This window comes from Apium graveolens, chromosome 1 (genome assembly GCF_009905375.1).
Source record: "Apium graveolens cultivar Ventura chromosome 1, ASM990537v1, whole genome shotgun sequence".
Classification (NCBI taxonomy): domain Eukaryota; kingdom Viridiplantae; phylum Streptophyta; class Magnoliopsida; order Apiales; family Apiaceae; genus Apium; species Apium graveolens.
The window spans coordinates 158,601,400-158,673,488 of NC_133647.1; the positions used below are offsets into that span (position 1 = coordinate 158,601,400).

The 72,089-nt window shown below is 34.9% G+C and overlaps 1 protein-coding gene across 1 annotated transcript; it reads left to right on the forward strand.

Moving 5' to 3' along the window:
• The first annotated feature begins 3,538 nt into the window (after positions 1–3,538).
• Positions 3,539–34,310, forward strand: LOC141668782 (protein ILITYHIA). The gene is made up of 60 exons (XM_074475800.1): positions 3,539–3,832; positions 5,114–5,493; positions 5,584–5,715; positions 6,124–6,505; positions 6,657–6,803; positions 6,947–7,131; positions 7,228–7,354; positions 7,486–7,559; positions 10,310–10,386; positions 10,518–10,554; positions 10,634–10,800; positions 11,064–11,247; positions 11,866–11,943; positions 13,160–13,279; positions 13,370–13,429; positions 14,393–14,524; positions 14,606–14,687; positions 14,797–14,966; positions 15,824–16,126; positions 16,219–16,335; positions 16,423–16,524; positions 16,609–16,758; positions 17,667–17,831; positions 17,916–18,092; positions 18,743–18,865; positions 18,955–19,035; positions 19,117–19,233; positions 21,646–21,818; positions 22,873–22,950; positions 23,038–23,185; positions 24,183–24,305; positions 24,416–24,472; positions 24,549–24,659; positions 24,750–24,941; positions 25,038–25,211; positions 25,604–25,714; positions 25,839–25,908; positions 26,132–26,210; positions 26,544–26,646; positions 27,593–27,763; positions 27,866–27,988; positions 28,075–28,188; positions 28,754–28,860; positions 28,956–29,007; positions 29,123–29,229; positions 29,313–29,372; positions 29,469–29,583; positions 29,691–29,801; positions 29,879–30,016; positions 30,084–30,206; positions 30,328–30,399; positions 30,729–30,841; positions 31,775–31,933; positions 32,042–32,138; positions 32,214–32,396; positions 32,591–32,785; positions 32,871–33,050; positions 33,183–33,315; positions 33,663–33,741; positions 33,999–34,310. The coding sequence occupies exons 1-60, from the start codon at positions 3,697–3,699 to the stop codon at positions 34,039–34,041; spliced, it is 7,899 nt and encodes a 2,632-aa protein (XP_074331901.1). The 5' UTR covers positions 3,539–3,696; the 3' UTR covers positions 34,042–34,310.
• The last annotated feature ends 37,779 nt before the right edge of the window (positions 34,311–72,089 follow it).

The following is a 72,089-nucleotide window of genomic DNA, read 5'->3' on the forward strand; positions in this document are numbered from 1 at the left end:
ATTATCATTGCTTTTATTCACACCTTCCTTTCCATTCCTATTTTTCCTAGGTGATTTTACCTTGTTTGCGTTTTTAACATCTTCCAGCTTAAGCTTAAGCTGCTTCTTAGTCATTAAACCTATGTTTACTTCAGCTGTCTTTTCCTGTTTAAGTTTGTCAGAAGTTAATCCCTCTTTAACTTCTGATTTCTCATTATCAGACTTTACAGTTACAAACTTAACAGGTTTTAGCTTTGGCTTTTGCTTAACAACATGCTTAATTTCTACAGTTTCTTTATCATTCTTATCATCTCCATAACCTAAGCCCTCTTTCCAATTTTCACTACTTAGCAAATTCTGAGTTATTCTGCCGGAGTTAGTCCAAGTCCTGATAATCTCTCTTTCCTTTTCTAACTCAGCTTTTAGAGATTCATTCATTTTAAGTACTTCATCCCTAACATAAAAAGCATCATCTCTATCCTTCTGAGTTTGATGGAACATAACTAACTCTTTTTCTAAATAATCATTCCTCTTTTTACAAGCAAGATTTTCAGAAGTTAATCTTTCACATGTTAAAGTTTGATCTCTATAGCTAATGAACATGGTTTTAAGATATCTTCTCAACTCATTAATATCATCAGTATAAAATGCATAAGTAGTTTGAGGTACCTTTAACTCAGCAACTTCAGGACTGCTATCAGCATTTGCCATATCAGCATTTGCCATCAAGGCATAGTTCTCCTCACTTTCAGAATCTGAAGTGTCCGTCCAACTTTTCTTCTTTGTGACAAGAACCTTGCCTTTATCACTCTTCACTTTCTTGTAATCAGGAGATATGTGGCCTTTCTCACCACAGTTGTAGCATTTGATATTTGTGTAATCTCCTCTGTCAAACTTCCCTCCTTTGCCTTCAGAATTTCTGAAATTCTTCTTATCAGAACTTGCACATTTCCTGGAAAACTTCTTTCCCTTCCTGAACTTCCTGTATGCAATCCTTGTGATTCCTTTTACCATAAGAGCACACAACTTCATCATCTCTTCATCAGCATCCATCTCAGGTGAGCTTTCAGTTTCTGAGTCACCATCACTATCAGAACTTGATGACTCAGTATCAGACTTTGTGAAGAGCACTTTACCCTTGCCTTTCCTTGAGGTAGCTGCCTTGGGAGATTCTTCTTCAGCCTTAAGAGCAACTGTCCTTGACTTTCCTCCTTTCCTCTTGCTTTTTTGTTCCATCTCAAGTTCATGAGTCTTGAGCATCCCATAGATTTCATCAAGAGTTGTTTCTTCAAGACTATATTTGTCTCTTATGATTGTGGCCTTCAAATTCCAGTTTTCAGGAAGAGCTAACAAGAATTTAAGGTTTGAATCTTCAAGATCATACTCCTTATCAACCAGTGACAAATCATTCAAGAGTTTGAAGAATCTATCATATAAATCAGTCAATGACTCATTAGCCTTTGAGTCAAAGTGTTCATACTCTTGAGTGAGTATTGTCTTCCTGTTCTTCTTAATCGAATCAGTTACCTGACATCTTATTTTCAAGGTATCCCATATCTCCTTTACAGTTTTGCAGTTTATTACCCTGTTTGACATTACATTATCAATGGCACTATGCAGCAAGTGTCGTACCTTAGCATCCTTAGCAATTAATGCGATATCTTCAGCAGTGTAATCACTCTTCTCTTTTGGTACAAACTTTGCTGCTTCACCTGCAACTGCAACAACGAGTTTTGTTTGATTGTGAGGTTCTTCCTTGATTCTATCAAGATATTCTGGATCTGTAGCTTCTAGAAATATAGTCATCCTCACCTTCCATATGGGATATTCAGATGGTTTTAATATGGGAACTCTAATAGCCTCATATCGACTATGGATTTGTGTCTTTGGAGGTTCTTAGTTTTGGTGAGCTTAGTTGGAGTTTCTACTTCAGACATGATTGTTTTTGGATCTTAAACTGTTTGTGTGTTAACAGATAGACACTAATACCACTTGTTAGGTCACACACACTGTAGAAGGGGGTTGAATACAGTGTATAGCACAATCAAATCGAATTCTAATAACACAAGTAACATAAAACAGACTTTATTCAAAGCAATAAACTCTGTTACAATATGGAACTGTACTCTCTTAGTGATGAACAAATATCACGAGAGCTGCTAGGGTTATAATGGATAATATTCTCGATAATGATAACACTTATAGTGTAAACCCTATGTCTGTGTTTTTATACTACACAGTTACAAGATAATCGCTAATTGATATGGAATATAATTCTGCTTCCTAAAATATATCAATCAGATATCTTTTCTTCCAAGTATTCCATTCTTCATAGAATTCCTTCTTCATGCATATCTCTTCTTACGTTTGTCTTGATCTTCTTTCCTTTCAATCAGCCGCCTTCCTTATCTGAACGTTTCCTTTAAGTCCTGATATTATCTCCTGATAAATATCTCCTGAACCTTAAGTACTGATTACTTAAGTTTTGACTTCAGTATAAGTGCTGATTTCAGTTAAGTACTGATTTGTCCTGTTTTAGTAAGATCTGAAAACTAAACATAAATCATATTGGTCATGACGTTATCAAATATATCTAACAAGCCCTAAATCAATAACAATCGATAAAAAATCATTTGCGTATAACTCATTATCGACATAGTTCATCAAATGAAAAGCATAAACGAAATTAAACAAGACAATACATAAAACTGAATTATAACTAAAGTTCCATGATTTTTTAGAATAAACCCTAATTTGTCTCATCAATTTGCAATAACTAGCAATACAATGTAGTAATCAACCAAATAGCTCAAATATAAACCGGATAAACCTAATTGATGTGTGATTTCGATACACTCTCGTTACATTCTCATTACATGGGGGTATGTGGAGTGAGTTTGTTCTCGTGATGGTTATTTGTGCGGACATCTCTATAACTATAATTGAAAAATGACATAAAATAGAACTTCGTAATTCATTTTGTTTTTAAAATAAAACGCTAGACTATCTAAGGAGGTGAAATGACAATTTGGGTCTTTTCTCCCAAAAATGATATTTTAGGCATTTTTAATTCAAATAATGACATTTCCGTCCATTATTACAAATCTAACCAACAATATGAATCAATCAATTATATTAATGTTTTGTTTTTAAATTTATTATTCATATTTAAAATGAATTAAAATTATGGTTAAGATATATTAAAATAAATTATTAACACTGAGAATAAAATAATAATTAGTTTAATGCAGTTGTTTTTGTTATTCCTTTTAAACAAAATCTTTAAATATTTTAAATCAAATAAATGAGAAACATTAGATATACTATACAATCTTATTTTATTTAGAGATGCAAATTTGGAATCATATTAATAAGTTGACATTATTATATTAATTTATAAATACGAATGATATACAATTTTATCGAACTCATTTTTTTTTTAATTTATTGTATCTAAGATGGTTTAATATTTACTAAGAAATTTAATCCCAATTTAAATTAAAAAGAAAAGCAATAACAAGAGAAAAGGAAAGATCAGAGAGGTGTATGTAAAATGAAGTATATAAAGATTGCATAAGCGCAGCAGCAGCAGGTTTACAAGTAAACCGAATCAGACTCGGAGGCGACTCCATTAGGTCATCTTAAACCCCCCTCTTATCTCTCTTCGTCACTCATATACTTACACATCTCGTATCTATCGATTGATAATCCATAGAAATGGGAGGTTTAGAGTTAGTTACAGTAGCTGATGATTTCTCAATTGAGTTCATGGAGAAGCGTGAACGAGAATTGGGAATCGATATCGGTCGACGCAGGTTCTGGACTGATGTTGCGTATCGAATTGATAAGCTAGGTGCGTGTTTTGTCTCTACATTACTCTTGTTTTTTTTTATTTGTATTTGGAAATTGTGTGTACATGTGTGTTTTTGTTAAGGTTTATGGTTTAGTATGTTTGAGTGTGTGTGAATTCGTGTTTGGAGGAGGTTCGCGCGGCGAAGAGGATAATAGCTGTAGTGTCTGTGTATGTTGAAATGATCGGATTAGTGGTACGAGGGAGATGTTTTGTGGTAATTTGAAGAATCCAGTTGATTAGAACTTTCATTGTGATGTTTAGGGTGCATTTTCGAGATTTCAGTTTGCGCTTGTGTTTTTTTTTCTTCTGTTTTTGTTAGATTGTGGTTTACGGAGGAGGTTCTTTAAGGTTAGGAGTGAAATTGGCGAGGGAGACAGTTGTACAGCGGCTGTAGGAACTAGTTAGTTGATTTTGTAGTTTTTGAATTTGTTGTTAGAATGTTTATTTGATGAGTGCAAGTTGATTTGCCAAGGACTTAATGTTAATGTACATGTTTTATATGTCATTTGGTTTATTGAGTTAGACTAAGCCAGGTTGTGAGTAAGATAGAGAGGGAGAAGATTATACTATTCGACAAATCTAGTTAATTGCCAACTTTTGTAAATTTTAATGTTACTTAACGGCGCTTAGTTAACGGCATTTGACTGGCGCTGCTGTTTTAAAAGGCGGAGGTTAAGTTTGGCCATCAATCTGTTATTTTTAAATACGGGCCAACATTTTACTAAAATTGGCAAACTTTAGCCACCACTATGAATTTTTACTCTTTTCTTCTTTGGAAAACATAGAGGGTTGACTGTAGCTAGTTTAGTTTTAATGGTTTATGTGTATATTGTATTACTTGTAAGGGCATAAATGTTAAGCCACTTATTATCTATGCGATAATGGGTGTCTATATTCCTTTTTTGTGGTTTAGAACATGCTGATGTACCAAATATTACTTAATTCACATACCTGACCACACACGAAAGTGTTCTACGTACAAGTTTCTCTTTTATGGCAGTTGAATTTATGCTATATGTTGAATTTTGATCTATTATTTAAATATCAAATCAGGCTTTAAATGAGTAAGAGATGAAATTATAAGTAAATTTGTAATCTTAGTAGAGTTCAGAACTCAAGAAACAAATTAGATTACAATCTGAATCCACAATGACTGTTAGTGCAAAGCTTCCACTTTTTTATGTATAAATTTGTAAATAGAATCCTGGAAATTGGGCTTATTACTCAAAGAGTTGCTTTTGTCCGATACTTATAAACTTTAACTGCGTCTGAACTCTGCAGAAATGACTACCGACGTTGTATCACTGTTAATAGATTTAATTTTCAAAACATTGTATACATATGATGAAAGAAGATCAAAAAATGCTGTGGACAATGTGATAGTAAAAGCGTTAAGGGTGGACAGTTTTATGAAAAGTTTTGCAGCAACTGTTGTGCAAGGGATGGAAAAACAGATTAAGTTTCAAAGTCATGTTGGATGTTACAGACTTGTCAAGTGGTCGTCTCTTCTTTTAAGTAAGAGCCAGTTTCCTTCCATATCCAAAAATGCATTGTGCAGAGTAGCTTCAGCTCAGGCATCAGTCATTCATATTGTTAAGATGCAAGGATCTTTGCGTGAGCTAAGGGATTGCAAGAAAACAATTTACAGTTTGTTCTCTGAGGTACTTCATCTATAAATCCTTGTTATGCTATTGTTATTTCCAATCATCCCTGTTGTACTTACCTTCCTTTTTGCCATTTGCATCATTCAGTCACCACAGATCTACAAGACTTACATCGAGGAACTCAAAGAATTTAGGATCCCTTACAAAGACTCTCCTGAATTATTGTCATTTGTACTGGAATATTCACGCTCAAATTCCTCATTTTTTGACGAATGGAAGGTACTAAGTAGTTAAGTTTTAAGGCTACACATATTATCCATATATATTTATATATAGGGTGTACTCCTTAGTGGGGTAAATGGGATATTTACAGATATTCTTACAAAGCATTTGGGATATTCAAAATGGTCCTTGGCATTAACATGTACAGTCCTAGATGTACTACAGGGTTGGTTCATTATTTGTAACTATTAGAATATCATGAGCATGCTTTTAATATATATATATATATATATATATAGACACACACACACATATTTAAAGTGAAACTACTCTTTTTAACAACCTACATTAATATGACACAGATGTCAGCAGTGTGTAGTGTGTAAGAGTTCAGGGTTAAAAGTTCCTAATATGAACAACTCGTTTTAATGCTGCTTATTCGATTTGTTACTTTGCAATCCACAGGCTGTATTTCTCGACATGTATGTAAGAGTAATTCTGAATGTGAAGGAGAAACCATCAGATGGCCTTAGTGAAGCATTTGGATCACTGTTTTCGTATTTATCACATGAAGAATTTAAGAGTGTTGTGGTCCCATCTTCTGTTAAAATGTTAAAAAGGAGTCCTGAGCTTGTGCTGGGGTCAATCAATGTTCTCTTAAAATCTGTGAACCTTGATTTGAGCAAGTATGCACTTGAAATTCTTTCTGTAGTGCTACCACAGGCTAGGCATGCAGATGAAGCAAGAAGACTTGTGGCTTTATCTATAATTAAGTGTTTAAGTGAAAAATCAAGTAATCCGGATGCAATTGAAGGAATGTTCAATGCCATCAAATCTGTGATTGGAGGTTTGTATTTTGCTTCTGCATAACAAATTTGAACTAGTTCTTAGCGAATTCTCCTCTGTCTTTGTATGATAAATGATGGCTATGTTTTGAAATACAATTGTGCGAATCTTCTGTTAAAGATAGTTGCTTACAGTTTTTATGGGATCAATAGGTTCTGAAGGACGACTTGCATTTCCATACCAGAGAGTTGGTATGGTCGCTGCGTTGCAAGAATTATCTAGTGCTCTTGAAGGGAAATATCTCAATAAAATCTCCCCAAATATATGCAATTTTCTTTTATCCTGTTACAAGGATGATGGTGAGTCTCTAAATAGTTATCTTTAAAGTTTATGAAGTTACAAAATCTGTTTCTGGCTTAATCTATGTATTCGTGAAACCTTCCTTGTCTCCGTCTAAATCAAATAGTGGTATTTTAAGTTCTGTCGATTGTCTGATTTTCAGGAAATGAAGAGGTAAAGCTTGCAAGTTTGTCTACGTTGGCTTCTTGGGCAGCAAGGTCTGCAGCTGTTGTGCAACCAGATCTACTTTCGTTCATGGCTTCTGGATTGAAAGAGAAGGAAGCCTTAAGAAGGGGTCATCTCCGTTGCATACTGGGTGTGACTAAGAACGTTGATGCCATTTTGACGGTTTGAAAAATTTACATCATTGTATCTTGTATAATATTGTTAAAGAATCGTATAAACAGTTTTCTGATTCTTGAACTGTATTGTAAATGTCTTCAGTTAACCTCCTTAGTGGGACCTCTCCTCCTGCTTGTTAAGACTGGTTTTGCTAAAGCAGTTCAGAGGTTGGATGGTATATATGCTTTGCTTATCATTTCGAAAATTGCTGCCCTTGATATTAAAACAGGTAGATTTTATGGGTGTTCCTATCTTGCATATAAGCTTTCTTTTTATCATTATTTCCACAGCTATCTTTCTGTATCTATGTTAATATATCTGTGTGGTTCATGACATGCCTCCCTCGTATTTTATTTGTAGAGGATACCATAGCTCAAGAAAGAGTTTGGTCGCTAGTATCTCAAAATGAACCTTCCGTTGTACCAATTTCTATGGTAAGTTTTACCTGGTTAGCCCCTTCATGTTCAGTCAATTTAACACCAGACTATTACTGAAGTTTGTTGTAAGTTGTCTTTAAGTAAATTTTTTAGCGCTTCAAGCACACAAGCCCATTGATTGTGTCATTTTCCAGTTCAATCATCTTATAAATTACAAAATAATTATTAATCAGTGAACTTGAAAGAATACACAAGTTATATTAGTTTTAATAATAAACATGTACATTCTATTTAAAATGTATAATAATTTATTTTTCAAAAAAAAAGACCCATCGTTTGCATGCTTTCCATTGTGCCCATACGTTTCTTCCATATGGTTTCAGTAGAAGTGATGTTCCGCTTATCTGTTTGCATGCCCCGTTTCGAGTCAAACTCTTTCCTTTGTAACACTGGTTTGACACTATGCTTTAATTTGTACATATGTTATTAAAGTCCAAAGGCTGCCTATCCAAATCCCAAAGCGGATGGGACTTCCGTGGTATTTAGGGTAGCTTTAAGCAACCCCATATTGACTTTCAATCAAAAAATGTGTGCTTGTGTTGTAGGTAAAGAAGTTTTAAAGTTAAAAATGGCATGTAGTCAGAAGCTTAGTTACCCAGACTCTTCATTTTGCTTCGAGTACCCGAGTCGGACACTCGACACTCGGACATGGGTATGGACACTTGGACACTTATTTTAGGCCAAAAACATGTAAATTTTTCAAAATATTTCCGAGTCCGACACTTGGATACGAACCCGTGTCTGACACCCATACCCGAGTCCGGGTAAAATAGGTCAGAAGTTCATAAGAGGTGTTCTTTTGAAAAACTTATATTATATAATTTCGTAATCATATTAGAAAAATCTTATATAATGCACATACAACTTGCAAGCTTTATTTTTTTAAATATTTTTTTATAACTAGTAAGTTACACATTAACATAAAAATTATCCAAAGATATAATAACTTAAAGTTTAAATCTGAACTTCTTCTTTTAGACAACTAAAGGTCATAACACTTGAAGACTATTATGATTATGGAGACATCCAAAAGAAAATCATGAAAGATTTTGCAAGATGAATTCTTCTAATATTTTCATGTTTTAAACCATCTAAAAAAATAAAGGCTGTTCAGAACTTTGGCCCGGTCCTTCAAAGCCAAGTTCCATGGCCGTATTATGGGAAATCTTTTAGGTATTTCAAATATATTCTGAATTACACTATTCTAACACGCCCTTGAACTAATGATGTTGCTCTATTATTATCCTACTAAAAAGCTATTTTTATCGAACAGGTAACTGCCTTAAGGCCAGTCATGCTTAACTTGCAACTGGAAAGACTTTTTAACTCTAGAAATTAGGACTTCCTCTATAATCTATAACCCTAAATGAGTCTTAAGAGGTCAGAAGAGTAATGTCTAGTTACCTAATAACCAGCTGTAAGTGAACAAATGAAGACTCCGCACCAAAAACAAAAAATATTTTGTCATCGTTAAATTTGTAATAAATGACATGGAGTTTTCTTGTGTTTTTCTTGCTATTTTGATATGTTCACTTTCTTTCTTGGGATGTGGAGAGAAGATGCAGAGTCTAAAGGTTTAGCTACCCTTAGATGTGTTAGTGGGGTCACCTAGTGTAATTAAACGCGATATGCGCACAACGCATAGGCCTCCCGGAGCATAATTGCTTGTCCAGATTCATCGAAGACAAATAAATCTATATATATATATTTACATGGTATAAAATTAGATCTGGCAATACTGGTATATGGCATGTGAACACGGTACGAAATGACACGAATAATTAGTGTTTGGGTTCGAAAATTTGGTACACGAACACGAAAGTACACAGATATAATTAGTGATATAATTAGTGTCGGGTTTAAGTTTCCGATATAGGTACACGACACGAAACGAAAGTACATGGAATAAATAGTTTAATTTTTAAAAATACATAATATACATATATGTAGTAAATACCACCCCTCCTGTTATATGTTGATTTCTTTTCAAGACATTTTAACGGGAAATTAATTTATTTTTAGATTCGTCATCGTGGATGCAAAAAGAAACAAGCAAGATCAAGTCATTTACTTCATGTTTTTATTTTCATTTTAATGTTAAACAATTTGTAGTTTGTTGTACGCTAGAACATTTTCACTTGTTTCATGCATTTGTATTCAGAACTTTGTTGTATACTGTCCAAGATTATTTAATTACTTAATGTATTTTTTAACAATTAATTTTTTTCGTATATAATTAGTGTACTAAAACGGGTAAATACGAATATATTAGTTCCGGGTTAGTGTCATCAAATTGGTACACAAATGCAAATCTGGGCCGGGTTTGAGTTTAAGGTTTGGTACACGAAAACACAAAAGTACACGGAACGTTTGTACACGAAACGGAACGTTGCCAGGTCTATATATAATGCAAGATATTATAACTTTTTAGCCTATAGGTAAGACATTTTTAAGCAAAACTAACTTGTCATAAATGATAAAGTAACCAAATTCATCATATAGATTCAAGGTCTAGAATAAGTTTAGTCAAAGTAATGAAGAAATGCAAAGTTAGTATACTATTCTTCTTCTTCATCATTCATCAAGATTCACATAATCATCTTCTAATTATCCCATATTGAACATCTTGCATTTCCTTTTAGAAGTTTACATTATTTATGTTGCTAGAATAATATGTATGTTTCAGACTTCTTCCTGAAAGTAAAGTAATTTTTTTCTATTTTGACTTCTCCTTTCTTGTTCTGCAGGCTTTAAAGCTATCAGTTGAAGACTGTTTGGCATGCCTTGAACTTGTTGAGGTTTTGCTAGTGGACCATTCTCAGAGGTCTTTATTTTTTAGTGGTGTTTCATAGTCTTGCTCTTTTGGATAATGTTGACGTGCCTCGTCTATTTTTAGTCAAAATTTTTGTGAAAATTGCTTTGCTAACCTTTAATATTGTGTAAAATATTTTGCAGAGTGTTAGAGACATTTTCTGATAAATCCCTTTCTCAGGTGGAGCACATTGAAACCCTATTCTCTTTTTTTTTTCTGTTAATACCATGGCTGTATCACTGACTCTCAACTGTTGCAGCTTTTAATATTTTTCCTATGTCATCCATGTTGGGACATCCGTAAAGTAGCTCAAAATTCTATGAAGAAGATTCTTGCTGCTTCTCCACAGTTAGGTGAAGCTCTTGTAGTTGAGTTTTCTAGTTACCTGTCTTTTGTTGAAGAAAAAGTTGTTCTGATGAAGAGAAGGTACATATTCTAGCTGGACATTTTTTTTTTTTTGAAATTTGCATTTTACTGATTTGGTGGTTTGGGCTTTTTAATCTGTCTCTAAGGGTATGTATATTGGTGCAAAGTATATATATAAATTGTTGTGGAGCCTGTTTCCCTGATTTTCAATAATGTTTGAAAAAGCCCGTGTACATATATAGTGTGCTGATTTCATCATCGTCCAAAAATGCTTCTTAAGTCCTTTTTAGTCCTATTAATTGAATAAATTACATGATCCACAGTGAGACAGAAACTTCATTGGATGCTCAAGTCCCTTTCGTTCCATCTGTAGAAGTTTTGGATAAAGCTTTGCTGGTGATGGCACCTGAAGTTCTGGCTGCTAATCCTAGTACTTTTTTACGGATTATACTCTGCTCACATCATCCATGTTTAGTTGGTACAGCCAAAGGAAATGCGGTGTGGAAGGTAAATCTTCTATGCATAACCAAAATATTCGTCTTTTTCTTTTGGTGCAAGGAGATATTGAAGTAATTTGTCATCCAGTTTCACTCATCAAATTCTAGTTGCACCTAATAACTGCTGTCATGTATAATGATTTATCTACTAGACTGTGGAATTGCTTTTCAGTCATGATACGAGGTTCTATTGTTCTTTTTTTTCTCTATTTTCCTTTTGTACTTTGCCTGAAACTGCCCCTAATTATTTTCATATGTTCAAACGCCCTTGCTTTTTCTGAAATTAAAGGATAAATGGTATCATCTCTTATGCACACTGGTATATATATGAAGTTATTGCTCTCTTGATTGGGAATCTGGGAAATTAAAATTTAAACGGAGAGAACAAGATCCCTTATAACAAGACTACCAAATAGTCACCTTTATACAATGCGTACAAGTACTATGCTTATTGTGGAATGGTAATTCATAATTCTGACCCATGTCAACCTTTAGTTTTGCCGAAATTTGTAATCTCTCTATCTTTCAAAGAAGTTGGTATTTTATTTTATTGTAGTTAGCTATGAATCAAGCTTCTCATCTTCTATTATTTGCAATATACTGATGTGCTCATTAAATTGATGTGCAGAGGCTGCAGAAGTGTCTGCAAACACTTAGTTTTGATGTTATTGATCTGATCATGGCTGACTTGGGCAACATATGCAAGGTAAATTAAAATAATTGAAAGAGATCTAACTTCTCAAGCCTGTTAAATTTATAGGTTACCACTGTAGGGGTGCAAATTAAATGAATATCAAATGCTTCTCTTTAACATCACTCAAACAGTGAATTACATTACCTCCAACCTATAGATATACCAGTGTTATTAAGAGCGAGAGGCATACTGAGATACAAGAACGAGGAGCCTAGGTGCGAGGCTCTGAGGCGAGGTGCATGCCACATTGAACCGAGGAGCAGGATGTGTAATAAATTATACAGATATTTAAATCCATTAGACATATATAAATGAGAAATTTAACTCCAAATACGGGAAAGAAGTAACTATAACACTAAGTCACTAACATACAAAGTGTAGTGAATAATTACAGTTAATTGTTGATTGCAGAAGATTTAAGTACAGCATTGTCAAAGTATTTGATCGATGGAGTCTAAACTAAACTATGATTTGAGGAAAATGTATGTATCAAACTTATTTTATATGTCATTTAAACTGGGAGTTTATGCAACCAATCTTCTTTTATGAATATTGTAGATTTTAGTAATCCGTCCTCGATAACAAAAACTGCTTTGCTTTTAGTTGAATGAAAAGTTAGTTTGAAGGTGGGTCCTTTCTCTTAGAGGCGTTAGAGCATCTCCAATAGAGGCACCCTTTGAGGGTGCCAAACATGTCCAACTTATCATAAACAATAATTTTTATTTTTTTTTCTTCATTTATATCACATTTAGCACCCTTCAAGTCCAATAGTTGGCACCCCATGTGAGGTGCCAAGATGGTCCGCAAACAAATAATATAAAAGGCTATATGTAATATAATGGGTTTGGATAATTTACACTTTAATGCAAGTATTGGGATTTTTCCATTTAGAGAAGGTGCGAAGAGGGTGCCAGAAGTTGGCAACTTCTCTTGGAGTTGCCACATAGGATTTGGCACCCTTCTTGGCACCCCTATTGGAGTCACTCTTATTGGCCTTACGGAAGTAAAACAGTTTCGACTCTGTTTGGAAATGACGAACATATAGATTGAAGTTTTTGATATAAATTTTCAAATTTCCTTGTTTGTTAGTACATGTGTTATCATCCTAGGCAGAAGGTTTTATTATGCTAGTTGCATTCCATCAGAAAATATCCCTATAGCATCCCCTACAGCATACTCAGTTGGATGATCATTAAAAATTATATGCTTTTCTTTTTTGACTCTATAGGGTTTGTTAGGACCTTTTGGATTAATGAGTTCTAATCATCTTGAACAAGAAGCCGCAATACACTCTCTCTCAACTTTGATGTCTATAACACCCAGTGACACCTACACAAAGTTTGAAAAGGTTCGTTTCATGTTATATTTAATAACGTTTCAGTTAACTTGTGCAAGCATTTTAGCAGGCCTGCTGAAACAATTATTTTTCTATTCTCAGCATTTGAATAATCTTCCAGATCGTGTTGAGCATGATAAACTTTCAGAAAATGATATTCAGGTATGCGTTAGTTTAGCTATTTTTCTTGTTTGTTAAAAATGTTGTGCAAGAGAAGAAGGCATTTCCTGGGTGTGTTTGACTTATCTTATAAATTCGTCAAGCCTGCTTATTAATCTTTTTGAAAATTAAATCTGGTTAAGTTTCTAATTTTTAATTTGCAAGGCGAAAAAAGAAAAGCTACTTCCATTTTCTTTTTTGGCCACCTGTATTATTATTAAGTCATAAATGTGCCAGTAGTAGAGAGGCCTGCGAGATCTGTTCATAATCCAAGGTAAACATGCTCTTTTTGTGGTTTCTTTAGTTGCAAGTCTTGCAACTACATTCTTTCAATGCTGCTCTCTTGTAGATACGATATATATATATATATATTTATATATATATACATGGTTAAATGCCTATAATTCTATATTGCAATAGCCAACTACTTTCCCAAGTAGATTAGCTGATAAATAATACAAGGGGTGAGACTTGAAATGTTTGCAGCCATTTTTACTTGGTGTTTTTCGGAAATGAGTTTTATTGGCTGCCGTATTAGCTAGGTAGAAAGCTAAAAGAGAGGACGAGAGGGTTTACATGTTCTGGTTTATGGATGCTTATTTACTTTTATTAGTATTATCTCAAAGGTGTATGCAAGCCTTTAATTTTAAAAGTTAATAACTTCAACACTTATAATGTTTGTTGATTTGTAACTGTTTATGAAGTTGATTTTTTTTCCTTATCATACTGCATGTATTCCTTTGTATTTGCAGTGCATACTACCAAATTATTGTGGCTCCGTTCCATTATTGTTTTTATAAATATATTATTTTCCTCTTGCCTTGTTATGTTACTGGTAGAGAACATTGTTGCTGTGAAGTCAGGTGTGTTGATTATGTTATCTTCCCTATTTTGTGGGGGAGGGGGAGATTTTGTCGCATGTGAATTAACTAATTGTATTTAGTTCTAATATTCCTTGATTTACAGATTTATCTTACGCCAGAGGGGATGCTGTCTACTGAGCAAGGTGTCTATATTGCAGAGTTTGTTACTGTTAACAACCAAAAGCAAGCCAAAGGCCGTTTTCGGGTCTATGATAATGATAACGGCTCGGTAAATGTTAGTATATTTATTCATGTTGTCTATCTTCTTCCCTTGTCCACTGTAGTATTTACGGAGCATTGTCTACTATGCGTTCAGGACAAGTCCACCAGCCATTCAGTCAAGCGAGAGTCTTCAACTGCAGGGAAGAAAGATGGGACTAAATCAACAAAAAAGGCTGGCAAGTCATTGTTTAAGTCTGTTAAGTTATTAGGATATGGTGGTCAGTGGTCACTATATGTACTACTTACATCCTTTTTGATCTTTTACTTCTAATATGATCCTTGTAGAGAAGGGAAAGACGGCGAAGGAAGAGGCACGTGAACTGCAGCTCAGAGAGGAAGCATGTGTTCGTAACAGGGTCATGTCTATACAAAATACTTTATCTTTAATGCTAAAGGCTCTCGGGGAGATGGCAATATCGAATCCTATCTTTGCTCACAGTCAGTTACCCACCCTGGTTAGTCCTCGGCCATTTATTTAGTAATCCCAGTGAATTAGTGTAGGATCCTTCTAGCAGTTGGTCCTCACTTACAACTGTCCACTCCCATTTTCTTTTACATGATTGTGTTATAGATTAGTAACTTTTTCAGTCAAATAACTGTCATGTAATTATGGGCTGTGGGTCAACTGAGCATTATTTTATTTGTCTTCTATGATGGATGTGCCACTACACTAGAATCCCTTTAAAGTGATAACCTCTTTTAATTGATAGAAAGTCCCGGTCCCAAGGCTCAAGTCGGGACCCGTATTGATATTTATTCACCCCTATTGTAATGAATAATATTTTTAAGAAAATCATAGTTTTAAGATCAAGATTAAAGTCCTGCATCACATTCACATTACTTTTTTTTTAAAATTTTAATACATATTTTAAATGCTCTACGACCTTAAAAATCGTTTATGATACTAATTCACTTGTTTAATAACTTTTACGCCATCCATTTTCTTCTGAAATTCTTAATTGTCTTCAATTCGTCATTGTGATATCTGTCACATAATTATAAGCTTGAAGATTGTTATTGAGTTTTTAATGTATTAGGGTTGAAGTGTTAACATACATTAGAGTTAGTATATCTCTTAGAAATCCAAGAAACTACATATGTTGTATGTATTAGCGGCTAAAAACACAAAATAATTTTGAAATAAATAAATGTAATCCTACCCTTCTGTGATAACCTCGCTAAATTGATAAGTTTTTGCAGAAAGGATATCACTTTAGAGGGGTTCTACTGCAGAATCTTTTTCTGTTTCCTTCCCGTTAGTAATATCCGGCCCTTTTTCTGTTTTGTGTTAATCGAATTTCCCCACTTTCAGGTTAAGTTTGTTAACCCTTTGCTCCGGTCACCAATAGTTGGTGATGCGGCCTATAAGACCATGATTATGCTTGCAAAATGTAGTGTTGCTCCTCTCAACAACTGGGCGCTTGACCTTGCTACTGCATTACGACTTATTGCGACTGATGAATCTCATCGTTTGTGCGATATAATTCCTTCTGATGGTGACCGAGTGCCCAAAGGAGGACTGTTTTTGGGTCTTTTCGAGCGCATAATAACTGGTTTATCAGTTTCTTGTAAAACAGGACCTCTTCCAGTGGATTCATTTACTTTTGTCTTCCCGGTAACTTTCCATTAAGTATACGGATTTTTAGATTGATCTTCTATGTATTTTAACTAATGTGCCAATTCTTTACGTGTTTTTTCTTGAAATAGATAATGGAGAGGATACTCCTTTCTTCCAAGAAGACTGCACTTCATGATGATGTTTTAAAAATACTTTTCCTACATATGGATCCGATCTTACCCTTACCAAGGCTTCGTATGATAACAGTTAGGTCAATTTAAATATATTCCTTAATGTTCTAGTGCATATTGAGTGATACTTTTAACGTTTATGTTTGTTTTATGTTTCTACAGGTTCTTTATCATGTACTTGGTGTTATCCCTGCTTATCAAACATCTGTTGGTCCAGCACTGAATGAATTGTGTCTGGGTTTACAACCAGATGAAGTTGCACTTGTATGTGTTAGTTTAAGAACCAGCTTCTTGATGCTTTTGAATTGAAAATGTTGCTAATTACGTTATCATTTACTTCTCATACAGGCTCTGGATGGGATTTATGCGAAGGACATTCATGTTAGATTATCCTGCCTTAATGCTGTGAAGTGCATTCCAGCTGTTGCCAGCCGTTCTCTACCCAGAAGTGTCGAAGTTGCAACTAGCATTTGGATTGCCTTGCATGATGTTGAGAAGGTAATACGACTTATACATGAATTTATCGTACGAGAATAGAACTGATTCTTGCGTTCACCTCTTATAAAGGAGCTCTCGCAGGCCGCAACTGTAGTTGTTAGTCAAGGGGGATCACAATAATTTTTTGTAGGATGGTTTGTGTAATGCTAGCCATAGACTATATGAAATTACTCAAGTCTATTACAATACTTGAACCCAGAATACTACTAATTGAAGAAGAACACAACGGTTCGTGAACGTAAATTACAGTGGCGGACTACATTGTCATTTTTGTCCCTTACTTCTTCTGTGAACTTCCTTCTTTACCCTTATGTTCTGAAATGAAGTACTTGCCTGCTCTTTCCTTTCCTGGTGTAGTCTTCATTACATTACCATGGTGTAGTATTCATTACAGTTTGGTGCAGAAACCAACATTTATGGTTTATTAGTAACCTAAAACCTAAAAAATCTTAGTATTGGGTTATTTTCTACATTCGATGATTGTCCCTTTTTTTATATTCATATCACCTTGTAACATCATATGTTATATATCAAATTGTGAGGGAATTTTTTTGTACAAATTTCAACAAATTTCTTTGTCATCGTTGAAGATGGAAAGCCAAACAATAGTTGAAAATGATATACTATTAAAAATTGGATTGCGTTCCACATTTCTAAATTATAACGGATGCTTTTGTATACACCCTATAAACAAAGGATGCCTAATCTAAATTTTAAACCATCTAGATAATGAAGCCCCTAATCTCTCTGACAAGCACTGCGTAATAGACAGTTTTTGCAAAAAGCTCGGAACAGAGTATATGTGTAGCATAATTGTTTTTTGCGTAATTAATCAAAAAATAATCGTCTGATATTCAGTTGCTCCCAAAAGTCAATAATTCGTTAACCTGATCTCTTGTTTGGTTCAGTCAGTTGCAGAAGCCGCCGAGGATATATGGGATAGATATGGCTATGAGTTTGGTAGAGATTACTCTGGTCTTTTTAAATCCCTATCACATGTTAATTATAATGTACGCATAGCTGCCGCCGAGGCATTGGCTGCTGCTTTAGACGAATATCCAGATACTATACAGGTATTACATGAAGCGTGGCATTGTGTTAACTGTAATTAGTTTGCTTCTCTTTCTCCTAAAATAAAGTTCTGATATTTGCTTTAGGAATCTCTATCAACATTATTTTCTTTATACATCCGGGATGTTGGGTTTGCTGAGGACACCATTGATGCTGGTTGGCTTGGCAGACAAGGGACAGCATTAGCCTTACTTTCCGTGGCTGATGTACTTAGGACTAAAGACCTTCCAGTAGTTATGACATTCTTAATATCGCGAGCACTGGTACTTGCACTTTTCTGTTATACCATTATGTTTTAGCAAAAAAATTGCATGTTTTATTGTGCTTACTATGTTATAGTTTTATAATTGATCTGATCAAGTAATAATTTTTAAGAGCGAAGTAGCTGAGTAACATTGTCATACTAGTTGCTTTCTTATACAATTTCTTTGCTGTTACGTTTTGCTTCTTTATTAAAATTCTCTCAAATTTTGTTGTGTCATTTTATGGTTATAGCTCCAATAATGTAGTTATCAAAACCTGAATCTGTATATTGTGATAGTTAGGTGCTATAAATAAAGTGACCAATTGTTTTAGAAACATATAAAAGAGGGAATAAAAGTAACATTATTAGGGGAATATTCCTTTTAAAACATCTAAGCCATAATTTTATTAGTGGAATATAGACAATTTTGATTATAAAAGCTGCGGATTTCGTGAATATGGGTTATGGATTATTAGAATTTATGCTTTAGTGTTGCCAAGTGATCTTGAAATATGAATATAAGATTCCATATCTGCTGACAGGTCCTATCGCATGTGTAAAAACTTGATGTCATATAGATTGCTATAGATATAGTTATCTCAAATGGGACTTGTGAGGAAGATAAGTATACTAATTTTCAGGATCCTAAATTGTGCTGCTTGTTTTCAGGCTGACAGTAATGCAGATGTTCGAGGTAGAATGCTAAATGCCGGGATAATGATTATTGACAAGCATGGAAAAGATAACGTGTCCCTTTTATTTCCAATATTTGAGAATTACCTAAACAAAAAGGTTTACAATTTTTGGTGTTACTCTTAAACTCTATCATTATTTTCTTCTATATCCTGAAGTTCTGATACAATTTTTATCTCTATACTTAGGCATCAAATGAAGAAAAGTATGACTTGGTGCGTGAGGGTGTGGTTATCTTTACTGGTGCTTTGGCTAAGCATTTGGGAAAGGTGATGTGTTTCTTTTTCATGTTATTCTACAAACTCACAATAAAAAGTGAATTTAGTACTTACACATCTTTCATTGAACAGGATGACCCAAAGGTGCATGCTGTTGTAGAAAAATTGCTGGATGTGATTAATACTCCTTCCGAAGCTGTTCAAAGAGCAGTTTCAGCATGCCTATCTCCACTAATGCAATCAAAACAAGTATGTGTCGATGGTGCACTCAAAATTTACCTAAATATAGAAGATATTTTGTTTATTTATGATGAAAGTGTTTATTTTGGACATACTGTCTAGTGTCTATAATAACATCCATCTCCTTCTAAGATAATGGATGCGTTCCTTTTTTGTTTTACTGCATGGCATATTAGGGTGTTCTTTGTTTATTTATTTTGTCACTTCTGCTTTTACTGACTTGCACAGTAGTTTAATTTGATGCATTTTAAAGAACATTATGTTTTTTTGACGTTAATTTTTTTTATCATGTCTCAGTTGCTATATATTGTTCGATTGTTTGTAACGAGTCATCTAACTGTTGGCTAATGTATCGCGAATGCATAGAACTTGCATTGCGAAAAACCGATAACCCAGTAGTTAATGACTTGCTGTTGATACTTTAGGCATATGAGAAGGGCCTAGTAAGTCGAGTTGAGTCATTAACCTCTTAGCAATCAATTGGATTATTAGTTGGTTCCAGCCAGGTAGCAACTGGAATAGTAACAAACATTTCTCTAAGTTAATATTCATGCAAAGGAGACTTGATCTGATTTGTGGAGGTGGTGAAATAGTCATGCTTAACTTGAAGAGTATGTTAATAATTTTCAATGGGTAGGATACAGTGTTGGAGAAATGTCACCGTCTTTGATTAAAAAACGTATTTCTTTGTCATCACGCTGTCATGTAGAAATAATTAATCACGTGGCATATCTTTTCTTTCCGCCTTGGATTTTTTAAAACTTGCTCAACCCTGCTTCCCGTCGTCACTCATCAATATCTTTCGTCTCCTGAGAAACCTTTTCTGCATAAAATCGAATTGAGATGTTACACTTTTCGGTTCTTCGCTTTCCCCACAGTTGTTTAAACAAATTGTGTACAATCTTCCTATATGGTTGGGCAGACCGCAGATGAGATGCACATTTATCTTCCCCTTATGACATCTATATGTGTTGTCAACTTGTCATCCTTAGGACATGATTAAAACAAAGTTTATAGCAGTTGGGTTTAGTTCAATAAAGTACATTATTGACAATATGTTATGCAATATTCTGCGCGCAGAACATGTTGTCCTCCAGTTAGCACTTCATTTAAGAGCATTACATTTACTTTTTGCCGATAGCAGTTTCGATAGGCTTTTATTCCCCAGTCGAACCATATGCACAATGATTAAGAGTCCGAAAAAGAAGGCAGGTACCAGAATTTTCTAGCGTAGAAATCTATTATATTTGTACTAATTCGCTCTGAACAAGATGGTTAATTGTTAACTTTCTTTCTGCTACATAGGACGATTTCAGAACGGAGAGAGTAATTGTAAATTCTAAAATTTTAAAGAAAACGTTGACCAGGCTGTAAATCAGGCAAAGTTTAGGGTGTCATGTGGAAAATTCTAGGAGAAATATAACGAACAGGGATCTCTCTCCTCTTTATACCTGTAAGGGCTGGAATAAAGAAGCAGGTGCTCAATTTTGCAGTCACTGGGTAATGTATATGAAGATCTTTGATGACATGATAGGAGGTTTCTAACAGTCAACTTACATCACTAGTAAATTTGAAGATGAATAATTCTTTTTAATAAATTGTAGGCTATTTTGAACATATATGTTCTGCCTATGAAAAGTGATTTTAAAGAAATTAGGAATCTGTGGAATAACTTGTGTTTTAATACCAATTTGATATAAGGTAATAAAATGTATTTGAGTAGGGTGATTGATCCGCAAAGCAATTCAATCACTATCCCAAGAGGTTTTTTAACAGCCGAAAGGGTGATTGAACCGCAAAGCAATTCAATCACATGACTAGATGTTTTTTAACATCCGAAGAGAGAAATGCGAGTTGACCACAACTAACGTTAAGACAATCTCAATAGCTGTATCATTTGGTCTAATCTACATACGAGGGATTTACAGGTTCATTATGCTTCTCAATGGGGCATGCCAAATGGGTATCCTGTGACTAAGCTTGTCTCCATATGGGGAAGCTCTGCCCGCTAATACCTGGAAAGGGGATGGGGGAATAAAACTGATTATTCCCAATTAAGTCAAAAAAATATATCGTTTCAGTTTTCTCTCGTTACCAGATGAAGATGCATCTAACCTTTCTCTTATAAATTCAATAAAATCTTAATGCTCTACCTGCAATGAAACATGCTTTAAATGTTCATGATCTACTCAGATTTGTTATGATTTGCATCAATTTTAGCTGTCATGTTCATTTCAAACCTAGTGAAACGCTCCACCTGTTTTTTCTCATGCACAGGGTTTCCGAATTGATCGTATACAGAATATATAACACTTGAACAGAAAGTCGACTGATTATTATAACCTGTTATTTTATTACATATATCATACACAACTGCAGCTGGGCAGATTGTTCAGTTAACAATGTTGAGTGTGTCATCAGGGGGATGCACTGGCTCTTGTTTCTAAGCTTTTGGATCAGCTGATGAAGAGTGACAAATATGGGGAGCGCCGTGGAGCAGCATTTGGACTTGCTGGGTTAGTGAAGGGATTTAAAATTTCTTGTTTAAAGAAGTATGGGATAGCAGCTGTTCTACGTGAAGGTCTCGCTGACAGGTTTTTTCTCAGCAAGTATTTTTTGTCCTGTTCTATTTGTAATTTTGTGCCAAGCAAGATATGAATGATGTCTGAGATCGAGAACAGGGGAGATAATTTATTGCAGCAAATTATAGCATCTCCGAACCATTTTTTGATGTCTTCATGTTGAACTTCTCTAAATGATTAAAGATGGAAAAAAAAATTGCTATTGTATTTGCCAGAAGTACCTTAACATCTGATCCCTAGTGTCTTCCTTACATACTTGTCAGGATAATGTTTGATGTGTTACCTTGGATCAACATATAGTAACCCAGAGTTTGACCAAATTTATTCTCAAATAAGTCGTTTGTATAGATTTCAGAATTTTATTATAGAAAGATGGTGTAATTACAAAGTAATAATCAATATTGTACATATAGTAAAATTTTAGAATGAAAAGCAAATTGTTGAGTCAAGAATGACCCGAGTATCAAATGTGGGACTCTGCTAACGCAGAACTGACATATGGTAAGTGAGCTCTGGCATCAATAAGCAATAATAACCATATTATGTTCTCAAATAGATCTTTTGTTCAGATTTTAGAAGTATATCAGGAAAAGATGATGTGGTGTGTAGAGTCTGTCTGAACCTAATAACCCCGTTGGAGTTTTTGCTGCTTTCATTTAGCTTTTGTGTGTTTAAATTTAATTTAAAAATCATCACTTTTAGTAAATTACTTGCAATTATCTATGGAATATATAATTCTACATGTTTCTTATCTTTACACGCTCCTACTTTCCTAATCAGGTCTGTTATTCAAGTATTGATCTTTAAGTTATAATTTTTATGAACAACCTATTTAACACACAATTCATTTGCTGACCTGACTATGAAGCCAAGCATTCGATTCTCATGGTTTACCAATCTTTTCTAGTAAAATTTATATTGTCTTTGTTTCTATTATATAGAATAGGAGTAATCCATTTGTCTACTCTCTTTTAACATATAAAGCTAGCTCTTTCCTGTATTTTTGAGGTTTACTTTGAGGAAGTTCATGTGTGTTCTGGTTAACTATGGATAAATATGGGTACAGGAATTCAGCAAAATGCCGTGAAGGAGCCCTACTAGCATTTGAGTGCCTTTGTGAGACGCTTGGAAAGGTCTTTGAACCGTATGTAGAATCCAAATTATCGGTAAAGCGTTTTTTTATATCCATATAAGATCAGTGCACAGATGATGCTTTTCTTTTCTATGGCAGGTATGTGATTCAGATGCTACCATTGCTTTTGGTTTCTTTTTCTGATCAAGTTGTTGCTGTTCGAGAAGCCGCGGAATGTGCTGCTCGGGCTATGATGTCTCAGCTCAGTGCACAGGGTGTGAAGCTCGTCCTTCCATCACTTCTAAAGGTTACACCTCATACATAGTGTGTTGTCTGTTCTCTTTAGCTTTATTACACCTCATACATCAAATTTGCTTGCGAAGAGTCCTCTATTCTTCCTCTGCGGCTATGCCTATCTCCTAATTTAACATGACACAGATAAGGTGATAGCCTAATCAAAGAAGAGGAGAGGGTCATATAATAAGGTTCAGTATCATCCTGGCTACATAAAATCATGACATTTTAAGTATTTTGTCAAACCTATAATCTTGCCTTTCTGAGCATCTTAAAGATTCTTCACTCAAGGTCCTCGATATATTTTTACTCTATCTAGTGTTGGAGGAAGATATACGTGGGTGGTAGTTAATCCATATTTCCACATGTAAGTGGAAAGATGTACCTATTTGTCAACTCTATTTCCACCCTTAGTGGAAGATTTAATGGATGAGGAATTTTATCCTTTGTAATCAACCTCCTTTACTTGACAAAATTCCTCCAACCTCGGGTAACATCTTGGAAAAGCAGTATTGTCAGTGACTAGCCTCCTCTGATAAGATATCTCCTCAACCAAATTACTAACTGAAAGAGAGCCCAACTTGCTCAAGCTATCTAGACCATCCCACTCAAAGTACGGAGCTGGACTTAATTCACAAAATTAGACTCTAATTTCATTATTAGCTTTCACCGATTATCTTGTTCTTCAACTTTAAACTTCGTCTGCTGCGTGTCGGCTGTAGAGGCCCCTGTTTGTTGTGTACAAAGCCACATTATTTTGAATGAGATGGGGCCCCATTCACTTGCATTGTAGGAATGTGTGAATTTAGAAACACCACTATACAGAAGCGAAGATATTTTCCCTTTCATTTTAACACTTCTTACAAACAGATGAATGCAAGTAGGTCTCGGTCTGTCATAAAGTAAGTTGGCGTACTGGGAGTGAATCTGTCAAGCCAGATACTTTAAAAGTGCATTTTTACTGTTTTTGTGATGACAAGATGTATGTTAAAATTGCGTAATTTTGTCAGGGCCTCGAGGATAAAGCTTGGCGGACAAAGCAAAGCAGTGTTCAGCTTCTTGGTGCTATGGCTTACTGTGCTCCTCAACAGCTGTCTCAGTGCCTTCCTAAAATTGTGCCTAAGTTAACTGAGGTATACGCGATAGTCATGCATTCTCTGTAATTTAGTTCACCCTTTGTTAGGTCAGAAAAAATGAAGATCATGTCTTGATATTAATTATACTTTTTTTTTTGCCCCTTAAGGTTTTAACAGATACCCACCCCAAAGTACAGTCGGCAGCACAGACTGCACTGCAGCAGGTGATAGCTTGTTGATATTAGGTTGGAAAGACTTTGCTTTTAATCAGTACAATATAATTAATGTACTGCATTCCAGGTTGGGAGCGTGATCAAGAATCCGGAAATTTCTGCTCTTGTCCCCACACTTCTATTGGGCCTTACTGATCCTAATGAACATACTCGATACTCGCTGGACATCCTACTTCAAGTAAGAATCAGCGATCATAATGTAAAAATATAATGCATATATGCACATGATAATCATCCTGGTGACATCTGTTCTTGTTGCTTACTGCAGACTACTTTTATTAATTCAATCGACTCTCCTTCACTCGCATTATTGGTACCAATTATTCATAGAGGACTTAGGGAGAGGAGTTCTGAGACTAAAAAGAAAGCTGCTCAAATTGCTGGAAATATGTGCTCATTGGTGACTGAACCAAAGGACATGATTCCCTATATAAATATGCTTCTTCCTGAGATTAAAAAGGTATTTCCTTTTGATATCATTCCAATTATAATTCTTACAGTACTACAAATGGTCATCACGATAAACAAGTTTCTTTTCTGCTTCCAAAATTGTTAGGTTCTTGTGGATCCAATCCCTGAAGTTCGGTCTGTTGCTGCTAGAGCTCTTGGTTCTCTTATTAGAGGAATGGGAGAAGATAAATTCCCAGATCTTGTCCCATGGTTGTTAGATACTCTTAAATCTGATGGTAGTAATGTTGAGCGCTCTGGAGCTGCACAAGGACTGAGTGAAGTAAATTATCTGTGCATTTCTGTAGTTTCTTATTTCTTATCTGGTTATCCTCCATGCCATTAATATAAATATGTTTTATTTAATCATAGTAAATAAACTATTAACTACTGTCAATATGAATTTCTTTTCATATAATAAACAAAATTAACACTTAATTTACCATATGAACAATGTGAACAACACTTTTTGGGACAAACACATTAGGAAATATGGCAATTAAAAGTGGGATGGGGGGTCTTCATCTAATGCTTTAGTTTTTGGGGATACGGTTTGCAAGTTACTGAGGCTCCGTTTTTCTTGCTGTTAGTATGTTTTCCCAATATTATCTGGTAAAGCAAGTACCCTAATTTGTTGAATTCTTCAAATACTCAAAGAATTTAGTTTCTGTATAGGTATTGGCTGCACTAGGAACAGAACACTTTGAACACATTCTCCCTGATGTCATCCGCAACTGTTCTCATCAGAAAGCATCTGTTCGTGATGGTCATTTAACGCTCTTTAAGGTAAATATCAGTGTGAGGTTTTTTTTGCCATAGTCATGTAATTGATTTTTTTTTTTTGTAAAAAAGTGGTCTTCTCTCTACTTCTGATTTTGGGTGAAATCTAATTATCTATTCTCTTCTACAGTACCTACCTAGGTCATTAGGCTTGCAGTTCCAGAACTATTTGCAGCAGGTCCTTCCTGCTATATTAGATGGTAATAATTATTTTTTACTCTGCTTTCATACTATTTCAGTTATGTGTTTTATGCCACTTTCGTACTAGTTCAATCTTTTCTGTGGAGCTTATTCAATGATGAATTCATTCTGTCATGAATAAACATGCTACTTTATTAAATCTCATTACATAAGCAGTGATTGCCTGTTATGTTTGTCTTTGTATTCTTTCTGTATTTGATGCGATCCTATAATTTCATACAGGTCTTGCTGATGAGAATGAATCTGTGCGTGAAGCCGCTCTTAGTGCTGGGCATGTCCTGGTGGAACATTATGCGACCTCGTATGTTTACTTTTACTATCTAATTAATGCTCGTGGTGTTTGATACATCTAATGAATATGTTGCTTCTAATAATTCTCTATTATTAGTAACCAAGATCCACAGAGTACTGATTCATAATTCTTTTTCTAGTGGGAAAAACATAATTGCACAGTAAACTATGTGAGATGTATTTTGTGGCATTATAGTATCATTACCAGTTATTTTATGATTATTGGGATACGAATCACTTTCTGGCGTCTAAGGGCAATGTCAATGTGGTCTCTTATGTAGTAAAATATCAACCATCTTAGTGATTAATGTATGTCTGAGTGATGCGTTTATATAAATATTAGGTCGTTGCCTCTACTTCTTCCTGCTGTAGAGGACGGAATTTTCAGCGACAATTGGCGTATCAGACAAAGTTCTGTTGAATTGTTGGGTGATCTTTTGTTCAAGGTATGTATTTCTTTCTTCTCTCTCGATCTGTTGATTGCTTATTGATTTACTTGGATGTTTTTTGTGGTATGTATATATTGCTGCTGGAAGCTGCACCTCAACTTGTACGAACTAAATTAAATAATGTTCCTCTCTGTTTCGAGTCCAAATCATAAGCATTTCCTTACTAGACCTCTAACTGTAGAAAGTTGCTTGAGCTTGTCTGTAAAACAGAGATGTTTTTCCCTCTTCGTATCTACAGGGTAATGCTGATAGATATTACACTGTTGCACACACGGCAACAGTAATTTACTCATGATAATTACTCATGATCATTAATATCTTTATTTGTAATTCCCTTAAGTCAGTGTACTGAGGTTATCATGATGCCTTTCTTGGTCAAATATCCGATGACTTTCCAAAAGGAGTCCACCAGGTGACCAAGTAGTCATCCATAGTCAATTATTGAAGTGTAATAAATATTTTAATGAATGTCAACATCTATTTGTCACGGAAGTGGTGGAAGTTTAATGTTTAGGGCAGTAGCTACTCTCTAGTATCCACCAAGTTATTTTAATTTTCTTTAATTTTTAATTATTTCTACTAATCTTGTTTCGGTGGGAGAAACTAGGTGATCAGCAGGCATCACAAGTCAGCTACTGTTTACATAGAGATATTTTGTAATAAATTCTGCATCTGCCCATTCTCTTATTATAGTAGGGTAAACTGATGCTTGTACAGATTTTAAATTAAGCAGGCTCAGCTTCATCTGTGTCAGATAGCTGAGGTCCCCAGAACCTTATTATTTATTTATTTTCTTCGGATTGTTATTTTTTTTATATTTTAATTATCTTTTACTTGCTCAACTGATTACTCTCCATTTTTGTAAAAATATTGAATTTTGTCAGATGTCGTATTATATGTCAATAGCCTCTTATGCATATCATGACATTATCTTTCATTTCAGGTTGCTGGAACTTCTGGAAAAGCACTTCTGGAGGGTGGTAGTGATGATGAAGGGTCTAGTACAGAAGCACATGGCCGTGCTATTATAGAGGTACTTGGAAAGGAGAAGCGTAACGAGGTGCTGGCTGCATTATATATGGTTCGAACTGATGTCAGTTTGAGTGTACGCCAGGTATATGTGATACAGTTTCTTTTGTTGATCATGTTACTTGAATTTTTTTAAATGCATTTCAATCATCTAAGCGTAAATCTCTTTCAATCTCTCATAAACCAGGCTGCGTTACATGTCTGGAAAACTATTGTTGCGAACACCCCAAAAACTCTTAAGGAAATAATGCCGGTGCTAATGAATACATTAATTTCGTCTCTTGCATCCTCCTCATCTGAGAGGCGGCAGGTCTGCATCTTCTTTCTAAAAGTTAATAGCAGCCTTGGATATATATGGATCAGAACATGATATACATGTTACTTTTATATTTTCAGGTAGCAGGGAGATCATTGGGAGAGCTTGTTAGGAAGCTAGGGGAGAGAGTGCTTCCATTGATAATCCCAATTTTATCGAAAGGATTGAAAGACTCTAGCATGAGCAGACGGCAGGTGAGTCTTTGACTTGCTATTTTTTTGAAGAATATTCTATTTGCAGTTCTGAAATGCAGTGTACTCAATTTTTCCGGATGTTGTAATAAACTAATAATTGTAAATAGATCACATTATAGTAATTAGGGTTCCTTCATGTTTAAACTTTAACATCTTTTTTCAATCCTCTTGTGATTAATTTAGAAAATTAAATAAATTAATACATGTGTATGTGTGATTGTATATTAATATGTATCCTTTATTCCTTTTCTGTAAAACTTTTGATAAAGTTGTTTAGAAAACATTATTTGTCTCTTCCCCACCATTTAATTCATTGTTTTACAGAAATATTGTATATATTATCCCGAGTCCGACTGTATATTTTCCATAGAGTACCTTGTATCCATGTCGGGCATAAATACTTGGACATGGGTTTGGATACTTGACGCTTATTTTTCGGCCAAAAAAGGAAAAAAACATTCAATTTTTTGAAAACATTTCCTAGTTGACACTAGGAAGACTGCTGCTGTAATCCAGTTAAAATAGATTCATTAGTCTGTTATACCCTAATTACACCAAACAACAGGGTGTCTGTATTGGTCTAAGTGAAGTGATGGCAAGTGCTGGTAAGAGTCAGTTGTTAAGTTTCATGGATGATCTGATTCCCACAATCCGTACGGCACTTTGTGACAGGTTAGTTGCTTGATTCAAAGTAAAAACTTATTTCACAAGTCAGCCTTTATCTTTGATTATATGTAACCAACTGGAATACTTCATTTCTTTTGTAGTACGCCTGAGGTCCGTGAATCTGCAGGCTTAGCCTTTAGTACTCTCTACAAGGTACGTGTTCTATAGTTGGCTGAGTGTGCATATGTATGCATGTGTGTGTGTTTGTGTGTGAGTGTTTCCTGTCTCTTTTGTAAACACAAATGATCAGTTAGTTTTCAAATCGTAGAGCGCTGGCATGCAAGCGATTGATGAAATTGTCCCGACTCTTCTTCATGCTTTGGAGGATGATCAGATGTCTGAAACTGCACTTGATGGTCTCAAACAAATTCTAAGGTAGGAAATTGTCTTTTATTCAGCTTAAGTTCTATTTTTTTAATTTGCTAGTTTGAAGTGTTAATTTTTTTCATCATTTTCAGTGTCAGGACGACAGCTGTATTGCCACATATCTTGCCCAAGCTCGTTCAACTTCCCCTTTCGTATGTTATTTTTTATTTCTATTTTTGGTCTAGTGATTTTTTGCTTTTCATAAGTTACTGCTGCTTAAGTATTTGTATCTTTGATTACACTTCCAGTGCCTTCAATGCACATGCTTTGGGTGCCTTAGCAGAGGTTGCGGGGTCCAGTCTTAACTTTCATCTTGGTACTGTTCTTCCTGCTTTACTTTCCGCAATGGGTGATGGTGATCAGGTTCGATAAACGTAAACAGAAATTATTTTTCTAGATGCTTACGTTATTACTGTATTACTGTGTTGTGTACATGTTCCATTGTTACAACTTTCCTCATTATTATTCAGGATATTCAGAAGTTGGCGAAGAAAGCTGCAGAAACTGTTGTATTGGTCATTGATGACGAAGGCGTTGACTCTTTGATTGGAGAGCTACTTAAAGGAGTCGGAGATAATAAGGTCTGATTTCCTTATTTACTATATATGTAGTGTCACTCCCCCTCTTTCACTTAATAATTTATTTTCTATATTTTCAGGCTTCAATTAGAAAGCATTCCGCTTATCTTATCGGATACTTCTTCAAGAATAGCAAATTATATGTGGTGGATGAAGCTCCAAATATGATTTCAAACTTGATTATTATGCTCAGCGATTCTGATCAATCTACTGTGATTGTAAGTTTGTCAAAGATCCATTTTAGATTCCTACTTTGTGCACGTTATTTGACCAACTGTTTATCAGGTCTCTTGGGAAGCACTGGCAAGAGTAATTGGTTCTATCCCAAAAGAAGTACTTCCTTCATATATTAAATTGGTCCGTGATGCCGTATCAACATCCAGGGATAAAGAACGTCGAAAGAAAAAGGTGTTTTACAGATGAAATTAGATTTACAAGGATGCTTGTTTGATAAATGTGATGCCTTTCCTTAATATTTTGTACTTTATTTATGTAAGAAGCTGAACATAAGTGTTTTCTGTTTAAAAAGGGAGGTCCAGTTCTCATACCAGGCTTTTGTCTTCCGAAAGCTCTTCAACCACTGCTTCCCATCTTCCTTCAGGTGTGAAATCACTCATATTTTACTGTATTGCCATCTACCTTCTTTGATTAATTGTAATGTGTTTCGCCAAATTATTTGTTGCCATGTCCGGAAAATATCTTACTAGCCATCTGTCTGCACGAGCTCCTGTCTTGCTCGTTTTGTGCATTTTCTTGTTAGTTGAATGCTATAGACCTTTGGTATGTATGAATGCAATATTTACTTTACATTATATACTTTCAAAAATATGTAAATCTTGGATGCATGAATTCGTTCTAAATAAGTTGGTACTGTATGATCAATGTACTTTCTGCATCCCAGCGAGTGATTAAAACCAATTGTAATTTCAGGGATTAATTAGTGGATCGGCTGAGCTAAGGGAACAGGCGGCCCTGGGTTTAGGAGAATTAATTGAGGTGACAGGTGAAGCATCTCTGAAGGAGTTCGTCATTCCCATTACGGGGTATGTGCATTCTCCAAGTAGATATAGATAAAAATACATGCAAGTTTTAGACTTCATACATTAGTTATCCTACTTCATCATGTTCATTATTATTTACATCTTGTTGATTGCGAGGCTCAGTGTTCTGAAAAGCGCAAACTCACTCGATAGTTAATTAAATTCTAAAACCTTATGTACACTAATCTCTTTTTAAGTTCAATGAAGTAACGAAATAGTAGAAATTGGCATTGTCATGTAATATAAATAAATATCTAAGAAGACATATAAACCAAGTTCAACAAACTCAAGGGCTTCAAAATCGTTTAGTTGGATCTCGGGGTCCTTCAGTTATCTTTCACACTTTAGGTAAGAAAAAATTTCATGTCTTGCGCTTGTAGCTGTTGATTTGGCAGCTTGTTACATCTCTAAATATATTTTTCAATTCAGTTTGGGATTATTGCTGAGGTAGAGATTTGTTCTTTGGTTCATTCCTCCAAGTAGTTTTATGTTTCAAGTACTGTTCTGCATCAAAGAGTATCCTTGCTAGGCATATTTTAAAAAAAAATATATTTAGTAAACTTGATGCCGGGATTTGGTGGTTGTCTTTTAGCAAGAGGTAAGCCTGAAAGAGCTTTCCGTTATAGATTCACGACCTTATACAGTACTGAAGTATCAAGAATTAGAAATACGTGGAAATCATTTAACACACCCGCAAGGCCCTGGCCACATTGATGGGGGCAGCGCCTTACCTACAATCCAGGCTAGGACTGCGCATCCTCTTCCTAATTCTGTGCCTTCCACAACACAATGCACATAGTCAAAAGATGCTAAAATATGGTTTACCATGTTATAATGTCTTAGAACTGCTAGCCTCTTTCTTTGTTAATAGATATCTCATATTCAAATCTCGATATATTTTTGTAATATATGTAAAACTTTATATTTATACAACAGGCCTCTTATCCGAATCATCGGTGATCGGTTTCCAATGCAAGTAAAGAGTGCAATTTTGTCAACGTTGTGTATAATGATACGAAAGGGAGGTATAGCCCTTAAACCATTTCTTCCACAGCTTCAAACAACATTTATCAAGTGTCTACGGGATAACTCCAGGCAAGTTTTAAACGTAACTGATACATCCTTACTTGTAACCGAGCATTTCATAGGAAGTTGATAACTTGAAAATATTTATCTCATTATCATGCAAACACCCGAATTCAGGACTGTTCGTTCGAGCGCTGCTCTTGCACTTGGGAAGCTTAGTGCACTCAGTGCCAGGGTTGATCCTTTAGTTGGTGATCTGCTTTCTAGTTTGCAGGTGATACTTGTTAAATTTCATTGGCAACTGCATGTTTTGGTAAAAAGAATTTAACTCTTGATATGTTTTGGTCAGGCATCGGAAAGTGAAGTCCGTGAGGCAATTTTGACTGCTCTCAAAGGTGTAGTCAAATATGCAGGCAAGAGCGTGAGTAGTGCTGTTAGAACACGTGTTTACACTCTCCTAAAGGAATTAATATACAGTGAAGATGATCAAATTCGATTATCTGCTGCAAGCACACTGGGCATGGTATCACAGGTTTGTCATGTAACACAAATGACTACATTTTCTTACATTTATCTTTTATGTCCTTGTTAATCTTGAATGCATGATATGGAATAAATGATAATTTAAGACGGAAATGTTACTAGTTGAAATATCTTAATGAATTTTTTAACTTCCACTTTTATCTGTCCCTAGTGACCCCAAGCCTTTATGTTTTAATATGACAGTACTTGGAAGATGATCAATTTCTTGAACTACTTGAGGAGCTTTCCAAGTCGGCCTCGTCTCCAGACTATTGCTCCAGACACGGGTCGTTGCTGACCATATCTTCCATCCTCAGGCACGAGCCTTCCAGATTGTGTGGTTGCACATTATTTTCAAAGATTTTGGACTGCCTTAAAGTTGCCCTAAATGATGAAAAGGTTATCTTACTAGGACTTTAACCACATTATTAGAAAGTTCCCTTATTTAAATTGGATTATCTCTGATACCATGAATTTTGGGCAGTTCGCAGTTCGTGAAACAACTACAAAGGCATTAGGAAGGCTTTTAATTCATCAAACTCTAAGTGAACCATCGGTCACCAATGCACATTCAGAAATTATGCCATCTATTGTATCAGCCATGCAGGATGATTCGAGTGAAGTCAGAAGAAGGGCGCTATCTGTATTAAAATCCGTTGCGAAAGTAAGATCTTGGATCACTTCTTCAAATTTTGTTGTGCACCCTATTCAAATTTGCTACAAAAGTTTCATTTTTTAACTACTGCATGATGTGGTGTAATTGATATTTGTTTGACATTTCAAATTCTAAATCCAGGCCAATCCGACTGTGACTATGACCTACATAACAGTATTCGGACCTTCTCTGGCTGATTGCTTAAAGGATGCAAGCACTCCTGTTAGACTTGCTGCCGAGAGATGTGCATTGCATGCCTTCCAATTAACAAAAGGTGTGTGCATGCATTTCTCTATCTATAGATTTCCTCTATCCCATGTATGGTATAATATAATTTTTTTTTTGGAATTTTCCTCCATCCCGTGATGGGTATAATATCAAAAAATTGTTACTGTTTGGAATATCCAAAATAGGAATGCTTCCTATTTTTGGTAGATATTTCCTCTATACCGTGCTTGGTAATATATAAAAAAAATGATTTTTTCCTCTATCCCGTGCTTGGTACAATATTCAAACAGGAACCCTTCCTATATTTGGTGAATGTTTGTTCTTTATTCTTACGATTCTGATTTCAGAAGATTTTAAATTACCTAAGTTTATCTTCTATTCTCTAATTTTCAGGGACAGACAATATTCAGACTTCACAGAAATTCATAACAGGCTTAGATGCAAGACGCATTTCGAAGTTTCCTGAACATAGGTAATTTATACTTTGCTCAGATGTTCCCTTGCTTGATTACTGTGTATTAAATCAATCACTTCTTAAAAAACGAAAACTAACTGTAAATATATCTTAATTTTCATGCTATTCAGTCGGTCTAGTTTGTCCATCAGACTTGACGAATCTACTCTTTATATCATAAATTCATTTTAGAAAAATAGAGCATATGTTTTAGACATGAATGTGTACTTGTGTTTATGCTAGTTTCTGTAATTGCTGAATTAATTTTGATGCAGTGATGACAGTGAAGACAGTGACAATGACTTGTTGATTGGCTGACTTTTTTTTAAATTCCCGAGGATTCACTTTCTCATAAGTCCTGTTCCGATGAAAGTTTTGTAGAAAAAATTAGCAGCCAGAAGTTTTCCAGCACATCATTTATACATAATTAGAACCCACTGAAATAATAGATCCCTGTATTTCTCGATGTAATTGTTTATGTAGAAGTTTTGAACACCGAGTGATGAGAAAAGCAAAAATAGTTTGTTGTCCTTGAAGACAGTTGATGATATATTGCAATGGCCTCTTTCGGCTCTTACCACCGTGGATGTGATTGCTTCTTTCGGCTCTTGCCATCATGGATCTGATTGCCAAGTGTTGTGATATAATTTGCTGGTGCATTGCAATTTTTTGACATGATGAGTAGGTGTACCGCTGTTGTGGATAATTACTAGTTCAGAAGTTAACGATAGAGCTGTTTATTATTAAATGTTATTGTGTTATGATAAATCTTTATAGATTTAAAGGTTGTATAAATTTTCAAAGTTCAAGACTAGGTACCAATTTGAAAACCAAGAATCAGTATAGAAACTAATCTGCTTAACACTAGCGAGAAGAAGATTGGCTGTTAGACTGTGAAAGTAGGGAAAAAAAAATTAATCAGCAACTATAATACATTCCTCTAAATAAATAAGAAAGAGCTCACACCCAAACACACACATACACAAAAAATAAGGTACAATATTATTTATGAGTTTAAAATTTAATTTATCTACAGTTATATGATGGAACTGGGCAAAAATAATTAGCAAGCTAATGAATAAGAGGAATAGGTAAGTGTGATAATTAGAGAACTTGCAAACAGCAATACCAAGTACCAACTCGTATATATAGGTTAATTTTTAGGGAAACATAAATTTCAACTCGTATATATAGGTCTAATTCAGATTAAAATCGGATAAAATTCGGATTAAAATCGGACAAAATTATGTTCGGATTAAATTCGGTACCGATATTTTCGTATCATAACTTATTAATTTTTTCAATTTTTGAGATTTAAAAAATATCGTTTTTATTTAATTTAGTATTTTTAATGTAATATAATGTACTTTTACACAAAAGAGTATGATTAAATAAGTATGTTATCATAAAACTAAAATTGTTTAAAGTATAAATTTTGCTTATTTCGGGTCATATTTGGTTCTGATAATATATTATTCGGTTTTAATCAGTTCCAAGTTATAATCAGATCTTGTATTTCAGATCATTTTCAATTCGGGTATTTTTCGGATCGGTTTAAATCGGTTTTCGAATAATTATCGGATTGTATGATTCGGATTTCGGATCGGATCTCGATTTTATGAGTTTCGGTTCGGTTATTCGGATCCGGACCCATTTTGGCGGGTTGTTGGACATCAATATTGTTATCTTATTATGAAATCTTAGATTTTCTTCGTTTATTCATTTAAGGGATCATATTTTGTTCTGGATCACATTGACCTTTCTGCTTGTTAAAATCCACCAGAAGTTTCATCTTCTCGAGTGACTCAAAAAATTGGTGCATGCTCCTCGTCTCCATGTCAGCTATAATTTTTTCTAATAAATAAACGATGTGAATAGTTACGAACTGGAACTGCTACATTACCGGAGTAATTTGAACTTTTATGTGATTAGTTTATAGTTCATAGTTGTAACGATGATAATCTTTTTTTCCACATATATTAAACGCTTTTGACAACACCCAAAATTCCAATTTCAGGCTTCTTAAGTCGAACATTTACTAGAACTTTAGAAAATTGAGGAGAAATGAGACATACAAATCCTTGAAGAAATTAACAATGAAACAAAACGAATGAAGCATTAAAAATTTGGTTCTAGATAAATGATAGTTGGAGAAATTTAAATGCTCACAGTACTAGTAATTCCATTGGTAGGAGAGTAGAGATAACAGAAATCAACATAATTAAAAACTGAACTTGACACAATGTAAACATTCTAAGACAAGTTATTGGTAATGCAAATGAGCGTCACATGACTTGCTGCTTTCATTGTAGATGCAACTAGTCCTCCCACAAAAGCTCCTTGAGGACCTGCAAGCAAAACATTAAAAGAACTCATAATGTCACCAGAAACTGCATTGAAACAATACGTCCCTGAAAATGAAATCATCTGGAAACACCCAGAAATGAATTTTGGACGGGTTCGGGTTTGCGGAAACATAAAATCAACATCAGATACGAGTCCCTGGCCAGAAAGCACAGTTACAGGAAGTTGGTAACGTTGTGCAAATTGTGTGACACAACCTATCACATCACATCCATTAGGGATTTGGAGGAAGAATGGTGTCTTCGTCAAAGTTTGGTGGATCATTGGAGCTGGAAAAGTCGGGGTGTGCATGAGGCTTGGGACACTGAATGACGGGGGACTTGGATGTTGCTGCGGTAACAGACTAGGCTTCACATCCTCGTACTCTTCTTTAATGATTTGTGACTTTCTTGAATAATCCATTAGGATGAAAGGAGGTATGTTTAAGCAGTGCACTAGAATGAGAGGATGTCAACAATTTATAGATGCATTTAGGCTCCCTCATATATGATGATGAGATATTAGTTGGAGATATTTGATTCTTTTCTTTGATTTTTTAACCATTATATTTTCTTTTTACATCTTTATATTCAATGAGCAAAAATGTAACAAGAGTATCTTCCTTTTCTACTTTTTGGATATCTGAATCGTAGTATCCTGAGATATTTCAAAACATATATTTTTTTTTAAAATCTCGATCTAATATACTCCCAAAAATCTTTTGAATTCGTAGAAATTATTTTTTCTTTAACAAATGAGTATCGTTCAAACAAATAATTTTTCTTTAATGTTTTATATCGGATCGTGTTCATTGTAGAACTTTTAGTCTAAAAACTTTAAGAACCGATTCTTTTATTTTAAAAAATATATACAATGTATTACATACACAGAAAAAAGGCAATATGGATCAAATAAACTACGAAGATAGAAATCTAACGGAAAATTTGATTTGATTGACAATTGTTACAATACAACAATGTTAAATATATCACAATATCTCATACAATCATATCATAAATCCTACATCGTAAAAAAATCACTCTTCTTCGCAAAATTCATCATTACCTTCGATTTTCTATTTAGGTGAGTACAAATCTACCAACGAATTGCCAACGAATTACCATCAGACATTTTAGTCATTAATTTTGTATGCGAGCTGCGTTGACGAGGACTATTAACAACTTTTCTCCTTATTTATGCATTCATTAACACAACGCCTGATTATCTCTTATAGAAAGAAACTACTGCAACGATAACTAAGGTTGCAATAGGTGTTAGACCGGTGTTGCAACAAGTGTTTGACAATTAGTAGAATATTGTGGGTCCTGCTGGTGGGTCCCACCGACAATACTTTTATAATGAAAAATGGGTAGGAACTATTTGATTTATTTCTATATTTCCCAAAAATAAGAAACCTGTTTTCTCAATTTCATCAATATCAAACAACCATTACATCAATAACACATAGAATAAACATTCATCTAACCTAAAATGCTCGTTATACACCTTATTACTAGTACAAATGTGAGTACTACATTTAAAAATCATAAATACCTGAATACGAAGTGATGCATTAGTCTTGTACTTGCAATCTTCTATTTTTTGCGTAAGAATCTTAACGAAAGTGCTGCATCAGATTTCTACCTCGGTAGCACATTCCCGTAGCTTGAACCTATGATAATAAATATTCCTGTAGATCAAATTGCAGGACATGAATCAGACAAGCAACTAAAAGATACCCAATTTTGTGACCCTTGCTCAATAATAAAATGATGTACTATTAACCAAGTCTTGTTTTTATATCACTGATATGTAATAATCAGCTTGCAGTGAAATAACTAAATATAAAAAAACAAAAGTAAAAGTTAGTTACTCAGGATCAAGGTAGACAAGAGTGCTAGCAACAACAGATGATACATGAGTGCCTCCTTCATCCGAGTAAGCTCTAGACCGTTAGGAATATGTTGTAGACTTGATGATATGCTACAAAAACACCTTAGTAGATTTAATTAAGTGAATTTGTAGCTCTCAACGGATAATTTTTTTAGTCATCCGTTGAGAGAGTAGCTTATGTTTAAAAAAGTTTTGGTAGCACATTTCTGCATATTATAAAACCTTAGAGAACTAGAAGTTGTAGGATATTCTACGTCATGTTGACTACTAGAATGATATGAAAGATAGGTTGGCTAATTGTAAATATTGGATGTCTTGTAATCTTGTATAAGTGAAATAGAGTTAACTGCCATGAAGATACTCTCAACGGATGTTCCACAAGGTTTCAACGGATGATCAACTAGAGTCTCGACGGATGATCAACAAGACACTCAACGGATGATCCAGCAAAGTCTCAACGGATGATCCAACAGAGTTTCAACGTATGATCAAATTCAAAAAGCAGCTGATAGTGACTTGACAGTCACATGGGTTGATTGTATACAAATGGAATGTGGCAGCCTATTAACAGTTTTTAGAGAACAAAGAAGCATTTCCATTTCTATGCTAACTTGAAGATATTCAAAGATGCTGGATGGAGAAATGGAGAAGCATGTAATTAGACTAAGACATTTTTTTCTTATTAGTTTGTCTTTATATCATGTAACTTGGTGATATATAAACCAAGAGTATTAAGTCGAAAATTATCAATTAAGAAAGCAAGAACTGAGAAATAGAAAAAACTGTATCTATTAAGAATTTCTCTGTTCTAAGTATTTCATATTTGTAAGCAGCTGTGTGCATTTGCATCACAGAGCTCTCATCAATATAGATCTCTGGTGGATAAGTTCAATCCACCAGAAAGTTTTTAATCCTTGTGTTTAATTACTTTGTGTTTGAATACATCTTTATTTTCATTCCGCACCTTTGCATATTCAAACACTAGTATACTTATATTTGTGAGAAGTTACTAAAATAAAAAAGAAACTAATAATTACATTCAATCCCCTTCTGTAATTCTAGTTGTTAGATTGTTTGGGAATAATAATTGGTTTCCGAGCAAGATCTTGACACACTAAGAGTTTAAATATCAAAGCAACTAACAACATGAGCAGGAAGGATGTTGGAGTAAATATCCCGTTCTTGGATAAAGACAACTATCACCATTGGAAGATGAAAATGCACCTGCATCTTCTCTCTCAAGATAAAAGCTATGTTGACTACATTGAGAAAGGCCCTCATGTTCCTATAAAAGCTGCTACATATATTGAAGGAGCTGTAGGCAATGAGAAAACTATTCCAAAGCCACAAGCAATGGACAGATGAAAATATTGAGCAAATACATAAAGATAAAAAGGCTATGAACACTCTGTTCAATGGTCTTGATGGAGATATGTTTGACAATGTCATTAATTGCAAGACTGCTAAAGACATTTGAGATACAATTCAAATTCTATGTGATGGAACTGAACAATTGAGGGAAATAAGATGCAATTTCTAATCCATCAGTATGAAAATTTTCATTATAAAGACAGTGAATCTTTAGGTGATATCTTTAGTAGATTTCAAAAACTACTAAATGCACTGCAGCTGCATGAAAGAGTCTATCAGATAAAAGATTCAAACCTAAAATTCCTTAGATCTCTACTAAAGGAATGGAAGCCCATGACTGCCTCTCTCAGAAATTCTCAAGATTATAAGGAATTTACTTTGGAGAGACTGTATGACATTCTAAAAACTTATGAGTTTGAAATGAAACAAGATGAGAAAATAAAGAAAGGAAGAAAGAAGGGAGGATCTATAGCACCGGTAGCTGAACAAGAGAGAGTGAAAGAGATGAAGGTTGAAGCTGTGGAATATGCACCAAACTCCAGGGTTTGTGAAGCCAAAGGAAACGCGCTATTGGCTGAGCATGAAGATCACATCAATCAAGATGAAATAGAAGACATAGATGAACATCTTGCCTTCCTGTCAAGAAGGTTTCCTAAACTAAAATTCAAAAAGAATTTTGGAGCATCCAATCCAAATGGAAACATGGTAGATAAATCCAAATTCAAAATTTTCAAATGTGGCTTGAGTGGTCATTTTAAAAGTGAATGCAGAAAGCCTGATTCTGAAAGAAAGAAGTTTGAGCCTGTGGATTACAAAAAGAAGTAATTTGAATTGCTCAAACAAAAGTAAAGGCTTTCTTGACTCAAGACAATGAATGGGCAACTGATGGGGTAGATGAAGATGAAGAAACAATCTATGTCAATCTAGCTCTAATGGCCAAATCAGATGAAGCAGAAGTCAGTTCTTCAAGCAATCAGGTAATCACTACTAATCTAGCACATCTTTCTAAAGATGAGTGTAATGATGCTATAAATTACATGTCTACAGAATTATATCACTTGCGTGTTACACTCAAATATCTCATTAAGGAAAACACAAAAATTAAGGAAAATAATTTGTTTTTAATTGAAAGAAATTTTATGTTAGAAACTCAATTCGTTGAGTTTGAGAAACTAAAAATAGAGTGCAGAATTGCTAAGGAATAATTGCCCGAATCTTTAAAGAAAGAGGATATTTTAAGAAAACAACTTGAACGAGAACAAGAGGTAATTAAGGCTTGGAAATCATCTAGAGATGTCCGTACTCAAATTACCAAAGTTCAAGATATAGAGTCTTTCTGCGAAGAAGCCTGGAAAAAGAACAAGGAGAAATTGGATCCTTATTTGGCAGAAAGACTTTCAACGGATGTGGATTCAACGGCTAATGAAGATTATCCGTCGAGAGATAAAAAGGAACAACATCCTTCGAGTGAAAGAAAATCAATTAGCAAAGCCAAGTTGTCCAAACTTAATGAGAAATATGGATTAGTTTCCAAGAACTTTGTTACAGGAGAATCAAATCAAGGAAAACAAAAGAGTTAATATGGGGGAATTTATCAATGAAGCAGCTGAATGACAGAGTAGAGAAAATTTAGTTTAAGGCAAAATCCAAAAGGAAAAATTTATGGATCTTTAAACTGTGATAAGTTGTGTCACACAGTTTGCAGAACGTTACCAACTTCCTGTAACCGTGCTTTGCGGCCGGGGACTCATATCTGATGTTGATTTTACGTTTCCGCAAACCCGAACCCGTCCAAAATTCATTTCTGGATGTTTTCAGATGATTTCATTTTCAGGGACATATTGTTTCAATGTAGTTTTCTCCAATATCCTTCCTTCTCATGTTGTTAGTTGCTTTGATCTTTAAACTCTTAGTGTGTCAAGAGCTTGCTCGGATACCAATTGTTATTCCCAAACAATCTAACAACTAGAATTACAGAAGGGGGTTGAATGTAATTCTTGATTTCTTTTCAATTTTAAGAACTTCTCACAAATATAAATATATCAGTGTCTGAATATGGAAAGGTGCGGAATGAAAATATAGCTGTATTCAAACACAAATTAATTAAACACATGATTAAAAACTTTCTGGTGGATTGAACTTACCTACCAGAGATATATATTGATGAGAATTATGTGATGCAAAATGCACACAACTGCTTACAAGTATGAAATACTTAGAAATGAGAACTATATGATGCAAAATGCACACAACTGCTTACAAGTATGAAATACTTAGAACAGAGAAATTCTTAACAGATACGGCCTTTTTTATTTCTCAGTTCTTGCTTTCTTGATTGATTCTTTTCTACTTGCTACTCTTGGTTTAAATATATCTCCAAATTACATGATATAAAGACAAACTAATAAGATAAAAATGTCTTAGTCTAATTTCATGCTGCTCCATTTCTCCATCCATCATCTTTGAATATCTTCAAGTTAGCATATAAATGGAAATGCTTCTTTGTTCTCTCAAACCTGTTAATAGGCTGCCACGCTCCATTTGCATAGAACCAACCCATGTGACTGTCAAGTCACTATCAACTGCTTTTTAAATTTGATCATCCGTTGAAACTCTGTTGGATCATCCGTTGAGACTTTGCTGGGTCATCCGTTGAGTGTCTGGTTGATCATCCATCGAGACTCTAGTTGATCATCTATTGAGACCTTGTGGAACATTCGTTGAGAGTATCTTCACGGCGGTTAACTCTATTTCACTTATACAAGATTACAAGGCATCCAATATTTACAATTTGAAAGAGATATGTCCTAAGTCCAATCATGTATAAGGATTTAGGAATAACTTTTATGTAATCTGTTTTGATTTCATTGATATTAATAAAAGACTTGTTTTGTTTTTATTGCAGGCTCTATCTATTTAAATGTTTAAATAAGATATACCACAGTTTAGAGTAAAACTTTTTATGGATTGTGATGAGATCATAATAATGAGACCTAAAAGATGATAACTCTAAACTTAAATAGTTCCTGGTCGTAGGATTACTAACTGGTAATTAGTAATCCACAAAGATCGGTACATACTATGCTTGCTTCATTATGAAGGATGTCTGTTCTCATAGACATTTGTGTGGTGACACTATAGCTAGTATGTAGGTGCTTATTATAGAATAAGTTCACCGAACATGACTCACACAGCTAAACAACTGATGGAGTTCACTCACGTGTCAGCAGTTGTTCACATAGTGATAGTTGTACAAGTATCCTTAGACTTGAGTTCATCATAGTCATCTTGTGTACACTGAACTATGCTTTGGTTTAGTTCTTAGTCTCAAGGGACAATTATAAGGTCTCTACTGGGTATAGTAATTTGTACACGAAGATAGTGTATGATCAATAAAGGATCTACCCCTTCCAGTGTAGGAAGAGAATGTTCAATACTGATCCACTTATGTTAGTTCAGGAATCTCTGGCCAGAGTGAATGAAATTAGAAAGGAGTTTCTAATTTACATTAAATAGAACTAAGCATAGTGAATGGGAAAGCAAGTGATTAAATAAGATAGGCTTGACACAAGTTCCATGCCTTGTATTTAATCGTGACATTGCAGGGTAGAAGGAATTAATTGTACGGTAACTACTCACTGAATAGGTTCTTGGTATTCTAAGCAGTGAATTCGTATTATCCGGATAATCACGATATGCTGAGAAGTATCCCTCACGATGTAGAATAAATATGATTAATTAATTAATCATATTTAATGAATTAGAGAATTTATATAAATAATGATAAAATAGTTTTATTATTATTTATTTCTACTACCGGCTTAATATTGAATCTACAGGGTCACACCATAAAAGAGAATGATTTAATGGTGGAGGAATTAATTAATAATGGCTGATAATTATTTATTTATGAAATAAATAATTAATTGGCAAATTTAATAATTGATTAAATGAGATTTAATTGATTATAAATTAATTAAAAAAAGGTTCTTAATATTATTAATTAAGAATTTAATTTTTGGAAATTAAATCAAGTGAGAGAATTATTTCTAAAGAGTTTAGAAAAAGGATTAATAATTAAAAGGTGTTTTAATTATTCGTGAGAATAATAAAGGGTTAATAATAATAATATTTTATGGGAAAATTTTCAGCTGAAAATTTTGCCTATAAATATACTATTATAAACCCTATTTTTGCCTCAACCAAAAAGATTTACAAAATCCTAATTCTCTCCATCTACTCCTCCTTCATTACATCGTTTTCTTGGTGGATACCGGTGGAGTGCTTCACACTTGAGGAGCAGCTGCTAAGGATCTCCGTTCATCGTTCTTGGATCGCTATTAAAGACCTCCATCTTTTCATTAACGTAAAGCTTTTTAAGGTAAACACACTGAACTACGAATTAAATATTATTTTTCGCATGGATCCTGCGGAGGGTTTCATTTTTTTTTAAGATTAAATTTACGTTTTCGCTGCGTTTATGTGCTAAAAACCCTTCAATGGCATCAGAGCTACTTGTGAAAAGTTTTTAATTCGTTTATGTGTTTAACTATTTTCGATATATGAGCATGTACGTGATTCGCCATGATTTGATGTTGATATAATATGCTTATATATGTATGGTTTTGAATATATGATATTCATGTGAGTTGTATAATCATAAGATGATTATGTAATCTGTATATATACTGATATATACATGATTTATGTTTGTTCTAATTATGAGAATCATATTAGATACGGTTTCTAAATTGGCTGCTGCAGATTTGCTGAAATCTGGGTCTGGTGTCCGATTTACGCAAACGAATACCCTATTCCATAGGTAAACGAGCATCTGAAAAAACTGATAGCTAAAGCTATCAACGACTCGTCTTTAAGGCGTTTGACGTCGTTTACTGCCCGTAAACAGTGATTCTTGTTTTTCTGATTTGATTCTGATTTTTCTGATTTTTGTCATATTTTCTTTTTATGATTAGATCATGGATAATATGATATGTTAAGATCAGATTATGTGTTTTAACATGCTTTTATGTATTGTATGAGCATGGTGGATGGTTATGGCCTTTCGACCTTAGTGTAATGGTTTTGGTTTTGGTTTTAAATACGACTTGCATGTCATCAATCTTTGTAATCATAAATCTCGAATGTAACTCGAGTTATTCTTGTAAGTTCACTAGATTAGTTTTACTTTCAATCATGTAATGTAATTGAAGACTCAAGAAGGCTATCCAATGGAGGTGATACAAAGAAGAAAACTTATGTAATAAGTAGTTGTATTTATTTCCATCACCATATTAGATTGACCTTGATCTTTATCATGAGCTTGATAAAGATCACATAGGATGGGGCCATAACCAAACACATTTACTTTATTGCACTTTACATTTACTTGTTTATTTAATTTTATATATGAGATATATGCCTATGTTTACCATGCGATGATAGATTTAGGTGAACTTAATTGACATAAGGCGTTTGTTAGACAATCTAGTATAGTGAAATTGTTTCATGACCTTAATATAAATATTATGAATACGATCATGAGATTCTTGTGTTTATGAAACACGTAATTGAATATGAATTTTCAATATTGAGAGAAAGGATGATTCTGTCAAAAACAGATTTCTATCTGTAAGAAAGGGTTATTAAGTGACGCCTCTTGACAATGCTCCACCCGATCTGGGAATCATCTGATTATCGATTATTGATTTGAAATATTTAATTTAAAAGGAAGAATCTCTTTATAATAAGATTATGATTGTAACGTAATATAATCCCTCTAAAATTAAATAATAACAAGTAGTAATTGGCCAATGACACAACGGGCTTGTGTCGGTCATAGCCTTCCAACATGGTAGAAAGTGGTTCTTATTTTTAAATCATTGTTCGTGCTACAGCCGAGGGCTTTGATTTCGAAATAATAAATACTTGTCTATTACATAGAGATGTGTACATTGAATTAGAATCTAAAGGTCGGTACGTGCTACAGCCGTGGGCCGTTGGAGACTGATTGAATTGTACAGAATGTTGGGTTAGACTTGACTTAGAATATTGAGTTTGTCGTGCCACAGCCGTGACTCAATTATTCAAGAGGCTAAAGTTATATTAGGGAATAACATAAGATGTAATTGACAAGAGTTGTCTGCCTATTGAACATCACACGACGTTTCGTGCCACAACCGAGGTTGTGTGATAGAATGTAGGATCCCTATTCCCACTAGCATTATGAATGCTTAATTTTCACTTAGAGGGTTGAATAAATTAGATAAACTAGTGGGAGACACTTATGAATAAAGACCCGATTCATATAGTGTTTTGAAATGAAATTGAATATTTGCTAAGTGTTGTTATGTATTTATCATTTATAGATTTACTATATTCGCCATGTCTTCTGCACTATCACTCCGGAGCATACTAGATGCTCACAAGTTGACTGGTCCTAATTTAGTTGTTTGTTTTCACTGTAACAAGTTGGGGCACTGGAAGAGGAACTGTAAGGTTTACCTTGCAGAATTGAAGAAGAAGGGTAATAAGACTACCACTTCTGATTCAGGCATGTTCATGATCGAAGTTAATATGTCACTAGGTCAAATTTCTACTTGGATATTAGATACCGCCTGTGGTTCTCATATTTTCAATTCGTTGCAAGGACTAAAGGAAAGTAGGACTCTTGAAAAAGATGAGGTGATTCTACGTATGGGCAATGGAGCAAGGGTTGCGGCCATATCTGTAGGATCATTTAGTTTACATATGCCTACGGGCAAGACTATTATTTTGAATAATTGTTATTACGTTCCCTCTATTGTGAGGAATATTGTTTCTATTCCTATGTTGGATGTGGATGGTTTTTCATTTATTATTAAGAATAATGAATGTTCTATCCTTAGAGATAATATTTTTTTTGGACGTGGCATTTTAAATAATGGTCTGTATGTATGTGACGTAGAGCATGATTTACTTCAGATTGAACAAACTAATAAAAGAAAATGAAATGATGAAAATCTGACCTATTTATGGCACTGTAGGCTAGGTCATATTAGTGAAAATAGACTGCGGACATTGCATAAGGAAGGGTTACTTGACCCCTTTGATTTTGAATCATATCCTACATGCGAGTCTTGTCTATTGGGTAAAATGACCAAATCTCCATTTAGTGGACATGGAGAGAGGGCTGCAGATTTGTTAGGATTGGTACACACAGATGTATGTGGACCAATGGTACACACAGATGTATGTGGACCAATGTCTACGCAAGCCATGGGTGGATTTTCATACTTCATTAATTTCATAGATGATAGATCTAGATTCAGATATGTGTATTTGATGAAACACAAGTCTGAAGCCTTTGAAAAGTTCAAAGAATATAAACATGAAGTAGAGAAACAAACCAAAAATAGTATTATAACTCTTCAATCAGATCGAGGTGGTGAATACTTGAATGGAAAGTTTCTAGATTATCTCAAAGAAAGTGGTATACTCTCCCAGTGGACTCCTCCATATACTCCATAGTTAAATGGGGTATCTAAAAGGAGAAATCGAACTTTGTTAGACATGGTTCGGTCTATGATGAGCTATGCGAATCTTCCAGTATTCCTACGGGGTTATGCATTGGAAACCTCAGCATATTTACTAAATAAGGTGCCTTCCAAATATGTTCCTCAAACACCATATGAGATATGGAAAGAAAGGAAACCGAGTCTTAAACACGTTAAGATTTGGGGATGTCCAGCTTATGTCAAGAAAGTTGACCCAGATAAGCTGGAATCTCGATCCGTAAAATGTAATTTTGTGGGATATCCTAAAGAGACTTTGGGGTATTACATTTACACCGATCATCAGGAGTTTGTCTCCAGACATGCTACCTTCTTGGAAAAGGAGTTTATCCTTGAAGGGAACAGTGGGAGCAAAATTGAACTTGATGAAGTTCAAGAAGCACAAACTACTACGTATCAAGTGGAAACACCTGTTCAGACTGAACAACCTTCTGTGGAACAGCCCATTCGTAGGACAGGGAGAGTGTCTCGCCAACCTGAGAGGTATTATGGCCTTGTCATTGAGAATGACAATGAGTTTTCAATCATTAATGATGACGACCCTGTGACCTATAATGAGGCTATGAGTAGTGTTGACTCAGAGAAATGGCATAGTGCCATGAAATCCGAAATGGAATCTATGTATACCAACTAAGTATGGACTCTGGTTGAGGCGCCTGGAGGTGTTAAGCCTATTGGGTGCAAGTGTGTATACAAGAGAAAGATTGGAGCAGATGGCCAGGTGGAGACCTATAAGGGATTGACTTTGATGAAACTTTTTCGCCTGTAGCCCTGTTAAAATCAATTCGGATTTTGCTTGCGATTGCTACTTACTACGACTATGAGATCTGGCAAATGGACGTGAAAACGGCCTTCCTCAATGGGGAACTTGAGGAAGAAGTGTATATGACACAACCAGAGGGTTTTATTTCCAAGGGAAATGAACACCTAGTGTGTAAGCTGCTGCGAACCATATATGGTTTAAAGCAAGCTTCTTGTAGATGGAACATCCGTTTTGATGAGACAATCAAAGAGTTTGGTTTTATCAAAAACATAGATGAACCATGTGTCTACAAGAAGGTTAGTGGGAGCGCGGTAACATTTCTTGTATTGTATGTGGATGACATACTTCTTATAGGAAATGATATACCGATGCTATAATCAGTCAAAGTATGGCTATCAAAGAACTTCACCATGAAGGACTTGGGAGAAACATTCTACATTCTCGGTATGAAGATCTATAGAGATAGATCTAGAAGAATGATAGGTCTTACCCAGGGTACATACATCTAGAAAGTGCTTAAAAGGTTTAGCATGGAAAACTCCAAAAGAGGTCTCATACCGATGAGCCATGGAGTGTCCCTTTACGAAAAAATGTCTCCTAAGACACCTGAGGAAAGAGAGCGTATGAGTAAGATTCCTTATGCTTCAACAATAGGATCTATCATGTATGCGATATTGTGTACAAGGCCTGATGTTGCTTATTCAATTAGTGTGACGAGCAGATATCAGTCCAATCCAGGTGAAGACCACTGGAAAGCAGTGAAAAATATCCTTAAGTACTTGCGAAGGACTCAGGAATTTTTTCTTGTTTTTGGTGGTGAATCTGAGTTGAAAATAGAGGAGATGTCAACGTCGAGAGAGTTGACACACATAACAACGTAGCAGACCCACTCACAAAGCCACTTTCTCAGAGTCACTTTGATCGTCATAAAGACAAGATGGGTATTAGATACCAGAGTGATTGGCTTTAGTACAAGTGGGAGATTGAAAGAGATATGCCCTAAGTCCAATCATGTATGAGGATTTAGGAATAACTTTTATGTAATCTGTTTTGATTTCATTGATATTAATAAAAGACTTGTTTTATTTCTATTACGGGTTCTATCTATTTAAATGTTTAAATAAGATATACCACAGTTTAGAGTAAAGCTTTTTATGGATTGTGATGAGATCATAATAATGAGACCTAAAAGATGATAACTCTAAACTTAAATAGTTCCTGGTCGTAGGATTACTAACTAGTAATTAGTAATCCGCAAAGATCGGTACATACTATGCTTGCTTCATTATGAAGGATGTATGTTCTCATAGACATTTATGTGGTGACACTATAACTAGTATGTAGGTGCTTATTATAGAATAAGTTCACTGAACATGACTCACACAGCTGAACAACTGATGGAGTTCACTTACGTGTCAGCAGTTGTTCACATAGTGATAGTTGTACACGTATCCTTAGACTTGAGTTCATCATAGTCATCTTGTGTACACTGAACTATGCTTTGGTTTAGTTCTTAGTCTCAAGGGACAATTATAAGGGCTCTACTGGGTATAGGAATTTGTACACGAAGATAGTGTATGATCAATAAAGGATCTACCCCTTCCAGTGTAGGAAGAGAATGTTCAATGCTGATCCGCTTATGTTAGTTCAGGAATCTCTGGCCAGAGTGAATGAAATTAGAAAGGAGTTTCTAATTTACATTAAATAGAACTAAGTATAGTGAATGGGAAAGCAAGTGATTAAATAAGATAGGCTTGACACAAGTTCCATGCCTTGTATTTAATCGTGACATTGCAGGGTAGAAGGAATTAATTATACGGTAACTACTCACTGAATAAGTTCTTGGTATTCTAAGCAGTGAATTCGTATTATCCGGATAGTCGCGATATTCTGAGAAGTATCCCTCACGATGTAGAATACATATGATTAATTAATTAATCATATTTAATGAATTAGAGAATTTATATAAATAATGATAAAATAGTTTTATTATTATTTATTTCTACTACCGGCTTAATATTGAACCTACAGGGTCACACCATAAAATAGAATGATTTAATGGTGGAGGAATTAATTAATAATGGCTGATAATTATTTATTTATGAAATAAATAATTAATTGGCAAATTTAATAATTGATTAAATGAGATTTAATTGATTATAAATTAATTAAGAAAAGGTTCTTAATATTATTAATTAAGAATTTAATTTTTGGAAATTAAATCAAGTGAGAGAATTATTTCTAAAGAGTTTAGAAAAAGGATTAATGATTAAAAGGTGTTTTTAATTATTCATGAGAATAATAAAGGGTTAATAATAATAATATTTTATGGGAAAATTTTCAGCTGAAAATTTTGCCTATAAATATACTATTATAGACCCTATTTTTGCCTCAAACAAAAAGATTTACAAAACCCTAATTCTCTCCATCTCCTCCTTCTTCATTATATCATTTTCTTGGTGGATACCGGTGGAGTGCTTCACACTTGAGGAGCAGCTGCTAAGGATCTCCGTTCATCATTCTTGGATCTCTATTAAAGACCTCCATCTTTCCATTAACGTAAAGCTTCTTAAGGTAAACACACTGAACTACGAATTAAATATTATTTTTCGCATGGAGCCTGCGTTGGGTTTTGGTTTTTTTTTTTTAAGATTAAATTTACATTTTTGCTGGATTTATGTGCTAAAAACCCTTCACAATTAACCAACCTGTCTTGCATATCAATCTAGTAGTCAACATGACTTAGAATATCCTACAACTTCTAGTTCTCTAAGGTTTTACAATATGCAGAAATGTGCTACCAAAACTTATTTAAACATAAGCTACTCTCTTAGCGGATGACAAGTAAGATTATCCATTGAGAGCTACAAATTCACTTAATCAAATCTACTAAGGTGTTTTTGTAGCATATTATCAAGTCTACAACATATTCCTAACAATCTCCCCCAATTTATGTCTACTAGAATTACAGGCATAAATTTAGAGGAACTTGATGATAAAAAAACATCTTTTTACATAGAGATTATTCAACAATAGACGAAACTGATAAGTGCTGCAATTTTATTGAAAGTTGTACAGAAGAAAGTTCATAGAAATCCAACAAGCCATTTTTCAAGATGCTCCTCTAGTCTTAGCAGATTAATCTTTAATCCTTGAATGTCTAGTCTTCTTTCCCAGCCTTTCATTGTTTTCTTCAATCTGGAGTTGTCTGTAGAATTCAGATTCATGTTCATTAGATTGATCCAACATCTCTTGCATTTTCACGAGAGTTTCATTGCTTGACATCTTTAGATGATCTTCTAGTCTAAAAAATCTTCTGATATTCTTTTCATCCTTGAACTCCATTAACTAATATGGCCTCAAATTCACTCTATCCCCAGTGTAAGGAATAGTTAAGACTCTTGGGAGTGCATTTGGGTATCTCCAGCTTTGTCTTATTCTTTCAATCTGGTTGAGTATTTGCTTCTTGGCAGCAATGTTAAAACCAAATTTTTTCTTGATTGAGGAGAAAATTTTCACTAAGACAGAGAATCATTCTTTAAGAATCCTATGAAGAGGCCAAGTGATTTCCCTGCCACCCTTGTACTTGAACACCAATCTTTCTGGAAGTCTTTTATAAGAATCAATAGCCCTAACTTTATCTAGCTCATCCAAGTAAAGGTTGATATCATAGAACTCCTTAATATCATAGATGAATAGTTGATCTCCTTTGTTGACAGTAGGTTTGGGTTTGGGTAGATTTTTGGATTTAGATTGTGACGCCCTCAATCTTGGGGTTAGGAAATGAGGACCCACACACCTTTAATCTATGAATTAAATAAGCATAAACCCCGATTAACTATTAACAGGATCAAACAGGATAAAGTCTGAGACAAGATTACAACTACCAACCATAAAATATAATTTACAACCCAAAATAAAACCAAATTTACATAGTCGATCCCGACTTGGAATCGACAGATAATCCATTGTATCTTAACAATATTTCGACTAAGCGCTTGCTCACTCAAACCATGTACTACCTGCTCTGGCAACCGGAAGCCCTCAACATGGTAGGGACCACCAGGTACGCTCTTACGAGCAGTGCGCCTAAGCCTGACCATCTTCTTGCTTAACTGCCATGGTTAGATTAAGACAAAACATATGAGTATAAAACTCAGCAAGTAACTATAAACAGTTCTACGATACAAAATTCACAATATACCATTTCTGATCTCAGGGCATTCTACTTTATCATTTTTAGGTGGCAGATTTCTGTCTTTTGGGCTATGAAAGGGTTATGAAGAAAAACTTTGGGCTTTCAAGGATCAAGGCTCAAGATAGGGTGAAAGCCGACGTTCATCACAAATCATTAACATGATAATAAAAATAATCTTTCAAATGGAAAGCGATAATCTTTTCATCATTGGGAATCAATTATATGATCAACAGAATCAAAATCAAGGTTCACAAGCTATAAGCTTCACAATATCACAATCAACTCTTTCCAAAACAATATAAACCTTTTTCATTTTCAAAGAATCAATTAATAAATAGGAAATTCAATTCCTTTTTAAATAGTTATGAAACCCTTGATTGGACTTCTTTAACTTTCAATCCATAATAATACGGGTGATCAGCCCGTACCGACCTCCATCCGGTCTTTAAGGTGCATATGGCATAATTTCAGCCTTAAACTGGACTAGCTCCGCTAGCCTCTTTATATGACTGGACTAGTCCCACTAGTCTCTTACGTCTCAATCCAATCCATGAGGAATTCGTTTGGAAAACCTTGTGTTGGAAAAAGAAAGGTTTACTAAATCCATTTTATCATTACCAAGAATATGAAATCATTCAGACTCTTTCAAGTCAAAACTCATTCTTAAGTTCAATTTCAAGAATTCAAAGGAAGTGAATAAACCAAAGGTAAGAAAAGTTCAATGCTAAGGAATCTTGATCAAATGATAATAGGGTATACAAGTTAGGGAATCAAAACCATTTCAAGGATCATTAGGGAATAAGGTAAACAAAGGAATAAAGGATCATCATACAAAGGGGTTCGCAAAGGTTCTTATAGGGTTTGCAAGAATTCAAGGTATTAACAAATGATCAGGATAAGAAAAGGTTACTAAAAGGTATGAACAATAACCTTATCAATAAAAAGGTTCACAAGGACAATGGCAGGGCATCTCAAGAATCAATAATAGGGGTATATTACTATAACAGTTTGTTAGATATATTTGAGATGTCATGTCTGTTGTGCAAGACATGCCTGTATCATAACAAGACTAAGTCATACTGACAAACCTAAGATTAGTTGTATTGTAACCTTAATCTGTAATTCATACTTGTAACACTTAATGTCTGTAAAATGTAAATGGAGCAGACTGGAGCATTTTTCTCTAAACAGTGTCAAGCCTAAGAATTCTATCTGGAAGAAGATCAAGAAGATCATGCCTCAGAAGAATTATGAAGAAGCTTGGAGTTGAATAAATCTGTTTGGGGTAAAACATTCTAAGTCAAGATCTCTACAAGTCACAAAATTAGTGTTATAGAGAAATCATTCGAGAACTCCAGAATGACTTATCGAGAAGTCATTTAAACTCCAGAGAGTACCGACGGATGAGTAACATCTACCCGACGGATGAGCAATATCTACTCGACGGATGAGGAATGTCTACTCGACGGATAAACCATCACTACTCGACGGATAAGCAACATCCACCGGGTATAGAGAACTCATGAATTGTCTGTCGAGAACTCAGAGATATCGACAAGTATACATTCATTAGAGAACTCTGAGTTATCGATAAGCCAAAGTCCATTAGATAACTCTGAGTTATCGATAAACCAAAATTCACTAGAGAACTCAGAGTTGTCAATAAGTCTAGGCAACAATGAAGTTTCAGAGATATCGACAAGCCAACATGCCTATCGAGATATCGAGTTCTCTACAGCTTAACTGCAGATCTCGAAGTGAAGAGATTTCTCTAAGTACAGAATTGCAGAACAGTTCAATATCCAAGGTTGCAAATCAACAAACAATTCACACAGCTGGATTGACAAGTCTACAAAAAGCAGCTTGAGAGATGTGCAAGATCAACGACAAAGATTAACTGACAGAGAAGATTAAAGTAATCACGGGATGCTAAAGATATGCTAATCCAGAAATGGAAGATTTGCTTTTCTATAAATAGAAATGACAAGTGACGGTTTAGAAAAGCTAATAGCATGTTTATTATCCACTGTGTAAACCAGCAGTTAACTGAGTTATAAAGTTAACACTGGTCCTCTAGTTAAGTTAAGAAGAACAATCAGATTAGAAAAGTTGTGTGTTCTCTCTCAAGAAAGAAGCTAAGTTCTAAAACAAGAACTTAGAGATTTTGTAGCAAAACACTGCTTGATTTTTAATATAAAATAAAGTGAGTTTTGAAGATCTTTGTTTTACATATTTGCACAGCTATTTATGTTTAACATCCATTCTACTAAATCATTAACAACAACCAACTGCTAAAGCCTAAGTCGATCGAAAATCAATCATTTAAGCCAAAACACATTCACCCCCCCTCTGTGTTGTATTCATACCTAACAATGTCTAATATGATTCACTTTTAGTTTTCAGATCTTAACAAACAGGACATATCAGGACTTACTGAAATCAGGACTTACTGGAAGTCAGAACTTAATATCAGAACTTAAGGTCATATCAGAACTTAAGTGCGGGAAGACTTTCATATAAGGAAGGAAACTGTTTTATAGTAGAAGATCGAGACTAAAACAAAAGAAGATATGCATGGAAAGAGTTAGAAGACTGGAAGACTTGTAGAAGATATCTGATTGATATATTTTAGAAGATAGAACTGTATTCCATATCAATTAGAAGTTATCTTGTAACTGTGTACTATATAAACACAGACTTAGGGTTTACACTATATGTGTTATCATTATCGAGAAGATTATACATTGTAACCTAGCAGCTCTTAGTGATATTTGCTCATCACTGAGAGAGAACAACAGTTCATATTGTAACAGAGTTTATTCAATATACTTGATCTTTGTTATATACTTGTGTTAAATCGATTTGATTGTATAAACACTGTATTCAACCCCCTTCTACAGTGTTGTGTGACCTAAAAATTGGTATCAGAGCTTATCTGTTAACACACATATAATAAAGATCCAAACAATCATGTCTGAAGAAGCACAAACTCCAACCAAGCCCACCAAAACTGAAGAAACTCAAAAGACTCAAACCCATAGTCGATATGAGACTATTAGGGTTCCCATACTGAGACCTTCTGAGTATCCCATATGGAAAGTGAAGATGGCTATGTTTCTGGAAGCAACAGATCCAGAATACCTTGACAGAATTAATGAAGGACCACATAAGCCTACCAAGCTCTCTGTTGTAGTTGCTGATCAACCAGCAAAGACCATACCAAAGGAGAAAGGTGAGTATACAGCTGAAGACATCTCATCTATTGCCAAGGATGCAAGGGTAAGGCATTTGCTGCATAGTGCCATTGATAATATCATGTCAAACAGGGTAATTCATTGTAAAACTGTAAAGGAGATATGGGATGCTTTGGAGACAAGATGTCAGGGAACTGATGCAATCAAGAAGAACAGGAGGACTATACTCACTCAAAAGTATGAGCACTTTGACTCAAAAGCTGATGAGTCTTTAGCTGACTTATATGACAGGTTTGTCAAACTCTTGAATGATCTGTCACTGGTGGACAAGGAATATGATCTTGAAGATTCAAATCTAAAATTCCTTTTAGCTCTTCCTGAAAATTGGGATTTGAAGTCTACTACCATAAGATACAACTATGACCTTATTGAAACTACTCTTGATGAAAGTTATGGTATGCTCAAGATTTATGAACTTGAGATGGATCAAAGGAGCAAGAGATATGGAAGAAAGTCAAGGACAGTTGCTCTTAAGGCTGAGGAGGAATCTCCTAAAATGGCTGCCTCAAAAAGGGGCAAAGGAAAGGCTCTCATCTTAAAGTCCGATTCAGAGTCATCATATTCTGATGATGATGATTCAGAAACTGAAAGTTTACCTGAAATAGATGATGATGAAGAGATGATGAAATTGTGTGCTCTTATGGTGAAGGGTATCACAAAGATAGCCTATAGGAAATTCATAAAAGGCAAGAAGTTTTCCAGAAAAAGTGGAAGTTCTGATAAGAAAGAGTTCAGAAAGTCTGAAGGCAAGGGAAGAAAGTCTGACAGAGGAGACAACTCAAATGTCAAATGCAACTGTGGTGAAAGAGGCCACATATCTCCCGACTGCAGGAAAGGAAAAAGTAACAAAGGCAAGGCACTTATCACAAAGAAGAAAAGCTTGACAGACACTTCAGATTCTGAACATGAGGTGAACTATGCCCTGATGGCAAATGCTGACAGCAGTCCTGAAACTGCTGAATTGAAGGTACCTCAAACAACTTATGCCTTTTATACTGATGATATTACTGAGTTGAGATTATATCTTAAAACCTTGTTCATTAGTTATAGAGATCAGACTTTAACATGTGAAAGATTAACATCTGAAAATCTTGCTTATAAAAAGAGAAATGATTATTTAGAAAATGAGTTAGTTTTTCTTCATCAAACTAAGAAAGAAAAAGATGATGCTTTATATGTTAGAGATGAAGTGTTAAAATTGAATGAATCTCTAAAAGCTGACTTAGAAAAGGAGAGAGAGATTATCAGAACTTGGACTAACTCTGGCAGAACAACTCAGAATTTATTAAGCAGTGAAAACTGGAAAGAGGGCTTAGGTTATGGAGATGATAAAAGTGAAAAAGGAACTGAACAAATTGAGCCAATTGTTGTTAAACAGACTGCTAAGCCAAAGGTAAATCCTGTTAAGTTTGTAGAAAAAACTGTAAAGTCTGATTCTGAAAAATGAAAGAGTCTGTGACAGAAGTTAAGGATAAGTCAACTTTTGACAAATTAAAACAGGATAAACCAGCTGAAGTCAACATAGGCTTAATGACAAAGAAGCATCTTAAGCATAAGCTGAAAGAGATTAGGTATGTCAACAAGGTAAAGGAAGCTAGGAAAAATAGGAATGGAAAGGAAGGTGTGAACAAAAGCAATAATTATATGCCTGTTCCTAATGCTCCTAGAAAGAAATGTTATAACTGTGGAAACTCTAACCATCTTGCTTCTTTTTGCAGGAAAAATAAAGATATAAACTCTTTACCTCCTAGGTCAGGAGTTAAGAGTCAGTTTGTTAGGTTTAAGCCACAAATCCTTATTTTCATTGTGGTAGTTGATGGCATTCCATTTATACTTGTAAGGAATATCATAGTTTGTACTATGATTATTATCAAATAAAACCTTCTTTGAAGAAAGTTACTTTAATTACTTCTAATGTAAAGTCTGATGCAAAGTCTGATATAAATTCTGATAAACAGCATGTTAGCATAAACTCTGAAACTAAATCCGCTGCAAATGATAACAAACTTAAAAAGGCCAAAGGATCCAAGCAAGTATGGGTCCTTAAAACTAACCATTAGTGGTCTTTGTGATTGCAGGGCAACAGGAAAAACATCCTAGTTCTGGACAGTAGATGTTCAGGACATATGACTGGAAATAAAGCCCTGATATTAGACTTTGTGGAGAAAGCTGGCCCAGGAGTTTCTTATGGAGATGGCAACATGGGAAAAGCTATGGGATATGGCAATATCAATCTTGGGAATGTCATCATTGAAACAGTAGCTCTTGTCTCAAGATTTAACACAATCTGCTAAGTGTAAGTTAAATCTGTGACAGAGGTTATCATGTGGATTTCTTTGAAGAACACTGTGAAGTTGTAAGTAATTCTACAAGAAAAGTGGTTCTGAAAGGTTACAGGCATGGTAACATTTATGAAGCCATACTTTTAACAAGTTCTGATGGTTTTGCAATCTGTCTATTGAGTAGGGAATCAATTGAAGAAAGCTGGAATTGGCACGAAAGACTCTCTCATTTAAATTTCAATAACATAAATGAGCTAGTAAAGAAAGATCTTGTGAGAGGGCTGCCAAAATCAGTATTTGCTCCTGATGGCCTTTGTGATTCATGTCAAAAGGCAAAACAAAGAAAATATTCTTTCAAGAGCAAAACTGAATCCTCAATTCTTAGCCTTATCACCTACTACATGTTGATCTATTTGGTCCAGTCAATGTCATGTCAATTTCAAAGAAGAGATATGTTATGGTTATAGTGGATGGGTTCACAAGATACACTTGGGTGTATTTCTTGCACAAGAAAAATGAAACTGCATCTACTCTAACTGATCATGTCAGACAACTGGATAAGTTGGTCAAAAATTTTGTTAAAATGATAAGAAGTGATAATGGCACTGAGTTCAAGAATTTAATCATGGAAGAGTTCTGCAAAGAGCATGAAATTAAACAGGAATTTTCTACACATGGAACTCCACAGAAAAATGGAGTTGTAGAAAGAAAGAACAGGACTCTCATTGAAGCTGCACGAATAATGCTTGATGAAGCAAAGCTACCAACCTACTTTTGGGCTGAAGCTGTGCAGACTGCTTGTTTTACACAGAATGCTATACTCATAGACAAGCATGGAAAAACACCATATGAGATGGTGAAGAAAAAGAAGCCAAATCTGAAATACTTTCATGTATTTGGATGTAAGTGTTTTGTTCTTAAGACTCATCCTGAACAGCTGTCAAAATTTGATCTAAAAGCTGATGAAGGAATTTTTGTTGGATATCCACTTTTCACAAAAGCCTTCAGAGTCTACAATTTAAGAACAAGGGTTGTCATGGAATCTATCAATATATCTTTTGATGATAAGAAGATTACTGGAATTGAAGATTTTAATGATCATGATCAGCTGAGATTTGAAAATGAAAATTTAAACTCTGATACTGTAAATTCTGATGACTTAAACTCTGATCCTGTAAGTTTTGACAGGTTAAGTTCTGATGTCATTAAAACTGTGGTAACAACTCCAAAGGAAAATGCACCTGTCCAGGGGGAGCAAGCTGAAGATCCTACCACAACTCAAGACTCTCAAGAAGCATCAGAACCTGTCATTGGCTCTTCAAGTTCTGATTCATCAAGTTCTGATGAGCCAAATTCTGATAATTCTGGAAACTCTGATTCTTCAATCCTGAAGGATCTAACTCAAATTCTGAAGTCTCAGAGAGCACAACTAGAGGGGGAGCATCAGAAAATGCTGATGGAGACAACATGGATCATGGGGGAGGATCCAGTTCTAGAGAATAACTTCCATCTGCAAGGAAGTGGACTAAATCACACACCTGACTTAATAATTAGAGATCCTGAAGCAGGTGTAAGAACTAGAACTGCAACATCAAATGAATGTCTCTATCATTTTTTCTATCTCAGACTGAATCAAAGAAAGTGGAAGAAGCTCTTCAAGATGCTGATTGGGTGCAAGCTGTAATATCCGGGATATATCGTGTAAGTATTTTTCCTAATAAATAATTAATATATGTGTTCAGTATCTGTTCTGTGAATTAATTGTTAAGTGTTAAATATGTTTGGATATTTAAAAATATTATTAATTGAGTATTTTAATTTTTATATGTCTAAAATAAAATATAGATAATTGTCATATCTTCCTAATTATTTTTATGTTGATTTATGAATTTATAAGAATCATATGAAATTTATAAAATCTTTTTCCGGGTATTTAAAATCTATTTTATAAAAACGGGAACCAACCGACGTCATCCGTTATTACGTTTTTGGAACCCGAAACTCTTCCGGGAACTCCTTCCTAACATAATTATAATATTCCGAGCATATTCCATGTTTCGACTTTTTCGATCCGGCGTACGGTTTGTCCTGCGCGGGTCCCGTCGTAAAATTTTCGATATAATATTCGTTTCGATAAATCAATAAAACTCGTATTTTCGATAAACGGGAGCTTTTTATTAAACTATCCCAATTATCACCTCGTAATACGTGTAACCAGGCACTGAGACCAAGACCGCAGTACAAATTGTATTGATTTGGATAATTGTCCCGAAAACCGATACCGTTTGGATCAGTTTTTACAAATAAACGTACCATTTTATATCCGGAATGATCCAACGGGATACTAATTTTCCGTAAATATAAATAGCCTTTTACCGTATTTTATTTCTTATCAAAATCATTTGCAGTCAGTAATTATATAATTTTCCAGAGAAAAACCCTAAATTCATAAAACCTTCTGAGAATCAAACTACAATTTCAAGGTGTTATTGAAATCAGTTGGAAAAGTTGGAGTAACCAAATCGAAGGTCTCAAGGAGTACTACCAGATTCTGTGTTCCATATCACTGCAAAAATCAAGGTTTATTTTCTGAAAATTTATTTATTTTCGAATTATTTTTATTAAAAATATGAAATTTTGTTCGAATGATTGTTTGTATGATTTGATGATTGCATGTTGTAGAGCTTGTTTTCCTGATGATTTTCATATGTCGTACGTCTGATTTGGAGTTCAATAACATGCTCAAAAGTGGGTTTAATTCTCGAATTTCAAAATTAGGGTTTATAACCCGTATGAATGTTTTCAATTGAAATTTGGGGCTTTTTGATTTAGGGGTTATTAGCTGTTAATTTATAGTGGATTATGTTCCTTATAAAATTTGCAATCGATTGGTATATAGCTCGTTAACAGAGGATTAGTGAATCGAAGGGAGTTGTGTTTTGAAGATATTCGATGTTCGCCGGAAACCGGCAATGTTCTTGGTCATTTTCCGGCCAGAACATGGATGATTGATGTGTTTTGATTGCATGAATAAGTTCCTGGTGATGTGTAGATCGTATCTGGAGGTGTTGGTGGGGTGAGGATGCCGGGATCGTCTTCTCCGGCGAGACAGAACTTTTCCGGCGACCCCCCTGTAAAATTACAGTTTAGTACCTTATCTTTTGGGGAAGAAACAGTTAGGTCCCTGAGGTTTCCAGAACTTGCAAATTTTGGATTCTTGTTTTAAAAATATTCAAAAATCATATTTCTTATTTATTTTTATTATAAAAATTCGATTTTAATTTCTGAAAATTCCAAAAATTATTATTTTAATTCCAAAAATTATATTTAATTCAAAAATAAATATGTATTAATTAGTTAATTAATTTCAGTTAATTTTTAATTGATTAATTAGTCAATTAATTCGAAAATTAATTGATTAATTGATTTAATTAATTATTAATTGATTTTAATTAATTATTTAATTAGATTTAATTATTTAAAAATGATTTAATAATTCCAAAAAATAGTTTCGAGCTTTAAAATATCATTTTAAATTGTTTTCAAGGCTCGATAATTATTATAAAATTGTTTTGAAGCCAGAATTGGCCAACCGAACCCTGTTTACTACTTCGAAATTGATTCAACGATCTGTTTTAATTCCGAAAAATATTTTAAAAATCATTTTAAATATCCAAAAGCTTGTTTATGACCCGAGACTTCTTTATAAACGTTATATCATTGATTATGTGATGTGTTATGTGCTATATGTGACATGATTGGTTAACTGTCGGTCTATGTATTCGATGTTACTTGTTTATTGCGTAACTTTCAATCCGTTAATCCGATTTGGGTGAAACGAAGGGTAGATAGATGTATGTGTCGAATAGAATTATGCGAGTTGAATATTTATAGATGTTTATGATATATGAGCAGAAGAGGCAAGGCGTAGGAAAGGGAAACAGGTAGTCGAAGAGTAAGATAGTGGTGATTGAAAGCGAGTGCAGTATAGTAAGCTAGTACCAGGCAAGTGTTCTGAACTTTCTCGAGATATTGTAGTGATTGATAGTCCTGTTTTATATTATAAGTGCTTTGAAGCACTGAACCCTAAACCCTGGTTCCAGTTATTGATCTTGAGCCGTAAACCTTATTCTTTCTAAACCATTGATTGTTGTGCACCAAGTTACGATACTGCTCCACAAATACATACAAACTAAATATCAAACACTGAACCAGATTGCTTACACACTCAAACCATTGTATCCTATACTTTAAAGGCCAAATCCTTGAAACATTATTTCCTTTGATATCCAATTCTTTCATTACCTAGCATCCATGCTTTGAAACTGCCATATTGATCCCTATGCAGATTGAAACCATTTTCATTATTGAACATCCAATTTTTTTAATGATGTTGTTTATTGTTTATTACTGCTTATTCTGTTATTATATTAGAATTGGATTGTTTTTATAAAATTGTGGACCAGATTCGTGGTCAGACCATATAATGGTCAAGTTAGGCCAATGTGTGCCTTGGATCCAGTAGTTAGAGCAGTGCTGTGTGCTTTGCTCGGGGTTAGTGCGTGACTGATCAGCAGCCTAACCTTGGTTTTTAAAATGAAAGTATAATATCCAATTCTAAATCATAATTCATTGTTCACTTGATATCGTAACCATTTCCACCTGTTGATCATTATTCTCAGTTTTGTCATTGTGACTTGCTGAGCTAGTTAGCTCATTTGTGCGATGTTGTTTATGTTCTTTTCCAGTTAAGAAGGAACCAGTTGGTACCGAGGATCCCCAGTCCAGCGCGAGAGCTAGGGGTTCAGGTTGATCGAGCTAAGCTAGTAGGCTTCTTTTGGAATAATTTAAGTTTTTAAAAGTTTGTAATAATGTTTAATACTCAGTTTTGAGTTGTATAGTTGGGATTTGAACGGTTTTTAATATAAGTAAGTGTGGTTGGCTTGTGTGCATACTTTAACCTATTGCAATCCGTGGTAGTTGGTAAGTAGGGTCACTGCATATTATTATTATCTTTACCATTGTTATAAGCAGTTTATAAATAAGGTGTATGTGTGTGGACCCCAAACTTCTGACCCGGGTTTGGAGGGCGCCACAGGTTTGGTATCAGAGCCACAGGTTATAAGTCACTGACACAAGCCTATATTGACGGGAATGGGTAGAGGGTTAGGATTAGAAGTAAGGAATAGAAAGATAGAACGACGAGAGGTTGAGTACTTCGGTATAACAGGTATTAGTATGATTCGTGTCGTAGTTCGAGATTCTTATATTGTGATATGATTTCAGATAACAGCGATGGCCGAATCTTTTATCCCCGTATCAGCTGATCACTCAGAGCCTTCAGTTGGAGTATCGTCTTCGGATCCACGTCCTGTTGTTCCACTAGTGTTGGCTATACTACCTCCACCTGTGTTGCAGCCCGTACCATTGCAGGCTATTCCACCTCCAGGCATGAGGCCACCTATCAGAGGACCCCCACCTGCTGATTCAGGCTTTACTAGTCACTCAGTTACAGGAGTACCTTTCCAGTTCTCTTCCTATCCTGTCTCATATCATCAGTTTGAGGCTTGCCTTATGGAGCAGCGATTCCTACATGGTCAGATTCAGGAGTTACTACATATTATGCGTACCAGAGAGGTTGGGAGTGGTGAGAGGCGACTCAGAGAGAGGCTCCAGGCATTTCGTAGGATAGCTGTAGTAAGGATTGCTGAGGCTACACATGAGGACATCACCCCTGATTTCCTAGTGGAGTGGGCTAAGTGGGTTCTAGAGGAGCTTAAGGAGATTGGAGGTCCAGACTTGCCATGAGTTAGAGATCCAGAGATGCTGAGTAGTATTGTGATGGTTATGTAGTATGTACAGTAGTGTGTAGTGTGTATCAGTAGACTTTTGAGTTGTATTTATAGACTAGCTATGCTGACTAGTGAGTAGGTTGTTGTACCCTTTTTGCTCTTACTTTCGAAGCGTCTTTACGCTTGTACTACCCAAAACTTTTGATCTATATATATCAGTACCTTTTCCTTTCCAGCACTATCATTTACTTTATTGCACCTGTTTTACTTTACCTTATTTATTGCACCAGTTATACCCCTGTGATACCATGTACCATGTTTTCCATAACTATTTATATTCTGTAAAGAAGCATGCAATTTACTTAGTTACAACAGTTTTCCAAAAAGAGATATTTCTGTTTTACAAAACTTTTCTTTTATGTAAAGAATTTGAATTAAAAACTAAATAAGTTGTTTGATTCTTTACAGAAAATGCCTCCTAGAAGAAATACCCGCACCAACACCCAGAATGAAGAAACCAACAACAACAATAACAACCAAGATGATACAAACCAGAATGTGAACCCAGGACCCATAGACCCAGCAATAACCCAGATTCTTCAAATCTTGGCCCAACAAACAGTTCACCTGGCACAACAACAACAAAGACAGACAAATCCCCAGGTAACTTTTAAAACTTTTCAGGCAGTAAACCCACCAGAATTCAAGGGTTCCTTAGAACCGTTCGAAGCAAATGTTTGGTTAAAGGAGATAGAGAAGGCATTTGCCTTAGTAAAAGTAAAGGACGAACAAAAGGTTGAGTTTGTAAGTTACTATTTGAAGAATGAGGCCACCTATTGGTGGGAGATGGTGAAGACATTGGAAGGTACAGATGTTATTACTTGGAAAAGGTTTAAGGAATTGTTTTTAGAAAAGTATTTTCCTCAGTTTTTCCAGGATCAGATGGAGTTGAAGTTTTTAGAACTAAAGCAAGGAAACATGTCGGTGACAGATTATGAAAGCAAGTTTGAGGAATTGTCAAGGTATGTGCCGTCGTATGTGGATACTGACAGAAAGAAGGCTAAAAGATTCCAGCATGGTTTGAAACCATGGATCAGAGGGAAGGTAGCCATTTTTGAATTAGATACTTACGCAGGAGTTGTAAAGAAGGCTATGATAGCAGAGACAGAGAGTGAGATGTCACAGAAGGAGAAAGAAAGCAAGAAAAGGAAATTTGAAGGGAATGAAGGTCAGTCACAACCAGGGAAGTTTCCAAATTTTAAGAAGGGCAAGTTTCAGCCAGGGAGGAATTTTAATTTCAGGAGACAAAATGCAAGCGACGGAAGCCAGGGCAACCGTCCAGTTAATGCGAATCAGCCAAATCAGTTGAGATTAACTTTTCCAGATTGTCAAGTATGTGGGAAGAAGCATGAGGGAGTTTGTAATAAGTTGAATGTAGTTTGTTTCAAGTGCAATCAGAAAGGGCACTATTCAAGGGAGTTCCGAAATCAGCTAGCAAGAGAGCCAGCAAATAAGGATTAGTCTATCCGGAATCCAGCAGTGAAGGTTCCAACCATTGGATTTACGTACTTTAAATGTGGAAAGCCCGGACATATAGTCAGGGATTGCAAGACACCAGCCCCAGTCAATAATGCATTGAGGATTATGGGATCTTCCCCAACAGTAAATGAGACTCCGAGGGCTAGAGTTTTTGACATGTCTGTGAAGGATGCTATCCAGGATACAGATGTCGTGGCAGGTACGCTTAATGTGAATTCTTTATGTGCCAAAGTGTTAATAGATTCGGGAGCAACTCGATCGTTTATTTCATAAGATTTTGTTAGTAAGTTAAATTGCCCAGTTGAATATTTAAATGAAATAATGACTGTAGAATTGGCAAATCAAGAATGAATATCTGTTAATCAAGTTTGTGGGAATTGTGAGATTGAGATTTCTGGTAGTAAGGTTTGTGTAGATTTGATACCATTTAAGTTAGGAGAATTTGACGTTATCTTAGGAATGGATTGGTTATCTAAGCATGATGCCCATATAGATTGTCGAAATAAGAAGGTAATAGTGAAAACGCCAGACGAAAGAATAGTAACGTTCAAGGGTCAGAAACAAGTAAAGAAGTTCTTAACGATGATTCAAGCTAAGAAGTTACTACGGCAAGGATGCGAACATTTTGTGGCATATGTGATTTACAGGAATTCAGGAGCCAGCAAAACTTAAAGATATTCCAGTAGTGAATGAATTTCCAGACGTGTTTCCCGACGAGTTACCGAGACTTTCTCCAGATAGAGAAATTGAGTTTGCAATCAATTTAGCACCTGGAACAGAACCAGTATCCAAGGCCCCGTACAGAATGGCGCCCGTTGAAATGAAAGAGCTAGCGAAGCAATTGCAAGAATTATTAGAGAAAGGAGTAATCAGACCCAGTATATCCCCGTGGGGAGCCCCGATATTATTTGTCAAGAAGAAAGATGGAAGTATGAGACTGTGTATCGACTATAGGAGCTTAATAAGCTTACAATTAAGAACAAGTATCTGTTACCCAGAATTGATGATTTTTTTGATCAACTGAAGGGAGCCAAGTACTTCTCCAAGATTGATTTTGAGATCGGGATATCATCAACTGAAGATTAAGCCATAAGATTTACCGAAGACAGCTTTCAGAACAAGGTATGGACATTACGAATTTTTAGTGATATCTTTTGGATTGACCAATGCCCCGGCAGCGTTTATGGACCTAATGAATAGAATTTTCAAGGAGTATCTGGACAAGTTCGTTATTGTGTTTATAGACGATATTTTAATTTATTCAACAACGGAAGGGGATCATGCGGAACATCTGAGAATAGCTTTGGCGATTTTAAGGAAAAAGAAGTTATATGCTAAATTCTCGAAGTGTGAGTTTTGGCTACAGGAAGTTCAGTTCTTAGGACACATAGTCAGTAATGAAGGGATCAAAGTGGACCCATCAAAGATTGAGGCAATTACAAACTGGGAAAGACCGAGAACACCCACCGAGGTAAGAAGTTTCTTGGGATTAGCAGGATATTATCATCGATTCGTTCAAAATTTTTCAAGGATTGCAATACCATTGACAAAGCTTACACGGAAGAATAAAAAGTTTATATGGAACGACAAGTGCGAAGAAATTTTTCAGAAATTGAAGCAACGATTAATCACAGCACCTGTTTTGTCACTTCCCGGCGATTAAGGGAATTTCGTAATTTATAGCGATGCTTCTCAGAAAGGACTAGGATGTGTTATAATGCAGCACGATAAGGTGATTGCGTATGCGTCAAGGCAATTGAAACCACATGAACAGAAATATCCTACTCATGATTTGGAGCTAGCAGCCATAGTTTTTGCTTTAAAGATTTGGAGACATTATTTGTATGGAGAAAAGTGTGAGATTTACACGGATCACAAAAGCTTAAAGTACATATTCACTCAGAAGGAGCTTAATATGAGGCAAAGAATATGGTTAGAATTGATCAAGGATTACGACTGCTCGATTAATTATCATCCCGGTAAAGCGAACGTTGTAGCAGACGCGTTAAGTCGGAAGGAAAAGTTGAATGTGTTATCAGTACCTGAAGAGATATATAAGGAATTTCAGAAAATGGAATTGGAGATTAAAGTTTGCAGGCCTAATGAAGCAAAAGTGTACAGTATAACTTTTCAGCCGGAGTTGCTAGAGAAAATAAAGAAGTGTCAGGAAGATGTAATGGATCAAGATATAAATCGTTTGGTAGGTGAGGAATTGTGCACGCAGAAGGATGATCAAGGTTTTCTTAGGCTTTCTTCAAGAATTTGGATTCCACCAGTGACGGAGCTAAAGAATGAAATTTTACAGGAAGCACATAATTCAAGGTATTCAATCCATCCAGGAAGTACCAAAATGTACAGAGATTTAAAGAAAAAAACTATTGGTGGCCAGATATGAAGAGGGAAATTGCGGAATGGGTTAGCAAATATTATACATGTCAGAGAGTTAAAGCCGAACATCAAAGACCAAGTGGATTGCTACAGCCATTGGAAATTCCAGAGTGGAAGTGGGAACATATTGCCATGGATTTCATAGTTGGATTACCAAGGACAAGGGCTAATCATGATGCCATTTGGGTTATAGTGGATAGACTTACCAAGTCAGCTCATTTTCTGCCTATAAATGAAAGATTTTCACTCGACAAGTTGGTCCATATGTACCTGAAGGAAATTGTAGTTCGTCATAGAGTTCCTGTGTCTATCGTATCCGATCGAGATCCAAGATTTAATTCAAGATTTTGGAAAAGTTTTCAAGAATGTTTGGGAACAAGATTGAATATGAGTACAGCTTACCACCCACAGACGGACGGCCAAAGTGAAAGAACGATCCAGATAATTGAGGACATATTACGTGTTTGTGCTATTGATTTCAAAGGAAGTTGGGACGAGTATTTACCTCTCATAGAGTTTGCTTATAACAACAGTTATCACGCTAGTATTGGGATGCCACCCTATGAAGCCCTTTATGGACGCAAATGCAGATCTCCAGTGCATTGGGACGAAGTAGGAGAACGCAAAATACTTGGACCTGAACTAGTACAACAGACAAAAGAAGTGGTTGAAATTATCCAAAAGAGATTGATAGCCACACAGGACCGTCAAAGGAAATATGCAGACCAGTCAAGGAAAGACATGGAAATCAAAGAAGGAAGCTTGGTATTACTGAAAGTATCACCGTGGAAAGGACTAACGAGGTTTGAAAAGAAAGGAAAGCTGAGCCCAAGATATGTCGGACCTTTTGAGATTCCAAAGCGTGTTGGCAAAGTAGCTTACGAATTAGCGTTACCTCCGCACATGGAGCACATTCATAATGTTTTTCACGTATCGATGTTTAAGAAGTATAATCCAGACTCCAGGCATGTAATAGAATATGAGCCAATAGAGCTTCAGGCAGATTTGTCATATGTAGAGAGTCCGATAGAGATTTTAGAGGAAAGAGAAAAGGTATTAAGAAATAAAGTGGTAAAGCTAGTAAGAGTATTATGGAGAAACCCAAAGGTTAAAGAGTCAACCTGGGAATTGGAAAGTGATATGAGAAAAAAGTACCCTCATTTGTTTTCTTAGGAGATTCTGAGGACAGAATCCTTTTAAGGGGGGAAGGATGTAATATCCGGGATATATCGTTTAAGTATTTTTGCTAATAAATAATTAATATATGTGTTCAGTATCTGTTCTGTGAATTAATTGTTAAGTGTTAAATATGTTTGGATATTTAAAAATATTATTAATTGAGTATTTTAATTTTTATATGTCCAAAATAAAATATAGATAATTGTCATATCTTCCTAATTATTTTTATGTTGATTTATGAATTTATAAGGATCATATGAAATTTATAAAATCTTTTTCCGGGTATTTAAAATCTATTTTATAAAAACGGGAACCAACCGACGTCATCCGTTATTATGTTTTTGGAACCCGAAACTCTTCCGGGAACTCCTTCCTAACCTGATTATAATATTCTGAGCATATTCCATGTTTCGACTTTTTCGATCCGACGTACGGTTTGTCCTGCGCAGGTCCCGGCGCAACATTTTCGATACAATATTCGTTTCGATAAATCAATAAAACTCGTATTTTCGATAAACGGGAGCTTTTTATTAAACTATCCCAATTATCACCTCGTAGTACGTGTAACCAGGAGCTGAGACCAATACCACAGTACAAATTGTACTGATTTGGATAATTGTCACGAAAACCGATACCGTTTGGATTAGTTTTTACAAATAAACGTACTGTTTTATATCCGGAATGATCCAACGGGATACTAATTTTCCATAAATATAAATAGCCTTTTACCGTATTTTATTTCGTATCAAAATCATTTGCAGTCAGTAATTATATAATTTTCCAGAGAAAAACCCTAAATTCATAAAACCTTCTGAGAATCAAACTACAATTTCAAGGTGTTATTGAAATCAGTTGGAAAAGTTGGAGTAACCAAATCGAAGGTCTCAAGGAGTACTACCAGATTCTGTGTTCCATATCACTGCAGAAATCAAGGTTTATTTTCTGAAAATTTATTTATTTTTGAATTATTTTTATTAAAAATATGAATTTTTGTTCGAATGATTGTTTGTATGATTTGATGATTACATGTTGTAGAGCTTGTTTTCCTGATGATTTTCATATGTCATACGTCTGATTTGGAGTTCAATAACATGCTCAAAAGTGGGTTTAATTCTCGAATTTCAAAATTAGGGTTTATAACCCGTATGAATGTTTTCAATTGAAATTTGGGCCTTTTTGATTTAGGGGTTATTAGCTGTTAATTTATAGTGGATTATGTTCCTTATAAAATTTGCAATCGATTGGTATATAGCTCGTTAACAGAGGATTAGTGAATCGAAGGGAGTTGTGTTTTGAAGTTATTCGATGTTCGCCGGAAACCGGCAATGTTCTTGGTCATTTTCCGGCCAGAACAGGGATGATTGATGTGTTTTGATTGCATGAATAAGTTCCTGGTGATGTGTAGATCGTATCTGGAGGTGTTGGTGGGGTGAGGATGCCGAGATCGTCTTCTCCGGCGAGACAGAACTTTTCCGGCGACCCCCCCTGTAAAATTACAGTTTAGTACCTTATCTTTTGGGGAAGAAACAGTGAGGTCCCTGAGGTTTTCAGAACTTGCAAATTTTGGATTCTTGTTTTAAAAATATTCAAAAATCATATTTCCTATTTATTTTTATTATAAAAATTCGATTTTAATTTCTGAAAATTCCAAAAATTATTATTTTAATTCCAAAAATTATATTTGATTCAAAAATAAATCTGAATTAATTAGTTAATTAATTTCAGTTAATTTTTAATTGATTAATTAGTCAATTAATTCAAAAATTAATTGATTTAATTAATTATTAATTGATTTTAATTAATTATTTAATTAGATTTAATTATTTAAAAATGATTTAAAAATTCTGAAAAATAGTTTCGAGCTTTAAAATATCATTTTAAATTATTTTCAAGACTCGATAATTATTATAAAATTGTTTTGAAGCCAGAATTGGCCAACCGAACCCTGTTTACTACTTCGAAATTGATTCAACGATCTGTTTTAATTCCGAAAAATATTTTAAAAATCATTTTAAATATCCAAAAGCTTGTTTATGACCCGAGACTTCTTTATAAACGTTATATCATTGATTATGTGATGTGTTATGTGCTATATGTGACATGATTGGTTAACTGCTGGTCTATGTATTCGATGTTACTTGTTTATTGCGTAACTTTCAATCTGTTAATCGGATTTGGGTGAAACGAAGGGTAGATAGAAGTATGCGTCGAATAGAATTATGAGAGTTGAATATTTATAGATGTTTATGATATGTGAGCAGAAGAGGCAAGGCATAGGAAAGGGAAACAAATAGTCGAAGAGTAAGACAGTGGTGATTGAAAGCGAGTGCAGTATAGTAAGCTAGTACCAGGCAAGTGTTCTGAACTTTCTCGATATATTGTAGTGATTGATAGTCCTGTTTTATATTGCAAGTGCTTTGAAGCACTGAACCCTAAACCCCGGTTCCAGTTATTGATCTTGAGCCGTAAACCTTATTCTTTCTAAACCATTGATTGTTGTGCACCCAGATACGATACTGCTCCACAAATTCATACAAACTAAATATCAAACACTGAACCAGATTGCTTACATACTCAAACCATTGTATCCTATACTTTTAAAGGCCAAATCCTTGAAACATTATTTCCTTTGCTATCCAATTCTTTCATTACCTAGCATCCATGCTTTGAAACTGCCATATTGATCCCTATGCAGATTGAAACCATTTTCATTATTGAACATCCAATGTTGTTAATGATGTTGTTTATTGTTTATTACTGCTTATTCTGTTATTATGTTAGAATTCGATTTTTTTTATAAAATTGTGGACCAGATTCGTGGTCAGACCATATAATGGTCAAGTTAGGCCAATGTGTGCCTTGGATCCAGTAATTAGAGCAGTGTTGTGTGCTTTGCTCGGGGTTAGTGCGTGACTGATCAGCAGCCTAATCTTGGTTTTTCAAATGAAAGTATAATATCGAATTCTAAATCATAATTCATTGTTCACTTGATATCGTAACCATTTCCACCTGATGATCATTATTCTCAGTTTTGTCATTGTGACTTGCTGAGCTAGTTAGCTCATTTGTGCGATGTTGTTTATGTTCTTTTCCAGTTAAGAAGGAACCGGTTGGTAACGAGCATCCCCAGTCCAGCGCGAGAGCTAGGGGTTCAGGTTGATTGAGCTAAGCTAGTAGGCTTCTTTTGGAATAATTTAAGTTTGTAAAAGTTTGTAATAATGTTTAATACTCAGTTTTGAGTTGGATAATTGGGATTTGAACGGTTTGTAATATAAGTAAGTGTGGTTGGCTTGTGTGCATACTTTAACCTGTTGCGATCCGTGGTAGTTGGTAAGTAGGGTCACTGTATATTATTATTATCTTTACCATTGTTATAAGCAGGTTATAAATAAGGTGTATGTGTGTGGACCCCAAACTTCTGACCCGGTTTTGGAGGGCGCCACATAAGCAATGCAGGAAGAGTTGAATGAATTTGAAAGAAATAAAGTCTGGAACCTAGTGCCAAGACCAAAGAACAGATCCATTATTGGCATAAAATGGGTGTTCAGAAATAAAACTGACAGTGATGGCATAATTACAAGGAACAAAGAAAAGCTGGTTGCTAAGGGTTACTCTCAACATGAGGGTATTGATTATGATGAAACATTTGCACCAGTTGCTAGATTCAAAATTTCCAAATCATGTCTACAGGCTTGACAAAGAACTTTATTTCCTTAAGCAAGCTCCTAGAGCATGGTATGAGGCTTTAACTCAATTCCTTCTGGAAAGTGGATTTCACAGAGGTACAATTGATAAAACACTGTTCTATCTC

Coding starts and splice junctions, on each gene's coding strand:
- LOC141668782 (XM_074475800.1), top strand. CDS start 3,697: ATGGGAGGTTTAGAGTTAGTTACAGTAGCTGATGATTTCTCAATTGAG. Junction 17,832..17,915: donor AATATCCAGATACTATACAG/GTATTACATGAA, acceptor TATTTGCTTTAG/GAATCTCTATCAACATTATT. Junction 30,400..30,728: donor TGCTTCCCATCTTCCTTCAG/GTGTGAAATCAC, acceptor TTGTAATTTCAG/GGATTAATTAGTGGATCGGC.